The sequence below is a fragment of the Triticum urartu genome, chromosome 3A (genome assembly GCF_056163025.1).
Source record: "Triticum urartu cultivar PI428250 chromosome 3A, HENAU_Tu73, whole genome shotgun sequence".
In the NCBI taxonomy this organism is placed as follows: Eukaryota; Viridiplantae; Streptophyta; class Magnoliopsida; order Poales; family Poaceae; genus Triticum; species Triticum urartu.
In genome coordinates this window covers 186,576,031-186,646,530 of record NC_141875.1, presented here as the reverse complement: position 1 = coordinate 186,646,530, position 70,500 = coordinate 186,576,031, and the positions used below count along the sequence as shown (strand labels likewise).

The 70,500-nt window shown below is 46.1% G+C and overlaps 4 protein-coding genes, 1 long non-coding RNA gene and 1 pseudogene across 19 annotated transcripts; 2 read left to right on the top strand and 4 right to left on the bottom strand.

Annotated features, from left to right (window-relative positions):
- Positions 1-15,243: 15,243 nt before the first annotated feature.
- Positions 15,244-21,403, bottom strand: LOC125536947 (uncharacterized). 4 transcript variants are annotated; one of them, XR_015618554.1, is made up of 4 exons: positions 20,970-21,401; positions 18,602-20,741; positions 16,653-16,727; positions 15,244-16,488 (listed from the first exon to the last, which is right to left on the bottom strand). It is a non-coding gene; the product is annotated as an uncharacterized LOC125536947 (long non-coding RNA). The 4 variants fall into 4 exon arrangements; XR_015618553.1 differs by having other exon boundaries at positions 18,602-20,078; positions 20,213-21,398; XR_007295372.2 differs by having other exon boundaries at positions 15,244-16,498; positions 18,602-21,403.
- A 438-nt stretch (positions 21,404-21,841) lies between these two features.
- LOC125536945 (protein FAR1-RELATED SEQUENCE 1-like) lies at positions 21,842-24,981 on the bottom strand. Of its 10 annotated transcripts, none has more exons than XM_048700237.2 (5): positions 24,359-24,981; positions 24,012-24,087; positions 23,043-23,413; positions 22,652-22,939; positions 21,842-22,560 (listed from the first exon to the last, which is right to left on the bottom strand). In XM_048700237.2, the coding sequence occupies exons 3-5, from the start codon at positions 23,169-23,171 to the stop codon at positions 22,282-22,284; spliced, it is 696 nt and encodes a 231-aa protein (XP_048556194.2). In that variant the 5' UTR covers positions 23,172-23,413; positions 24,012-24,087; positions 24,359-24,981; the 3' UTR covers positions 21,842-22,281. The 10 variants fall into 10 exon arrangements, with proteins under 10 accessions (XP_048556194.2, XP_048556195.2, XP_087402878.1 ...); XM_048700238.2 differs by having other exon boundaries at positions 23,043-23,409; XM_087546752.1 differs by having other exon boundaries at positions 24,052-24,087.
- A 14,569-nt stretch (positions 24,982-39,550) lies between these two features.
- On the bottom strand, positions 39,551-42,485 carry LOC125541460 (uncharacterized). The gene is made up of 6 exons (XM_048704872.2): positions 42,176-42,485; positions 41,891-42,095; positions 40,996-41,479; positions 40,812-40,916; positions 40,338-40,725; positions 39,551-40,255 (listed from the first exon to the last, which is right to left on the bottom strand). Exons 1-6 carry the CDS (start codon positions 42,405-42,407, stop codon positions 39,750-39,752), a joined length of 1,920 nt encoding a protein of 639 aa, XP_048560829.1. The 5' UTR covers positions 42,408-42,485; the 3' UTR covers positions 39,551-39,749.
- A 2,062-nt stretch (positions 42,486-44,547) lies between these two features.
- LOC125541459 (replication protein A 14 kDa subunit-like) lies at positions 44,548-47,029 on the top strand. Of its 3 annotated transcripts, none has more exons than XM_048704869.2 (3): positions 44,548-44,706; positions 45,486-45,746; positions 46,642-47,029. In XM_048704869.2, the coding sequence occupies exons 2-3, from the start codon at positions 45,488-45,490 to the stop codon at positions 46,704-46,706; spliced, it is 324 nt and encodes a 107-aa protein (XP_048560826.1). In that variant the 5' UTR covers positions 44,548-44,706; positions 45,486-45,487; the 3' UTR covers positions 46,707-47,029. The 3 variants fall into 3 exon arrangements, with proteins under 3 accessions (XP_048560826.1, XP_048560828.1, XP_087402874.1); XM_048704871.2 differs by having other exon boundaries at positions 44,551-44,702; XM_087546748.1 differs by lacking the exon at positions 44,548-44,706 and having other exon boundaries at positions 45,455-45,746.
- A 1,334-nt stretch (positions 47,030-48,363) lies between these two features.
- On the bottom strand, positions 48,364-49,780 carry LOC125548269 (uncharacterized). Its single transcript, XM_048711919.2, has one exon. It carries the CDS (start codon positions 49,503-49,505, stop codon positions 48,606-48,608), a length of 900 nt encoding a protein of 299 aa, XP_048567876.1. The 5' UTR covers positions 49,506-49,780; the 3' UTR covers positions 48,364-48,605.
- A 5,959-nt stretch (positions 49,781-55,739) lies between these two features.
- LOC147979140 (uncharacterized) lies at positions 55,740-56,653 on the top strand (annotated as a pseudogene).
- The last annotated feature ends 13,847 nt before the right edge of the window (positions 56,654-70,500 follow it).

The window sequence follows — 70,500 nt, the reverse complement described above, 5'->3', positions numbered from 1 at the left end:
GTGGGAGTCAACCTTGAACTTTGTGTTCATGCCCATGGATACGATGTAGATCTTATCATTAAAGCTTCTCTTAAATTAATTACTCCCTTGGTATAAGTTCATATTATATCTAGGATCTGGCCTTTTGCAATCGTGGTTTCGACCATGTTCTCTTTTAGGTACCGTTTCTCGTGCAAGTTTAAGCACTTGTCTTCTGCAGAGCAATACCCCAGTCCAACCTCTACTTTGATCTGTCGTCGAGTATTACCCCCTAGTATCTCGAGGATACCACGGGACACATAACTTCTTATGAGTTCTTCGTCAACTAATATTCTTGCCGATTCCATTTTTCCAACGGGTTCTCAGTTGTTAGAACCCCTCAAGGACACCGACAACTGAATTGAGTCCGCACTACGATTCAACAACTCTTGGTAACCTTCATTACTTACGAGTCTGAACTCGATCACGTCATTCCAAGCCTACTCGGCTATATCATTATCGTGCCAAATTTTAACTGTGCTACCTGGTCCTTCCCAGAGCACAAATTTCGACAGTGAGCTAATCTTGCGTCGATCTTCCTCGTCATATCACTTCTCCTTGAACAGCAAACTTGATTTCGAGTTTGTGTCCTACCCATGGTTCCAATAACCTTTCGCTTTCATCATTCCTTTGACTTGATGTCGTCATCGATCAATTACATCTTCTTGAAAACCTCTCGACAAATTTGTCGTGATCATTGTCAACAATTTGACTTCTTCCAAGTTGTGTGTCGAAATTCAGGATGGGAAGTACCATCCTTGCCCCTCGATGAATTGTGTTATCATCGACAACAATTCTTGCCTTCCCCCCAACACAAACTTGTTCATATTTTGTGTTGTATCTTGATTTCCTTACTATCTAGCTTATGATATGTTCTACCTTGGAGTATCACCATCTGTTATGTCGTGGATGTTGTGAGAATTGCTCCACCTCTTAATAATTCTTGGTATAGTGATGCTTCTCGTCATCACCATTCTTTCTTGATCCTCGTGTTGATTCCAACCGGTGTACCAACAAGTGAACGGTGCTGTTTGGATTCTGACCTTCTAGCATCCCTATTGCTTTGAAGTTAATGGTCGGCCGTTCATTCTTAGACTATTGATTATTGAATCACCATTCTGACATTGGTCGTGCAGCCCAACCCATATTTCGGGCGCACCTTTCAACCAATGTTTAATTGTGTATGTTTTCCTCGAGCATGCTTCATTATATCATTTGATCTGACAAATGCTATCTCCTTATCCACATAATTGGGGAGATGCATCTCTTTGGATACCTCATTGAATTATCGCTGAGTCAATCAGTCACCTCCTCACCTCTCCTTGATTTAATGGTGAACCCTTGTTTGGAACTCGTTTCCATAGTTCATTTCCCTGAGAACCTTACAATGTCATCTCGACAATTTGTGTTGCACCTTTCTTCTCAGGCATCCTGAATCTGAGTTATCCTAACACCAATCAGATCTGAATCCTGGTCAGATATGATGGTTGGAACATATATCCAAGAGTTATAGCGTTGGTCTTATATGACCTGGTAAGGTGAGGTCATGCCTAGCACACCTGGTTGGAGGACCTATTGCAAGACTTATTCTATGAGTTGTTCCTGATGGATCCTTTGTGTATCCAAAGTTTGACCTTTGCTTAAAAACCTTGTCAATGTTATCTCGAAGCATGTATGTGGTACTCCGATCTTCAAAAGGAACATTTGAAGCACAATGCTGCATTTTCTTCATCAATTATCCTAACACCGTTGTTTGGGTAATGTCATGAAATTTCTCTCCTGTTACCAAAATGGTTTTTTACAATTATATCCTATCATGGATATCATGCTCTGCTTGTTCTTGGGAAGGATATACCCCTGAAATATGTGTTTAAACACATTTTCCTTCCCATTGATCTGTTTAACCTAATAATCACATTTTCCTTTCCATTGTTCTGTTTAGCCTTCTTGAGGTTTATATGATCTAAGCAGTAATATGTCACCGCTTTTATACGCACCTCAGTGTACAACTCTGTCAGTAAGACCCTGTTACTATTGTTGTTGACATTCTGGTAACCACTGATGGATGAGAACCTTGCCTATTGGTCCGCCTCGTTCAACGAGCAGGAAGATAGTTCTCTTCGCCCCTCGCCCTTGGTACCAACATTGTTGCCGACATAATTGACAGGCTACCCTTTTGACATGCCTTGCTGTCATGACCAAGCAAGATGTCACCGCTCCTTCTACTTTTAACCCACATGGTGGACCCATAACCCACGGTTCCACAGGATCGGAACCTGACTCTCATGTACACCCCTGTTTCGAAGTTATCCCTTGCGCTTCGTTTCGTATGTAATTTGCGAGCCACATTCCTAGTGATCAATTCTGGTATCGGACGCAATACTTACTCTCGTTACTCTGAACCCTTTCTCACTCTGGTTCAGACTTCGAGCAACTATCTATCCGCTTGGAACCTCTTATTGTACCTTCGTACCTTACTCTCGATGTATTTCATACGTTCAGCTTGAGAGATAATCTTATACTCATTCATGGGTTAACCCCAGATTGTTTCCCTCAAAAGCATTCTGACATAGCTGAGCTGCCCCTTATCCTTTCGTAAGTACGATGGAGTTCCCGAAGAAATGATGACAAGTTTATCATGATGCATTGGAATAAAGAATTGAAGACATCAACGAAAGGGATTAACTTCTTCAAGAAGATCCATTAGAATATCGTAACAAGAACTTTCCCCCTTACTCCCCTATTAAATCTCGGGACGAGATTTCTTGTAGAGGAGGAGAATTGTGACGCCCGGATAATTAAGCTACAGTAAACCTCTATTAACGATGCCATGTCACCACGATTACTATTGTTAACCTCACGATGCATCAGCTCCCGAAGTGATCATGTTCAAAATCGGGCAAACAATAAAAGTTGTTCAAATCAGAAACTAATTTGTTCATTAAATAACAAATATTCCAGAGACAATTCTAAAATTGAAACCAACATTATTGGAATTGGGTAAGTGACTCAAACATCCTCAAACAGTGACTAAAGACAATATTTATCGACCTTTTATTTAATCTAAGTCAAATATGAAATTATGTTTTGCCCAAACTAGTTTTTGGTGCTAGGGTATACTACACTGCTAATTATGAGCTAGGTCCCTTTTTGTAAAAGTCCTTTTGTGGCCTAACTATTTGCAAAACAGAACATGAGAGAAAATAAAATAAATAAAAAGAAAAAGGAAACAAGTATAAACAAAAAAAACGGGCAAAGGGACCCGGGGCCTGCTAGGCCTTGGCCCAACTGGCCGGCCCAACCGCACCTCTCCTGGCCTATATGGCCTCTCCCCTGTGACCTAACACCCGATCCACCCCACTCGCAGCCACTCATCCCCACGTCGTTCTCCCCCTCCCCCGATTCAGAATTGGATCGAGGCGCTCGACGCCGCCGCCGCTCGGAGGCGCCCCACCCCGCGCCCCGCCGCGCCTCCGTCCTCCCCCGCATCCGTCGCGCCAGAGCCTTTCTCCCTCCCCCCCCCCCCCCCCCGCCGGCGCCTCACCATCCCGGCCGCGTCCGGCGCTTCTTCCCGCAGCCCCGGCGAGCGCGCCTGTGCGCGAGGACTTCCGCGTCTGCCCCGCAGCTTCTTCGTCTTCCTCGTGCAGCGCCTGCAACACCACCGGCCGCCGCCGTCATCGCCACGCCCCGCCGAAGCTCACCACCGCCTCGCGAGCCATGGCTTCCTCCTCCTCGCCCCATGCTGAGGGCGTCGTCTCCGCGCCGCGTCCCCCGAGCCTTCTACTCGGCCTCGCACCTGCCAGCCCATACGGCCGCCGGACCTCGCCAGCAGGGTTCCTCTGGCCTCCCCGAGCCCTCCTCTGCAACGATGTGACCACCCGGCTCCCCCCTGGCCTCTCCCCTCTCTTCGTCGTGCCTCGTAGGCGCCCTGCCGACGAGGCCGTGCCTCTGCCGCCACTCGACGCCGACGTGGTGGTCGATTCCAACCGTCCCAGCTCCTGCTAGAAGCTCCAGTGGGTGTGCGGCGAGGCCCTCATCCAATCCATGACGACCGCCGCTAGAATGTTCGCCGGAGGCGAGCGCACGGTCGTCGCCGGTGCGCTCTTCCTCAATGTTGTTACCCTGCTGACGTGGCACTGCGATTATCACTTAATTACCATGCTAATCAACCCCCTATGTCATTGACCAGTGGGTCATCCCTGCTAATTCCCACTGTTTAATAAACCTGTTAACTAAGTAGACAGTAACATGTGGACCCCAGCACCCAAATAACCCTTCACTTAAAACATGCCCCTGGCAGTAGGCCCCAATACTTAATTAGATTAACTAAAACCGTTTAAAACTTTGTTTAACAAAAGGTTCCACTAACATATGGGTCCCACTGCTAAATAAATCTAGTTAGATAAATAGTTTAACCAGCTGTCTATGACATGTGGGCCCCCCACATGTCAGTTGGACCAGTCACTTGTTGACTGTTGACTATTGGCTAGGCAGTCAATAGGACCCACCTATCAGTCAAATAGTCATATCCCTGGGTACATTTCTGTGTACCCGTAGCATATAATATTTAATATAATTTCGAATTAAATTAACTATAGAATTTCAGAAAAACAATTTAGACATTGAAAAATCATAGAAAATAATCCGTATCTCGGATGAAAATACTTTGTACATGAAAGTTGCTCAGAACGACGAGACGAATCCGGATACGCAACCCGTTCGTCCGCCACACCCCCCTAACCTATCGAACTCGCAACTTTCCCCCTCCGGCTCCTCTGCCCGTAAACGCCAAACACCGGGAATACTTTTCCGGATGTTTCTCCCTTCACCGGTATCACCTCATACCGCGTTAGGGCACCTCTAGCACCGATACTTGTCATGTCATGCATCGCTATGCACCTGCTTGCTTAAATATTTATTGTTTCTTCCCCCTCTTCTCTCGCTAGACACCGAGACCGACGCTGCTGCTGCCCAGTTCGACTACGGAGTTGACGACCCCTCTCTCTTGCCAGAGCAACCAGGCAAGCCCCCCCCCCTTGATCACCAGATATCGCCTACTCTCCTCTATACTGCTTGCATTAGAGTAGTGTAGCATGTTACTGCTTTCCGTTATTCCTATCCTGATGCATAGCCTGTCCTTACTACTACTGTTGTTACCATTACCTGCTATCCTACTGCTTAGTATAGGATGCTAGTGTTCCATCGGTGGCCCTACACTCTTGTCCGTCTGCCATGCTATACTACTGGGCCGTGATCACTTCGGGAGGTGATTACGGGCATATACGATATGCTTTACACAGTTACATTACCTGTGATACTGTTCGGAGATGGGAGCTGAAGGGGCAGGTGGCTCCATCCCGGTAGAGGTGGGCCTGGGTTCCCGACGGCCCCCGACGGTTACTTTGAGGCGGAGCGACAGGGCAGGTTGAGACCACCTAGGAGAGAGGTGGGCCTGGCCCTGGTCGGCGTTCGCGAATACTTAAACACGCTTAACGAGATCTTGGTATTTGATCTGAGTCTGGCCACTGGCTTATACGCACTAACCATCTACGCGGGGACAGTTATGGGCACTCGACGTCGTGGTATCAGCCGAAGCCTTCGTGACATCAGCGACTGAGTGGCGCGCGCCGGATTGGACTGGAACGCCTACTAGGCTAGGTCTGCTTCCGGCCGCGTTCGCAACGTGCAGGTGTGCAAAGGGCGATGGGCCCAGACCCCTGCGCCATAGGATTTAGACCGGCGTGCTGACCTCTCTGTTGTGCCTAGGTAGGGCTGCGACGTGTTGATCTTCCGAGGCCGGGCATGACCCAGAAAAGTGTGTCCGGCCAAATGGGATCGAGCGTGTTGGGGTATGTGGTGCACCCCTGCAGGGAAGTTAATCTATTCGAATAGCCGTGATCTTCGGCAACAGGACGACATGGAGTTGTACCTTGACCTTATGACAACTAGAACCGGATACTTAATAAAACACACCCTTCCAAGTGCCAGATACAACCGATGATCGCTCTCTCACAGGGCGACGAGGGGAGGATCATCGGTTAGGATTATGCTACGTGATGATACTTGGAGGACTTCAGTCTACTCTCTTCTACATGCTGCAAGACAGAGGCTGCCAGAAGCGTAGTCTTCGAAAGGACTAGCTATCCCCCTCTTATTCTGGCATTCTGCAGTTCAGTCCACATATGATAGCCTTATTCCAGTTGATACCAATGCATACATATGTAGTGTAGCTCCTTGCTTGCGAGTACTTTGGATGAGTACTCACGGTTGCTTTCTCCCTCTTTTCCCCCTATCCCTTCTACCTGGTTGTCGCAACCAGATGTTGGAGCCCAGGAGCCAGACGCCACCTTCGACGACGACTCCTACTACACCGGAGGTGCCTACTACTACGTGCTGCCCGCTGACGACGACCAGGAGTAGTTTAGGAGGATCCCAGGCAGGAGGCCTGCGCCTCTTTCGATCCGTATCCCAGTTTGTGCTAGCCTTCTTAAGGCAAACTTGTTTAACTTATGTCTGTACTCAGATATTGTTGCTTCCGCTGACTCGTCTATGATCGAGCTCTTGTATTCGAGCCCTCGAGGCCCCTGGCTTGTAATATGATGCTTGTATGACTTATTTGATTTGTAGAGTTGTGTTGTGATATCTTCCCGTGGGTCCCTGATCTTGATCGTACACGTTTGCGTGTATGATTAGTGTACGGTCAAATCGGGGGCGTCACAATGTGTCTAGAGGGGGTGATTAGACACTTAGTGCTAAAGTTGCAAATTTTAGGCCTTTTTGGTTTGAGTGGAGTTATAGGCACAATTTCAACATACACAATACATATCAAGCAAGCATGCAAAGAGTATATGAGCAGCGGAATGTAAAGCATGCAACTTGCAAGAATGTAAGGGGAAGGGTTTGGAGAATTCAAACGCAATTGGAGACACGGATGTTTTTCCCGTGGTTCGGATGGGTGGTGCTATCCTACATCCACGTTGATGGAGACTTCAACCCACGAAGGGTAACGGTTGCGCGAGTCCACGGAGGGCTCCACCCACGAAGGGTAATGGTTGCGCGAGTCCATGGAGGGCTCCACCCACGAAGGGTCCACGAAGAAGCAACCTTGCCTATTCCACCATGGCCATCGCCCACGAAGGACTTGCCTCACGAGCGGTAGATCTTCACGAAGTAGGCGATCTCCTTTCCCTTACAAACTCCTTGGTTCAACTCCACAATCTTGTCGGAGGCTCCCAAGTAACACCTAGCCAATCTAGGAGACACCACTCTCCAAGAAGTAACAAATGGTGTGTTGATGATGAACTCCTTGCTCTTGTGCTTCAAATGATAGTCTCCCCAACACTCAACTCTCTCTCATAGGATTTGGATTTTGTGGAAAGAAGATTTGAGTGAAAAGCAACTTGGGGAAGGCTAGAGATCAAGATTCATATGGTAGGAATGGAATATCTTGGTCTCAACACATGAGTAGGTGGTTCTCTCTCAGAACATATGAGTTGGAATTGTGTATGTGTTCTGATGGCTCTCTCCACGAATGAGGAGGAGGTGGAGGGGTATATATAGCCTCCACACAAAATCCAACCGTTACACACAGTTTTCCAATCTCGGTGGGACCGAATCAACAAAATCGGTCGGACCGAAAAGGTAAACCTAGTGACCGTTAGAGATTTTCGGTGGGACTGACATGCAACTCGGTAGGACCGATATGGTTAGGGTTTGGGCATAACATAATCTCGGTGAGACCGATTACACAAACTCGGTGAGACCGATTTTGGTAATTAGCTAACCAGAGAGTTGGTCAGGCAAACTCGGTGGGACCGATTTGCTCTTTCGGTGAGACCAAAAAGTTACAAAAGGGAAACACAGAGTTTACATTGCAATCTCGGTGGGACCGATTCGCTCTTTCGGTGAGACCGAAAAGTTACGAAAGGGAAACAGAGAGTTTGCAATCCCATCTCGGTGAGACCGAGATCCCTATCGGTAGAACCGAATTGCTAGGGTTTGGCAGTGGCTTATGACAAGTGAAACTCGGTGGCGCCGGATAGGAATAATTGGTAGGTCCGAGTTTGGCTTTGGGTTTAGGTCATATGTGGAAGTGGGAAAGTAGCTGAGGATTTTGGAGCATATCATTAAGCACATGAAGCAAGAGGCTCATTAAGCAACACCTCATCCCTCCTTGATAGTATTGGCTTTTCCTATGGACTCAATGTGATCTTGGATCACTAAAATGTAAAATGAAGAGTCTTGAGCTTGAAGCTTTAGCCAATCCTTTGTCCTTAGCATCTTGAAGGAGTTCCCACAACCTTTAGTCCATGCCACTCCATTGTTGAACTTATCTGAAACATGCTAGATAGAAATGTTAGTCCAACAAGAGATATGTTGTCATCAATTATCAAAACCACCTAGGGAGCACTTGTGCTTTCAATCTCCCCCTTTTTGGTAATTGATGGCAACATACATCAAAGCTTTAGATAAAGATATAAAGAACAGCAAGTAAAGCTTTGGAAGGACATGTAACAAGCATAGGCTCCCCCTACATGTATGCACTCATGTAAATATGAAATATAGAGGCATGTGAGAGCATAACCATGACAGAGTAGGCAATGTGTTACAAGTATCTTGGCCATATGCATCAGAGCAAAAGATTATCAAGGAAAATACCTTCATGCTCATGAGTCCTTCTTGCAAACAGTATGTACATAAGCAAGAACTCCTCATACTCATGATTTTGATGCATATACTTACCTTATGGTCTTGAGTTGGCTTAGGATGGAATGAATCTGCACAAACAAAGTTAGATAACACAGGTACATCCACTAGCCAGAGCAAACAAAAGAAACCACAAGAATACCAAGATTGGGATGACATGTAGAGAGTGAGTACAAGGTACCACATTGGATTCAACATGTCTCCAAGAATAAAGATATGCAATGAATTTGACTGATTTCTTTCCCTTAGGTGTCTTGCTCCCCTTGAATCTTACATGGGATATTGGGAGAAGATAGGGAACAGCAAATCAGAGCTGAAAGATACAAATGAATAGAACTTAATGCAAATACATGTATTTCCCCTAAAAAGGCATGTGACATATCTCCTCTTGAACATCAAGCATCTGGGATCCTTGAGTATTCTCTCCCCCTGGAAATCTCTTTCTCCCCCTTAATACTTTCTCTCTTGTAGGTTTGGTCCTTGAGACTTTTTCTCTCCCTTGATGTGATCTCTCTCTCCTACAAGCTTTGATGTGATCTCTCTCTCCCCCTTTGACATCAATTTCCAAGAAGGGCTTTCTGGAATCCGTCGTATAGGTTTGGTCCTTGGGACTCAGCACAAAGCAATGGATAAAACTGTGATGCTTGTAGAGGACAGGATTCATTGAGTAGAGCTGGATCAGAAGAAATATAGAACAAGTGGCAAACTGTTTTTCCTGTTGCGAAGTCGGTGGCACCGAGTGGAATGTTTCGGTGGTACCGAAAGGATTCGGTTGGACCGAAAATTACAAGTCGGTGAAACCGAGTTTACACAGAGAAAAACATTTGTCACCTCAGCTCACTGGACATGTAGCATCTCACAAAGATTTGCAATGAATTACCTGAAGGATTTGCAAGGAATTGAATGCAGAAAATGCAGAACATAAACAGAAAGAAAAGAGAAGAAACTGAAAGATTTAGATGAAGTTTTTTTTTGAAAAAGAGAAAGAAAATAAACATGCATGAGACAAATGCAATAACACAGAAAAGAACACAAGAGAACTTCATCTAGAGTTGGGTGGTGACATAGTCACCTATGTTAGAGTATATTGACTTAGGAGTCAAGTGAGAACACTTGATCATAGGTCATACTCATCGTTTAAGCTCAAAATGGGGTTACCAATTTTCGTTTAAGCATCTTGATGTATTCACATCTTGATGTATTCACATCTTGTTGAGTTGCTTTGACTCATGTCTTGGAGTAAAACTTCTCTAAGATGGAATAACATACCTTGGGTGGTGGTGTGGTTCTTGCTCATGTAGTTGAACTTGTGTGGGTGCTCAAGGTTGATGTAGCTCATCAAGAGTTGGGAGCACCACTTGGAGTTTGAGTTCATCTACCTACATGGGTTAGTTCTTGCAAGGAAGAGCACTTGTGTATCCAAAAGTGACAATCATGAAGCTCAATATAGAATTTGTCAAAGGATATGTTTGAATGGTTTTGTGCTTCCTTGTCTTCAACCACCATTGTGTAGAGTCTTGGTGATGTAGAGATTGCTTAAGATGTGAGTGAGTCGCAATCTCATGGAATTAGATTCAACCAAGCACCTACATGGGTTAGACAACATGCAAGATGCAAATATATCCAAGACATAAGATAGTTATCATAAGAGATATATCATGGATTAGTCATAAGCTCATGTCTTGCATGTATCCAATGGAGTTTCTACTCCAAGTTCGAAGCATCAATGATGTTCAATTCTCCTCTCAACCTGCAAAACACTTTCTCATCAAGAGGTTTAGTAAATATATCCGCTAATTGCTTATCGGTGCGAACATGCTTAAGATCAATGTCACCCTTAGCAACATGATCTCGAATGAAATGATGACGAACTTCAATATGCTTAGTTCGAGAATGTTGTACAGGATTATGACCAATTTTGATAGCACTTTCATTGTCACAAAGCAGTGGAACATGTTTCACATAAATCCCATAATCTTTAAGAGTTTGGGTCATCCAAAGTAATTGAGCACAACATGAACCAGCGGCAATGTATTCTGCTTCGGCGGTGGATAAGGATATCGAGTTTTGTTTCTTGGAAGACCAAGACACAAGAGATCTACCAAGAAATTGACAAGTACCCGAAGTGGACTTTCTATCAACCTTATCTCCGGCATAATCTGAGTCGGAATAGCCAACAAGATCAAAAAAAGACCTCTTAGGATACCAAATGCCAAAATTTGGTGTATGGATTAAATATCTCACTATCCTTTTCACAGCCTTAAGATGACATTCTTTAGGAGCAGCTTGATATCGTGCACACATGCACACACTTAGCATAATATCGGGACGTGAAGCACATAGGTATAACAATGAACCAATCATAAAGCGATAAACCTTTTGATCAACCGGTTCACCATCTTTGGTCAAACCATTATGTCCACTAGTAGGCATGGGTGTAGACATACCTTTGCATTCTTGCATACTGAACTTCTTGAATAAGTCCTTGGTGTACTTCATTTGAGAGACAAATGTACCTTCCTTAGTTTGCTTGATTTGCAAACCGAGAAAGAATTTGAGTTCACTCATCATAGACTTCTCAAACTTCTCTGACATTAGCTTTCCAAACTTTTCACTAAAGAGAGGGTTAGTTGAACCAAATATGATATCATCGACATAAATTTGGCATACAAATAGTTCTCCATTAACCCTTTTAGTAAAAAGAGTAGAATCAATTTTACCAATTTCAAAACCACTTGTAATAAGGCACTTGGTCAAGCATTTATACCATGCTCTAGGAGCTTGTTTAAGACCATAAAGAGCTTTGTGAAGTTTGTAAACATGATTTAGTTTCTTAGGATTGATAAAGCCGGGAGGTTGTTTGACATAAACTTCCTCCTCTATTTCACCATTTAGAAAAGCACTTTTAATGTCCATTTGGTACAAGGTGATATTATGGTGATTAGCATAGGCAAGTAAGATGCGAATGGACTCAAGTCTAGCAACGGGAGCATATGTCTCACCATAGTCCATACCTTCGACTTGTGTGTACCCTTGGGCGACGAGACGTGCTTTGTTGCGAACCACTTGTCCATCTTCATCTTGCTTGTTGCGAAACACCCATTTGGTACCAATGATGTTGTGGTTGTTGTCGGGCTTCTCAACCAATGTCCAAACTTGGTTTCTCTCAAAATTGTTTAGCTCTTCATGCATAGCGTTTATCCAATCCGGATCTTCCAATGCTTCTTCAACCTTCATAGGTTCAATGCTAGAGATGAATGAATAGTTTTCACAAAAGTTAGCTAAACGAGTTTTTGAGCGAGTGATTCTCCCGGTTTGTATATCATTGAGGATTTGCTCAACGGGATGATCTTTGGCAATTCTTGCTCGAACTCGTGAGAGCTTTTGCTTGGGTCTTCGTTGAGCATCTTCTTCATCTTGTTCTTCTTCTTGGCCTTCTTCATTGTTGACGTCGTCGTTCTCTTGTCATGGTGGAGAAAGAGGTTGTTGATGTTCGTCTTGATGCATTTCCTTGTCTTCTTCATCTTGGTGTGTCCCACTTGTGGATGCTTCCGTGTCGATTCTTGGTTCACCTTGTCATGAAGTAGAAGCTTCCACTTGGACGGATGAAGTACTCTCCTTCACCTCCGTTGGACGAATTTTGCCAATGGACAAGTCTTGGATTGCTTCTGAAGGGTCTTTGTCTCCTACATCAATTGGCAATTGCTCTACTTGCGAGCCATTAGATTCATCAAACTTCACATCTACCGTCTCTTCAACCTTTCGGGTGAAATTGTTGTAGACACGGTAAGTGTGAGAGTTTGAGCCATAACCAAGTAGGAAACCTTCATGAGATTTGGGAGCAAACTTTGAACAACGATGCTTATCAAGAATGTAGCACTTTGAGCCGAATACTCGAAAGTATCCAACTTGGGGTTTGTTACCGGTGAGGAGCTCGTATGCCGTCTTGTCGAGTAGCTTGTGAAGATACAAGCGATTTGTTGCGTGACAAGCTGTCTCAACCGCTTCTGCCCAAAAGTGCTTCGGCGTCTTGTATTCATCAAGCATCGTTCTTGCCATTTCGATGAGCGTCCGGTTCTTCCTCTCAACAACTCCATTTTGTTGAGGTGTGTACGTAGCCGAGAACTCGTGTGAAATCCCTTCTTCGTCAAGAAAGGTGTCCACATTTGCGTTCTTGAACTCCGTTCCGTTGTCACTCCGAACCTTCTTGATCTTCACGTCAAACTGATTTTGGGCCTTCCTAGCGAAGTTTCTGAAGATCTTCTGGACCTGCGACTTGTCATTAAGAAAGAACACCCACGTAAATCTTGAAAAATCATCAACTATAACTAGACCAAAAGAATTTCCACCGAGACTCTTGTAGGCGTTGGGACCAAAAAGATCCATATGAAGTAGCTCGAGTGGCCTCCTTGTGGTCATGATGTTCTTCACGGGATGTCTTCCTCCAACCTGTTTACCTGCTTGACAAGCACTGCAAAGTCTATCCTTATCAAATATGACATTGTTAACTCCAAGGATATGATTTCCTTTAATAAGCTTGTCAAGGTTTCTCATGCCAACGTGACCTAGTCATCTATGCCACAACCAACCTTTTGAGGATTTAGCAATAAAGCAAGTTTTAGGTTGTGCCTTTTTAGAGAAATCGACAATGTAAAGATCACCTCTACGCATACCGGTAAAGACCATTTTATGATTGTCTCGACGAAATACTTGGCAATCTACCTCAGTAAATAGGACATTCAAACCGAAATCAGCAAGTCTAGATACTGAAAGTAAGTTGTAGCTGAGAGATTCAACGAGCATGACATTTTGAATGGAACTATCATGTGAGATGGCCACCTTACCAAGGCCAACCACTTTACCCTTTGAATTATCACCAAAGGTGACATATTTTCGAGGGCCGTCATTTTCAGCAAGCTCACGAAACATATCTTCATCTCCGGTCATATGATCAGTACATCCACTATCAAGAACCCATTCCTTTCCTCCTGATTCATATCCCCGAAGATTTGCCATAAGACCAAAATGTCTCATTGCATCATCAAGATCGAAGTCACTATCATCATCATCATCATAGTATCCATGTTCATCATGATCTTGTGACTCATCATTTCCTAGAGAGGGTAATTCATTAGATAAATGATCATCAAAGTGGTCACTTTTATGAATTCTTATAGCTTCGAATATGATATCACTAATGATTCCAACATCTCCTTTAGCATGCTTAAGATTGGTAAGTTCAAATAGACAATTACCAAAACTAGGATCACTAGAGTTCATCTTACTCAAGGCAATAGATTTATGGAGAATTTCATCCAAAGTTTTCAAGGAATGATCGGGAAATCGTTCCTCAAGAAATTTCCATATAGTATAGGCACAATTAAGAGTAGGAAAACTAGCAATCAAATTTTTGGGCAATCCTCTAATAATGAGCTCAATAGTTCTAAGATTGCGAATCATGTCAATATCTTCATCTAGGGTAGGATGCAAAGGATCAATATGAGGTGCACAAGGACTAGCAATATACTTGTTCAAATGATATTGATTGAAGATTACAAGCATCTCATTTTTCCACTCGTGAAAATACTCTCCATCAAGAATAGGCACTCTATGTCTAATACTCCCTAAGGTAGACACATCCATCTTCCTCCAATGGTGATTAAACCAAGGCAATGGAGACCAAAGCTCTGATACCACTTGTAGGATCTAGAAGTAGATGTGTGTGACGCCCGGATAATTAAGCTACAGTAAACCTCTATTAACGATGCCATGTCACCACGATTACTATTGTTAACCTCACGATGCATCAGCTCCCGAAGTGATCATGTTCAAAATCGGGCAAACAATAAAAGTTGTTCAAATCAGAAACTAATTTGTTCATTAAATAACAAATATTCCAGAGACAATTCTAAAATTGAAACCAACATTATTGGAATTGGGTAAGTGACTCAAACATCCTCAAACAGTGACTAAAGACAATATTTATCGACCTATTATTTAATCTAAGTCAAATATGAAATTATGTTTTGTCCAAACTAGTTTTTGGTGCTAGGGTATACTGCACTGCTAATTATGAGCTAGGTCCCTTTTTTGTAAAAGTCCTTTTGTGGCCTAACTATTTGCAAAACAGAACATGAGAGAAAATAAAATAAAGAAAAAGAAAAAGGAAACAAGTATAAACAAAAAAACGGGCAAAGGGACCCGGGGCCTGCTAGGCCTTGGCCCAACTGGCCGGCCCAACCGCACCTCTCCTGGCCTATATGGCCTCTCCCCTGTGACCTAACACCCGATCCACCCCACTCGCAGCCACTCATCCCCACGTCGTTCTCCCCCTCCCCCGATCCAGAATTGGATCGAGGCGCTCGACGCCGCCGCCGCTCGGAGGCGCCCCACCCCGCGCCCCGCCGCGCCTCCGTCCTCCCCCGCATCCGTCGCGCCAGAGCCTTTCTCCCTCCCCCCCCCCCCCCCCCCCCGCCGGGTCCACGAAGAAGTAACCTTGGCTATTCCACCCACGAAGGGTCCACGAAGAAGTAACCTTGGCTATTCCACCATGGCCATCGTCCACGAAGGACTTGCCTCACTAGCGGTAGATCTTCACGAAGTAGGCGATCTCCTTGCCCTTACAAACTCCTTGGTTCAATTCCATAATCTTGTCGGAGGCTCCCAAGTAACACCTAGCCAATCTAGGAGACACCACTCTCCAAGAAGTAACAAATGGTGTGTTGATGATGAACTCCTTGCTCTTGTGCTTCAAATGATAGTCTCCCCAACACTCAACTCTCTCTCATAGGATTTGGATTTTGTGGAAAGAAGATTTGAGTGAAAAGCAACTTGGGGAAGGCTAGAGATCAAGATTCATATGGTAGGAATGGAATATCTTGGTCTCAACACATGAGTAGGTGGTTCTCTCTCAGAACATATGAGTTGGAATTGTGTATGTGTTCTGATGGCTCTCTCCACGAATGAAGAGGAGGTGGAGGGGTATATATAGCCTCCACACAAAATCCAACCGTTACACACAGTTTTCCAATCTTGGTGGGACCGAATCAACAAACTCGGTCGGACCGAAAAGGTAAACCTAGTGACCGTTAGAGATTTTCGGTGGGACTGACATGCAACTCGGTAGGACCGATATGGTTAGGGTTTGGGCATAACGTAATCTCGGTGAGACCGATTACACAAACTCGGTGAGACCGATTTTGGTAATTAGCTAACCAGAGAGTTGGTTAGGCAAACTCGGTGGGACCGATTTGCTCTTTCGGTGAGACCAAAAAGTTACAAAAGGGAAACACAGAGTTTACATTGCAATCTCGGTGGGACCGATTCGCTCTTTCGGTGAGACCGAAAAGTTACGAAAGGGAAACAGAAAGTTTGCAATCCCATCTCGGTGAGACCGAGATCCCTATCGGTAGAACCGAATTGCTAGGGTTTGGCAGTGGCTTATGACAAGTGAAACTCGGTGGCGCCGGATAGGAATAATTGGTAGGTCCGAGTTTGGCTTTGGGTTTAGGTCATATGTGGAAGTGGGAAAGTAGCTGAGGATTTTGGAGCATATCATTAAGCACATGAAGCAAGAGGCTCATTAAGCAACACCTCATCCCTCCTTGATAGTATTGGCTTTTCCTATGGACTCAATGTGATCTTGGATCACTAAAATGTAAAATGAAGAGTCTTGAGCTTGAAGCTTTAGCCAATCCTTTGTCCTTAGCATCTTGAAGGAGTTCCCACAACCTTTAGTCCATGCTACTCCATTGTTGAACTTATCTGAAACATGCTAGATAGAAATGTTAGTCCAACAAGAGATATGTTGTCATCAATTATCAAAACCACCTAGGGAGCACTTGTGCTTTCAGCTACGCTACCAGTTCAGTCTAACTAAATCTGGTCAATTACACAAATATGTAAAATATGGCAAAAGGAGCACATACCTTCAGATATTTGCCAGCCAGCTTCAGCCACTAATCTCACCAAGACTGGTCATCATGTGCACGTGCAGCATTTTTCTATATAACAAAAAGTTTTAGAAGACCATGAGATTAGGCATTTCAACCAATTCACTTAGAAACACAGTGAGTTTGCAGCTAATATAGCTTGATGGATTTGTGCAGCCAGTATCGATGGCATGACTTGTACTATGCAAAATAACCAAAAAACATCTAATTATGCCTTTCTTTAGAAAAGGAGGATGACCCCCAGCCTGCATTGGGAGATGCATGCAACCACTTTATTAACTATTCACAAAGAACTTACAGAGTAATATATCAATATGTCTGAAGCCGCCATCTTGGCAACATTCATCGCTACTTCTATCCATTGATGAAGAGGTGCCGAAAGTATGGGCCGAATACCTAAACCTCTCACCTAAGCCTAACATCTAAAGCTGGAGGCCCCAACCAAGCCACATACCAGGTCGGGCAGAAAACGGTCCGACGCACTCATAGGTCGTCGCCGCCGTCTTCCATCGATCCATCTTCAGAGGTGATACTGACGCATCGACCTTGCCAGACCTGCTGTTGACGCCAACACGGCGCCAGACAAAACCTCCTCCCTACACGCGTCCATCATCACACATCCGTCGCCGAGGCCCTGCCGCGCCATGCCACCGAGACTCCACATCGTCGATGTGTCAAACGCCGCTCCACCGCAGATGCCGTCCACTGGTCCCTCGAGCCTATGCATACCTCCAAGATTGACGTGCCCAAGAGGGATACGGCACAAGAGCGTTGACATCATCCAATCGACCGATCTAGGGTTTTCTTCGGAGGTGGCGGATAGGGGTCTAGAGCTTCTCCACTACGATGCCTTCAAGAAAGGGACGGCGCAGAAAACGCCGCCATCGTCGGTTTTGGCAACGAGCGAAGATTAGGGTTTTCACCCGGATCCACTCGAGGAACCTCCATCCAGCCTTGTGTGCACGGGATCACCATCACCGCCGCCGCGCATGGAGCAGGCCGCACAGGCCAGATCAGATCTGACTGGAGGCCAAACCACACTATAGTCGTTCCATCCACCAGGCCCTCCATGCCGCCGCCAATTCGAGATCCGACTGGCAGTAGAGCCGCCCACCGCCTTTGTGAGGTAGGACCGGCCGTCGTGCCGCAAGACCCGACCAGTCGCGCCTCCACACGTTGGGGGCCCCACCCCACCCCAAGCCGCGGGAGAGAAGGAGACCCCCGCCACTGCCATCTGCCCCCAGGCTTAGCCGGCGGCGTCACGCGACGGCAATGGGAGGAGAGGAGGGAGTAGATCGGGGCTCGGTGGCGGCTAGGGTCGCTGCCTGCCCGAGTCGCCCGATGCGAGAGCGACGCGGGGGAGGGGGGAGATGTTTTGGTCATCTAATTATGCCTAGTCAAGATCCAACTCATATGTAAAGATTCAGCTTGAATTCTCAAATGAGAAGACGAGTGTGAATTATGGGCAGATGAACCATGCAAGATCACGGTACACTAAAGAAACTTAATCCGATCGAAATAATTAAAAGCAACTCAAACCCTGTATGGAGGAAACTAAAAAGGAAATATGAGGGAAATAAGTGAACATAGAGATTTGGAGAGCTTAGTTCTAAAATCTTGCGAGATAATTTATAAAGACACAATAATCTATGTCAGTGCAATCCTGCTCAAAAAATAAAAAAATTGCAACTATTCATGTGAAAATAGAAGTTTTGAAAACTGTAAAACCATAGGACAAACAAACTGTACCAAGACTAAGCCAATTAACTATTTTTCATCATCATCACTCCAAAAGCCTCGGTTCTTTCCACTTTCCTTAGTTCTTCTGAATTTATGATCAACGCATAGATGATCATAATTTGGTGCACATGATAATGACATTCTACCATGATATAATAAAAATAATACCCCAACATGAAACTAACCTTATCGTGGTCATGTCACTTGTCCACTAGTTGTAGCCTCATTCTTTTCCTGTAGCTAAAATCCTGGCCTCCAAGTCCACTACACGCTTGCACCATAGCACCATCCACAAGCTATCGTGCTCCTTCCATTGCGAGGAAACATGAGAAAATATAAGGAATGAACTAAGGGAAGTTTAGTTCAACATCCTCTTTCTAACCTTTTCAAAAGAAAACATCCTCTTCCTAATGCAATCAGTAGCCTCAAAAGAGGACCAGCCTATAACAGGAATAACTATGAATGCATAAAAACAAATCCCCTCTATCAATAAATAGTTTGTCTATTTATCATGGTAGTTCTGCAAACTGAAGTAAGCCCCTCTACAATAAAACTAAGCATTAATAGTTCAACTTGCAAAGTGAAGATGACTGAAGATGTTGACCCATCAACCTAATCCATCACCAGGCTAGAATATTAATTACCAATAATCATGAACTAAATAGATTTGGTAACATCATAATTTTCTTAACTCTATCTGAACACTAAAAATATTGTAGGAATAACTCATGTGCTCTTTGTATCGCTAGATATATTCGTTGTAAATAAAATCCAACCCAAAAGAAACGGAAGCTCTAGGCCCATCATTCTGACTTATAAAGCAAGGCTGGCGTAAACAACCATGACATTTAGGCTAAGCATTCATAAAAATGGTGTACAATACTGAAGGTCTTGACATTCAGCATAAATAACAGCGTCGATTGAAGGTGTAGTGATGACAAGTACGCAAGGAAGACATCATTTAGGTACAGTGATGACAAGCATGAGTAGTCACTATATGTGCTAATCTAGACTGCAAATTTACAACTATTACATGAGAAGATAATAACTGGTAAAAAATGTTAGGCCACAAAAGAAGGCTCCTGCCACGTTCACATGAACAATCTGGCAACACCAAATCCCAGCAATTTCATTAACTATTCAAAGGTTGCATTCAGATAAGCAACTCGACCAAATAGAATTCCATACCCATTAATTCAGCCTCGGGAAAAAATGTTAGATCACGGAAAGTTCCAGAACAATTTTAGCTGAGTAATCATCATCATTATTTTGTGAGCCTAGCCTTAGCCTAACCTAGCTTGAGCTTCTGGTTTTGCAATGCAGTATATAAAAAATAACCAAGATGATAGATCCTAGTATCCAGAGCCATTATTTACTGAAGTGAAGGTATGACTGAATGATTCAGTTTCAGAGGAATTATTTCTAGAGCCCCAAGATAGTTACCACAACGGGTTCTATTCTACGCTAGGGAACTATGAATGATCCAGTAATTTACTGTATTCTTGTTAGTCTCTTAGTATTGTTTGATCCTCGATAAAAACAAAGTTCCCTTCAAAATCCATCCAAAACAGAATTTACCAACACCCAGATTTCTATGGATGCAAGTGCGGAAACCTTACAGCCTTGTGCGTCACACATTCTTGAATAATTTGAAATCGTCAACTGTAGAAAACAAGAGGAATGTGGTAAGCAGGCCTACTTATTAGTGAAGATGTCCATCATCTAGCTTTGCTCTGCAATATATATGGTTTAGGGATTCTGAAATGGAACTGAAACAAAACGTAGTGAAAACTTACTTGATGGTAAACGGATAACGACATCGTGACTGTACATATTGTTCGTAGGATCCATGCAACAATCTGATTTGGAATATATCATCAGGAATTGTTTTTTCAGACCAAGGACAAACTATGAAGGGGAATGCTTGTGCAAATTATAAGTTGTCAAGCAGATCAAGATAGAAGGTGCAGTCAAGTGCAGTTGAGATTCAAAGTCGTATTCAGCAATGTGACGACAGAAGCAAAACAAAGCCGTTTCGTCGTACCTGAGGTTGCCTGCACAATGAAAGAACTGTAATGGATTATCAACTTCTGAACCTAGATAAAATATTGTTCACCAATCACTTGTTTAGAGTTTGGATCCTTTCCAATGTAGACATTAATAATAATGTTCTACGATCCTGTGCATATAGAATAATAATTTTCTTCCATCCTGTGCATATGGTTTAGTAGTCAGCATGTTGGTTTCTAGTCACACTGAACATATAGAAACGCATCACCATGCTGATTCCTTTGGAGTTGTTGCCTCTGCAGCTTTGTGTGCTCCCTTTCAATGGTTCAACATGGATAGGATTTAAACAAATGTCAGTGTTAAATCTAGCAAAAAACTGAAACAAAATAAGATCATATATGGATGACACGGAGAGCAGTGAGAGACTGAAATAGAGAGGGCTAGCTATATAGAGAGGTCCATTAGGGGAACTCATCGAACATTTGGTGGGCATCGGCATGCTGCCACGATGTTGGAGGGCAGAGGCTACGCAATGCGTCTCACCGTAGAGGAGTTCCGCATCCTCGGTTGTGCGAGGAACGACAGCAGCGGCATCTGCGTCGCTGACCACGAGAAGGAACGACCGCTGGGGCATATGTGCCTGACGCGAGGTCGAGGAACATAGGCCAGGAATCGAATGCCCCGTCGGAGAAATCCATCTTCGTGGCCGAGCCCGCTGTGTCTCAAGCTCGCCGCAGCTTGAGGGAGGAGATGGACCTTGCCGCCGCTGCCGCCGACGCAGGCGGCGTGCGGCGCGGCGCGGCGTGGGAGGAGCAGGAGGTGCGGCGAGGCGCGATGGGAGGAGGGGGTGTGCGGGTGGGCGTGCGTGCGTGGGTTGTGGCAGTTTTTTTTTGGAACGGCGGGCTTAGCGATGCATGGATTAGTGGTGGCTTAATGCGTGGCTTGTAGTGTTAAACATGGAAGGATTATGGATAATTAGATTTGATAGATGAATGAATTAGATTGTTTGGATCTGTCCTTCTTTTTCTTTTATAATGATAGCAGATTCGGTGATGGGTCCCGCGCTTTAAAGCGCAGCTCAACGACCACGCCGTAGCGGAACGGATAAACACGGATGGATCAGATATTTTTCTGAGCCTACCCGTCCCGTTGCTCTCACGGACGCATTAATACCAGCCACCCTTTTTCGAAAATGCCAGCGGGACAAGCACCATCAGTGTGATTTTTATGCACAACCAGGTGGGCAAACAACATTACTGAAGCACTATTGATCAGCTGTCAACTACAGTAGTTATGTGTAGTCGCTACAATAGCTGTGATGTTATTAGTGATTGGCAAATTCAGATTTATCAGGAGAGACACCACAGCTTTATCTGGAAACAACTATTTACAATCAGGAGGAACAAGCGAGGAAGTTCAGACACAAGTCACGCTCTAGAAAATCCTCGATTATTATAGTTTTACACATGGTCTGAAAAAAGTCCTAGGCGTTGGGCACAAGCGGCCTCTTACAGAGGTGCGACGTTGTCCCGTCGTACAACAGTTCTTGCACGTAACAGGCTTGCGAGGTTGTTTCGGCACAGGCAGATTGTCCTCTTATGCCCTGGGAGCTTGCATATACTGCACAACCTTGTGCGCTTACTCAAGCCTTCGTATGACACTTTCTCTCTGCTCGAGCACGGCCGGCCAACACCACGCTTCTTGCTTGGAGCAGACAAACCAGCGAGGGCATCCCAATTGCCAAACGCGGTCATGCTGTTCTCATTGTCACCCATATGTGCATCAATGTTTATGATTGCCCCTACTGAGCTATTGTTCTTTCGACTTGATTCAGCAGCTATCCTATCCTCAATTCCTAGACCATCGTCTTTTCCGCCAGCGGAGATACCTCTACGATTAAGTCTTTGATCCTCCCAAATACAAGCTCGTAGACAGAGATTGATGAGTCTCCAATCCTCAACAATTCCATGGCGTGCAGGTACAGAGTTGAGCTCCGACAGGTAAAAGATTGATTCGCAGCCTGATCCTTTTGAAAGTGAGCTATGTGTTGTGGCAAGATGTCTCTAGCATCTTTCGTCCACCTTTTTAGGATGTGCCGCTTGGGTATCTCCGGTACACCAACGTGGTTAATCACCTGCGCACACGAGCAAAAATCGCTAAGCACCACGGGTGATAGCAAACAATAGATAGAACAGCCCCTGCATAATGTCGTGTCAGAAAGTAACCTTCAAAGCATGGCAGCAAAGCATTCCCATGTGGGCAAACTGCCCGCATTCAGATTCAAACCAGCCAGCTTCATCTGATATGGTCACCTCGTATTCGACCTTACTCCACTTCTCTCGTTTTAAGGCATCGTTGTGCCTTGCGATATTTTTCTTTTTCTTTTCAATCTCCTCGACATGGTATGATCCACCTTCAAACAGATTCTCACCAAATTGTTCAAACATCTTTCTTGTGTAAACTTTACTCACGTGCCTTTCGATAGCAACGTTTGTCCTCATCACAGCACTACTCTGAGTAGCACCAAAAAAGAGATAATTTGTTAATTCTGTTGGCTGATATATACAAAAACCAGAGCAACAAATATGAAAGACAATGTACATAAATTCGGCTTACAATCCTTGTCCTGTTTTCTTGGTAGCTTTCATCTGATTCCCGGTCGAATTGTAGCCTCATGTACTGACGGGCGAACACATGCATTGGGCTTGATGCCCATTTGCGACGTATCTCGAACTGGTTTGTCATGTAATTGTGGGACTTCAAATTGTATTTTTGAACAAGTATACCCAGGCAGCCTCAAATCCTTCAACACTGGTCATGTGATTCACCGCTTTGTGAAATTTAGCCCTAAACTCGCTCTTGTTGGTGTATAGTGAGCCAAGATTCTCTTTTGCTTTCTTAAGAACATGGACATGCAAATTAATCCTTCAGCATTCCACTATAATTTATTTCCTTCAGTGCTAGCTATATCATTACCCTGTTCCTGTCTAGATAAACAAATATGCTTAAAGTTGGAAACTCTGAATCATCTGCATTTATTTGCTGCTTATTCATCAGTATATGGCAGATTAGTCATGGAAAAATTAATAAAAGAGGGAGATATTATACATCAGCATATGAGTTGATTTAATAACGAGACACCAGCTCAATCTTACTTGGAATCAAAGTTCACCACTAACAGAATAGCACTTAAGTTTATTTTAAATTTTACTGCATGAGATTAATGATAGAGATTAATCCTTTTGCCAACTCTAATGATAGAGATTAATCGTTTAAAATTAAGACGAGCATGTGCGGGTCATTCACTTGCATTAACTTTTGGATTAACAATGTAGAGTTCTGTACTTCTGTTGTGTTACCGGGCTCAGGATGGCCAACAAATAAAAATGACCAGCTGCCTGCTAAGGTATTGTTTCACTTACAAGTCATACTCTCAAATTCAAGTTTATTTCTCATACAAAATCGTTCCTTTCTTTTTTCAGGACTTGGATAGCCAATCAAGTCATGCAAAAGACTACAAGAGAAACACTTTTGAATACCTCTATATAAACTTTGCTTCTGAGGATTGCTCTACAAAACAATTACCTTCAGATGTAATAGTTCCCTTTGAGATGTAGTAATTCACCTTACTATTCCTTTTGATGTTAGATGTGGAACTGTTCTGCCGTCAAGAAAGATATTGATTAGTTGCTGGTAAGTTTTTCACGGTTTAGCTTTCCAGTTAAATGTGGACTTGGGCACTAAATTTGAAAGGATTTTTCGCCAATTTGTGATTTCACCTACACTTGTGTGATTAAAAAGCAGAGAAGATGTATAGATGAAGCTGGATAGCTCGTATACTTCCAATTTCAGTACGTGCATATGTCAATACATGGATAAGTGAGAGCTGGTTAGCTAGTACGGAGTAGATAGAAGCAAGCAACTAGAATCACCTTTGCCTGTTGAGATGCATCGAGCTCACGCCTTCTTCAAGTGTGACCCAACAACCCCCCGCTGCATCTCGCCACCAGCCACGGCCGCGCCCGCCGACTGGGTGTACGCGCTGTGGTTCCACCTTCTACGAGGGAGCGGGTCGGCCACAGCCTTGGACGCGCCCGAGGCGGGCGGAGCTAGCCGCGACGGCCCCCGTCTTACCCACCGGCCAAGGATACAGCCCCGCGTGGCGCAGCGCGGCTGAAGCGGGCGAAGCTAGCTTGCACGGACCCCATCTTGCCTCCAGTCAAGGGCTCAAGGCCACTGCCCCACGCGGCGCAGCACGCCGGACGCGGGGGGCGCTAGCTGCGATGGGTCACGGCCCCTGGCGGGCAGCGCTAGCCGCGACAGCTCCCGTCTGGCCGCCAGCTACGGTGCCGAGCGGCGGACCTCACCTCGTCCTCGTCGGAATCCTCACCGCGTGTGTCTACGACTCAGGCTGCCGACGGATTGTGCCGGCGCCCGGCGGCCGGGTGCCGTATTGTGACGGTGTCATGGGGAGGAGCGTCCGTAGTCATGCCCCGGGGATGTAGCCATATCGGTGAACCTCGTTAACAAATCTCGGTGTCGTGCCTCGTGTGATTGCTTGGTCCTCGATAGATCGACGGAGTGCCTCGGATTATTCAACAAGTGGTATCAGAGTAAGGTTTGATTTAAAGTTATGACTGGTGATCTAGAGGAGGCCGAACCGTGAGTTGATTTCGTTCGTCACGAAACGGTGTTCGTGGGCATCAACAGAATCGGAGGCGGCAGAATAGCAATCTGAGCTACAACGGTTCTTAGCAGGATCGAAGTCGCGGGTGGCGCGGCTGGTCAGATCGGAAGAGATGGCTACAGCGCATTAGTGGATGCAGCAGACGTGTGGCGACGGCAGTGCGGAATTGCAAGGCAGGAGATCCGATCGAGGGTATCAGATACGTGCAGCGGCAACGGCGGCTTCGGAACGTGTGTCAGCAGGAGATGTGTGGCCATCGAGCGAGCAATACGCGTATTGCAGGGCATGCGGCCTGGCTAGAGGCCCAAGCATGGAACGGAATCACGCCCCAAGGCGTAGGGCAGTGGCGGCCAATGTTCTTTGGCGCGTGGAACAAGCTGGCGCGTGAGGCCTAGACTTGTGGCTTGCAAGCGAGCTTGATGGGACGTCTAAGGTGCTGGAACGCACAGGAAGCCAAGGCATGGTCAAGAGGGCTACGTGAGATTTGTTTGGAGAAAGAAAAGGAAGCTACGTAACAGATTGATACTAACCATCGGAAGAAAGAGATAGGGAAGGCCAATGGTTCTACAGCCTACATGAGCACGTGGTGGACTTTGGAGTCTTCATGGCTAGGTGCAACGGGATGGTTTACATGGCAGAGTTTGGCTTTATTTCTTTGTACACGGGTTGTGTACGGGGATGGTGGCGTGAGGGACTGTTATGCGCGTGGCAAGATTGGCGACGTGTGTATATGGCTCGGAGGAGTCTGGAGCGTGTCGTGACAGGATCATGTAAACACAGGGCGTCAAGCAATGCACGCAGTGCGGATGGACACGGCGCAGGGTGGAGCATGGTTGCAGTTGGATAATTTTGGCTGGGTCGGACTGGACAGTCTGATGGATCGACATGGATGTTGGTCAAAGCAGAAGACAGCGGTGATTTCAGCGACGACGACATAGGAGCGTGATGCTGATGGTGGCTGGCTTCTGGGGCATGGAAACACGTTGTGTGGGCCTGAGGGCTTGTGCGGCTTCAACAGACTATGGCGCGGGGTTGATTCAAGATGGTGCACACATGAGGGAGCTTGAAGTCGACAGGGCGCGGGGTAGCATGGTGCAACTACATGGAGTCATGTTGAAGGTGGAGCTGAGGTTTGGTGGAAGACTTCACTCTGTGCTGATGGAGGGGCTACGGCGTAAGTCGACAGAGAGTCGAAGCCTATTTCAGTGAGATAGCGAGAGACACGTGGATTGGATGAAGGAAATATGCCCTAGAGGCAATAATAAAGTTATTATTTGTTTCCTTATATCATGATAAATGTTTATTATTCATGCTGGAATTGTATTAACCGGAAACATAATACATGTGTGAATACATAGACAAACAGAATGTCACTAGTATGCCTCTACTTGACTAGCTCGTTAATCAAAGATGGTTATGTTTCCTAACCATGAACAATGAGTTGTTATTTGATTAACGGGATCACATCATTAAGTGAATGATCTGATTGACATGACCCATTCCATTAGCTTAGCACCCGATCGTTTAGTATGTTGCTATTGCTTTCTTCATGACTTATACATGTTCCTATAACTATGAGATTATGCAACTCCCGTTTACCGGAGGAACACTTTGGGTGCTACCAAACGTCACAACGTAACTGGGTGATTATAAAGGAGTACTACAGGTGTCTCCAAAGGTACATGTTGGGTTGGCGTATTTCGAGATTAGGTTTTGTCACTCCGATTGTCGGAGAGGTATCTCTGGGCCCTCTCGGTAATGCACATCACTAAGCCATGCAAGCATTGCGACTAATGAGTTAGTTGCGGGATGATGTATTACAGAACGAGTAAAGAGACTTGCCAACAACGAGATTGAACTAGGTATTGGAATACCGACGATCGAATCTCGGGCAAGTAACATACCGATGACAAAGGGAACGACGTATGTTGTTATGCGGTCTGACCGATAAAGATCTTCGTAGAATATGTAGGAACCAATATGGGCATCCAGGTCCCGCTATTGGTTATTGACCAGAGACGGGTCTCGGTCATGTCTACATTGTTCTCGAACCCGTAGGGTCCGCACGCTTAAGGTTACGATGACAGTTATATTATGAGTTTATGCATTTTGATGTACCGAAGATAGTTCGGAGTCCCGGATGTGATCACGGACATGACGAGGAGTCTCGAAATGGTCAAGACATAAAGATTGATATATTGGAAGCCTATGTTTGGATATCGGAAGTGTTCCGGGTGAAATCGGGATTTTACCGGAGTACCGGGAGATTACCGGAACCCCTCGGGAGCTATATGGGCCTTAGTGGGCCTTAGTGTAAAAGAGAAGGGGCAGCCCAAGATGGGCCGCGCGCCTCCCCCCCCCCCCTCCCCTAGTCCTATTAGGACAAGGAGAGGTGGCCGGCCCCCCTCTCTCTTTTCCCCCTCCGCGAATCCTATTCCAACTAGGATTGGGGGGGAGGGAATCCTACTCTCAGAGGGAGTAGGACTCTCCTGGCGCTCCCTCCTTGGCCGGCCAGCCTCCCCCCCTTTAGTCCTTTATATACAGAGGCAGGGACACCCCAGAGACACACAAGTTGATCCACGTGATCTATTCCTTAGCCGTGTGCGGTGGCCCCTTCCATCATAGTCCTCGATAATATTGTAGCGGAGTTTAGGTGAAGCCCTGCTGCAGTAGTACATCAAGATCGTCACCACGCCGTCGTGCTGATGGAACTCTTCCCCGACACTTTGCTGGATCGGAGTCCGGGGATCGTCATCGAGCTGAACGTGTGCTAGAACTCGGAGGTGCCGTAGTTTTGGTGCTTGATCGGTCGGATCGTGAAGACGTACGACTACATTAACCAAACGCTTCCGTTGTCGATCTACTAGGTATGTAGATCATACTCCCCCTCTCGTTGCTATGCATCACCATGATCTTGCGTGTGCGTAGGAATTTTTTTGAAATTACTGCGTTCCCCAACAGTGGCATCAGAGCCTAGGTTTTATATGTTGATGTTATATGCACGAGTAGAACACAAGTGAGTTGTTGGCGATATAAGTCATACTACCTACCAGCATGTCATACTTTGGTTCGGCGGTATTGTTGGACGAGACGACCCGGACCGACATTACGCGTACGCTTACGCGAGACCGGTTCTCCCGACGTGCTTTGCACATAGGTGGCTTGCGGGTGACAGTCTCTCCAACTTTAGTTGAACCGAGTGTGGCTACGCCCGGTCCTTGCGAAGGTTAAAACGGAGTCAAATTGACAAACTATCATTGTGGTTTTGATGCGTAGGTGAGATTGGTTCTTACTTAAGCCCGTAGCAGCCACGTAAAACTTGCAACAACAAAGTAGAGGACGTCTAACTTATTTTTGTAGGGCATGTTGTGATGTGATATGGTCAAGACATGATGCCGAATTTTATTGTATGAGATGATCATGTTTTGTAACCAAGTTATCGGCAACTGGCAGGAGCCATATGGTTGTCGCTTTATTGTATGAAATGAAATTGCGATGTAATGCTTTACTTTATCACTAAACGGTAGCGATAGTCATGGAAGCACAAGCTTGGCGAGGCGACAATGATGCTACGATGGAGATCAAGGTGTCACACCGGTGACGATGGTGATCACGACGGTGCTTCGGAGATGGAGATCACAAGCACAAGATGATGATGGCCATATCATATCACTTATATTGATTGCATGTGATGTTTATCCTTTATGCATCTTATCTTGCTTTGATTGACGGTAGCATTATAAGATGATCTCTCACTAAATTATCAAGTAGTGTTCTCCCTGAGTATGCACCGTTGCGAAAGTTCTTCGTGCTGAGACACCACGTAATGATCAAGTGTGATAGGTTCTACGTTCAAATACAACGGGTGCAAAACAGTTGCACACGCGGAATACTCAGGTTATACTTGACGAGCCAAGCATATACAGATATGGCCTCGGAACACGGAGACCGAAAGGTCGAGCGTGAATCATATAGTAGATATGATCAACATAATGATGTTCACCAATGAAACTACTCCATCTCACGTGATGATCGGACATGGTTTAGTTGATTTGGATCACGTGATCACTTAGAGGATTAGAGGGATGTCTATCTAAGTGGGAGTTCTTAAGTAATATGATTAATTGAACTTAAATTTATCATGAACTTAGTCCTGGTAGTATTTTGCAAATTATGTTGTAGATCAATAGCTCGCGTTGTTGTTTCCCTGTGTTTATTTTGATATGTTCCTAGAGAAAAATTGTGTTGAAAGATGTTGGTAGCAATGATGCGGATTGAATCCGTGATCTGAGGTTTATCCTCATTGCTGCACAGAAGAATTATGTCCTTGATGCACCGCTAGGTGACGGACCTATTACAGGAGCAGACGCAGACGTTATGAATGTTTGGCTAGCTCAATATGATGACTACTTGATAGTTTAAGTGCACCATGCTTAATGGCTTAGAATCAGGACTTCAAAGACGTTTTGAACGTCATGAAGCATATGAGATGTTCCAGGAGTTGAAGTTAATATTTCAAGCAAATACCCGAGTTGAGAGATATGAAGTCTCCAACAAGTTCTATAGCTAAAAGATGGAGGAGAATCGCTCAACTAGTGAGCATGTGCTCAGATTGTCTGAGTACAACAATCGCTTGAATCAAGTGGGAGTTAATCTTCCAGATAAGATAGTGATTGACAGAATTCTCTAGTCACCATCACCAAGTTAGTAGAACTTCGTGATGAACTATGATATGCAAGGGATAACGGAAACGATTCCCAAGCTCTTCGTAATGCGGAAATTGATGAAGGTAGAAATCAAGAAAAACATCAAGTGTTGATGGTAGACAAGACTACTAGTTTCAAGAAAAAGGACCGAGGGAAGAAGGGGAACTTCAAAAAGAATAGCAAGCAAGTTGCTGCTCAAGTGAAGAAGCCCAAGTCTGATCCTAAGCCTGAGACTAAGTGCTTCTACTGCAAAGGTACTGGTCACTGGAAGCGGAACTACCCCAAGTGATTGGCAGATAAGAAGGATGGCAAAGTGAACATAAGTATATTTGATATACATGTTATTGATGTGTACTTTACTAGTGTTTATAGCAACCCCTCAGTATTTGATACTAGTTCAGTTGCTAAGATTAGTAACTCGAAACGGGAGTTGCAGAATAAACAGAGACTAGTTAAGGGTGAAGTGACGATGTGTGCTGGAAGTGGTTCCAAGATTGATATGATCATCATCGCACACTCCCTATAAATTCGGGATTAGTGTTGAACCTAAATAAGTGTTATTTGGTGTTTACGTTGAGCATGAATATGATTTGATCATGTTTATTGTAATACGGTTATTCATTTAAGTAAGAGAATAAATTGTTGTTCTGTTTACATGAATAAAACCTTATATGGTTACACACCCAATGAAAATAGTTCGTTGGATCTCGATCGTAGTGATACACATAATCATAATATTGAAACCAAAAGATGCAAAGTTAATAATGATAGTGCAACTTATTTGTAGCACTGTCGTTTAGGTCATATTGGTGTAAAGCGCATGAAGAAACTCCATGCTGATGGGCTTTTGGAATCACTTGATTATGAATCAGTTGATGCTTGCGAACCATGCCTCATGGGCAAGATGACTAAGACTCTGTTCTTCGGAACAATGGAGCGAGCAACAGATTTGTTGGAAGTCATACATACTGATGTATGTGGTCCGATGAATATTAAGGCTCGCGATAGGTATCATTATTTTCTGATCTTCACAGATGATTTGAGCAGATATGAGTATATCTACTTGATGAAACAAAGGTCTGAAACATTTGAAAAGTTCAAAGAATTTCAGAGTGAAGTGGAGAATCATCGTAACAAAAATGAAAGTTTCTATGATATGATCGCAGAAGTAAAATATTTGAGTTATGAGTTTGGTCTTCAATTAAAACAATGTGGAATAGTTTCACAAACTCATGCCACCTGGAACACCACAGCATAATGGTGTGTCCGAATGTCATAACCGTACTTTATTAGATATGGTGCGATCTATGATGTCTCTTACCGATCTACCACTATCGTTTTGGGGTTATGCATTAGAGACAGCTGCACTCACGTTAAATAGGGCACCATCTAAGTCCGTTGAGACGACACAATCTGAACTGTGGTTTGGTAAGAAACCAAAGTTGTCGTTTTTTAAAGTTTGGGGTTGTGATGCTTATATGAAAAGGTTTCATCCTAATAAGCTCAAACCCAAATTAGAGAAATATGTCTTCATAGGATACCCAAAGGAGACTGTTGGGTACACCTTCTATCACAAATCCAAAGGCAAGACTTTTGTTGCTAAATTCGGAGTTTTTCTAGAGAAGGAGTTTCTCTCGAAAGAAGTGAGTGGGAGGAAAGTAGAACTTGATAAGGTAATTGTACCTTCTCCCTTATTGGAAAGTAGTTCATCACAGAAATCTGTTTCTGTGACTACTACACCAATTAGTGAGGAAGCTAATGATGATGATCATGTAACTTCAGATCAAGTTACTACCGAATCTCGTAGATAAACCAGAGTGAGATCCGCACCAGAGTGGTACGGTAATCCTGTTCTGGAGGTCATGCAACTTGACCATGACGAACCTACGAACTATGAAGAAGCGATGGTGAGCCCAGATTCCGCAAAATGGCTTGAGCCCATGAAATCTGAGATGGGATCCATGTATGAGAACAAAGTATGGACTTTGGTTGACTTGCCCGATGATCGGCAAGCAATTGAGAATAAATGGATCTTCAAGAGGAAGACGGACGCTGATAGTAGTGTTACTATCTACAAAGCTAGAATTGTCGCAAAAAGGTTTTCGACAAGTTCAAGGTGTTGACTACGATGAGAATTTCTCACTCGTATCTATGCTTAAGTCTGTCCGAATCATGTTAGCAATTGCCGCATTTTATGAAATCTGGCAAATGGATAAACAAAACTGCATTCCTTAATAGATTTATTAAAGAAGAGTTGTATATGATACAACCAGAAGGTTTTGTCAATCCTAAAGGTGCTAACAAAATATGCATGCTCCAACGATCCATCTATGGACTGGTGCAAGCATCTCGGAGTTGGAATATACGCTTTGATAAGTTGATCAAAGCATATAAGTTTTATACAGACTTGCGGTGAAGCCTGTATTTACAAGAAAGTGAGTGGGAGCACTACAACATTTCTGATAAGTATATGTGAATGACATATTGTTGATCGAAAATAATGTAGAATTATTCTGCAAAGCATAAAGGAGTGTTTGAAAGGAGTTTTTCAAAGAAAGACCTCGGTAAAACTGCTTACATGTTGAGTATCAAGATCTATAGAGATAGATCAAGACGCTTGATAAGATTTTCAATGAGTACATACCTTGACAAGATTTTGAAGTAGTTCAAAATGGGACAGTCAAAGAAAAAGTTTCTTGCCTGTGTTACAAGGTGTGAAGTTGAGTAAGACTCAAAGCCCGACCACGGCAGAAGATAGAAAGAGAATGAAAGTCATTCCCTATGCCTCAGCCATAGGTTCTATAAAGTATGCCATACTGTGTACCAGATCTATTGTATACCCTACACTGTGTTAAGCAAGGGAGTACAATAGTGATCTAAGAGTAGATCACTGGACAGCGGTTAAAATTATCCTTAGTGGAATAAGGAAATATTTCTCAATTATGGAGGTGACAAAAAGGTTCGTCGTAAAAGGTTACGTCGATGCAAGTTTTGACACAGATCTGGATGACTCTAAGTCTCGATCTAGATACATATTGAAAGTGGGAGCAATAAGCTAGAGTAGCTCCGTGCAGAGCATTGTTGACATAGAAATTCGCAAAATACTTACGAATCTGAATGTGACAGTCCCGTTGACTAAAAGTATCTCACAAGCAAAACATGATCACACCTTAGTAAACCCTTTGGGTGTTTATCACATATCGATGTGAACTATGGGTGTTAATCACATGGTGATGTGAACTATTGCTGTTAAATCACATGGCGATGTGAACTAGATTATTGACTCTAGTGCAAGTGGGAGACTGAAGGAAATATGCCCTAGAGGCAATAATAAAGTTATTATTTATTTCCTTATATCATAATAAATGTTTATTATTCATGCTGGAATTGTATTAACCGGAAACATAATACATGTGTGAATACATAGACAAACAGAGTGTCACTAGTATGCCTCTACTTGACTAGCTCGTTAATCAAAGATGGTTATATTTCCTAACCATGAACAATGAGTTGTTATTTGATTAACGGGATCACATCATTAAGTGAATGATCTGATTGACATGACCCATTCCATTAACTTAGCACCCGATCGTTTAGTATGTTGCTATTGCTTTCTTCATGACTTATACATGTTCCTATAACTATGAGATTATGCAACTCCCGTTTATCGGAGGAACACTTTGGGTGCTACCAAACGTCACAACGTAACTGGGTGATTATAAAGGAGTACTACGGGTGTCTCCAAAGGTACATGTTGGGTTGGCGTATTTCGAGATTAGGTTTTGTCACTCCGATTGTCAGAGAGGTATCTCTGGGCCCTCTCGGTAATGCTGAAAGTGCAACTATCCCTACGTGGTTTTGGTAATTCATAACAACATATAACTCATTGAGCTAATACTATTCCAAGATGATTATTTCAGGAAAGCTCAATGATTGGCATGGCATGGATGTGAAAGTGGAACCCTCAAAATGCTAAGGAAAAAGGATTGACTCAAGGTCAAAAGCTCAAGACTCTTCATTTTATATTTTAGTGATCCAAGATCACATTGAGTCTTTAGGAAAAGCCAATACTATCAAGGAGGGATGAGGTGTTGCTTAATGAGCCTCTTGCTTCATGTGCTTAGTGATATGCTCCAAAAACCCTCAACTACTTTCCCATATCCACATTTGACCTAAACCCTAAGCCAAACTCGGTCCTACCGATTCTTCCTATCCGGCGCCACCGAGTTTCACTTGTCATTAGCCACTGTCAAACCCTAGCAATTCGGTTCTACCAATAGGGATCTCGGTCTCACCGAGATGGGATTGCAAACTCTCTGTTTCCCTTTCGTAACTTTTCGGTCTCACCGAAAGAGCGAATCGGTCCCACCGAGATTGCAATGTAAATTCAGTGTTTCCCCTTTGTAACATTTCGGTCTCACCGAAAGAGCAAATCGGTCCCACCGAGTTTGCCTGACCAACTCTCTGGTTAACGAATTACCAAATTCGGTCTCACCGAGTTTGTGTAATCGGTCTCACCGAGATTACGTTATGCCCAAACCCTAACCATATCGGTCCTACCGAGTTGCATGTCAGTCCCACCGAAAATCTCTAACGGTCACTAGGTTTACATTTTCGGTCCGACCGAGTTTGTTGATTCGGTCCCACCGAGATTGGAAAACTGTGTGTAACGGTTGGATTTTGTGTGGAGGCTATATATACCCCTACACCTCCTCTTCATTCGAAGAGAGAGAGCTATCAGAACGCATACACCATTCCAACTCATATGTTCTGAGAGAGAACCACCTACTCATGTGTTGAGACCAAGACATTCCATTCCTACCATATGAATCTTGATCTCTAGCCTTCCCAAGTTGCTTTCCACTCAAATCTTCTTTCCACCAAATCCACATCCTATGAGAGAGAGTTGAGTGTTGGGGAGACTATCATTTGAAGCACAAGAGCAAGGAGTTCATTACCTACACACCATTTGTTACTTCTTGGAGAGTGGTGTCTCCTAGATTGGCTAGGTGTCACTTGGGAGCCTTCGACAAGATTGTGGAGTTGAACCAAGGAGTTTGTAAGGGCAAGGAGATCGCCTACTTCGTGAAGATCTACCGCTAATGAGGCAAGTCCTGTGTGGGCGATGGCCATGGTGGGATAGACAAGGTTGCTTCTTCATGGACCCTTTGTGGGTGGTTGCTTCTTCGTGGACCCTTCGTGGGTGGAGCCCTGTGTGGACTTGCGCAACCATTACCCTTTGTGGGTGGAGCCCTGTGTGGACTCGCGCAACCGTTACCCTTTGTGGGTTAAAGTCTCCATCAACGTGGATGTAGGATAGCACCACCTATCCGAACCACGGGAAAAACATCCGTGTCTCATATTGCGTTTGATTTCTCCAAACCCTTCCCTTTACATTCTTGCAAGTTGCATGCTTTACTTTCCGCTGCCAATATACTCTTTGCATGCTTGCTTGAATTATGTGGTGATTGCTTGACTTGTCCTAAAATAGCTAAAATCTGCCAAGAACTAAAATTGGGAAAAGGTTAAGCTTTTATTTGGTCAAGTAGTCTAATCACCCCCCTCTAGACATACTTTCGATCCTACAAATGCACATCACTAAGCCTTGCAAGCATTGCGAATAATGAGTTAGTTGCGGGATGATGTATTACAGAACGAGTAAAGAGACTTGCCAACAACGAGATTGAACTAGGTATTGGAATACCGACGATCGAATCTCGGGCAAGTAACATACCGATGACAAAGGGAACGACGTATGTTGTTATGCGGTCTGACCGATAAAGATCTTCGTAGAATATGTAGGAACCAATATGGGCATCCAGGTCCCGCTATTGGTTATTGACCGGAGACGGGTCTCGGTCATGTCTACATTGTTCTCGAACCCGTAGGGTCCGCACGCTTAAGGTTACGATGACAGTTATATTATGAGTTTATGCATTTTGATGTACCGAAGATAGTTCGGAGTCCCGGATGTGATCACGGACATGACGAGGAGTCTCGAAATGGTCGAGACATAAAGATTGATATATTGGAAGCCTATGTTTGGATATCAGAAGTGTTCCGGGTGAAATCGGGATTTTACCGGAGTACCGGGAGATTACCGGAACCCCCCGGGAGCTATATGGGCCTTAGTGGAAAAGAGAAGGGGCAACCCAAGATGGGCCGCGCGCCTCCCCCCCTCCCCTAGTCCTATTAGGACAAGGAGAGGTGGCCGGCCCCCCTCTCTCTTTTCCCCCTCCGCGAATCCTATTCCAACTAGGATTGGGGGGGGGGAATCCTACTCCCAGAGGGAGTAGGACTCTCCTGGCGCGCCCTCCTTGGCCGGCCAGCCTCCCCCCTTTAGTCCTTTATATACAGAGGCAGGGACACCCCAGAGACACACAAGTTGATCCACGTGATCTATTCCCTAGCCGTGTGCGGTGGCCCCTTCCACCATAGTCCTCGATAATATTGTAGCGGAGTTTAGGTGAAGCCCTGCTGCAGTAGTACATCAAGATCGTCACCACGCCGTCGTGCTGACGGAACTCTTCCCCGACACTTTGCTGGATCGGAGTCCGGGGATCGTCATCGAGCTGAACGTGTGCTAGAACTCGGAGGTGTCGTAGTTTCGGTGCTTGATCGGTCGGATCGTGAAGACGTACGACTACATCAACCAAACGCTTCCGTTGTCGATCTACTAGGTATGTAGATCATACTCCCCATCTCGTTGCTATGCATCAGCATGATCTTGCGTGTGCGTAGGATTTTTTTTGAAATTACTGCGTTCCCCAACATTGGACTGGGTACCAGTGGTATGATGGAGACGTGATACTCAACATCGGTTGGTGATGATCGGTGGTTCTCTGCAGTGGGGGTTGAGGCAGTGGGGGCTAGCTACCCGGGAGACTCGGCCAGGACAGCAGAGGCTCGACGCGGTAATAGCGGCGAGGCATGCGGTAAGCACGGGACACAGCGACAGGCCAAGGCACTGGTGGTTAGACATATGGTCAGACAAATTGTGCGGGGTGGTGCTCAAGCAGTGTTGACGAGTACCAGATTCGAGTTGATGACTGGGTCTATCGGTGTCGGTTGATGGACAAGAGTTGACCATGGAGAATCTGAGAAAGTGGCGGAGGGTATGAAATTGTCAAAAGTTGAGAGTACATGGCTGCATATTCTGTGGTGTTCAGTGCACATGACAAAGTGCGGATGACAAATACAGAAGGAGGCGGAGTGCTATAGCGGTGGGACATGTCAGAGGCTATCCGGAAGAAGGGTGAGACAACTGCGAATTTGACTCAGAGTGACACAGGGCGACGGTGCAATTCCTTCAAGTTTCAGACAAGCGGTCAAGAAAGAGCGATGATGTTGAGTTCAGGTAACTCTTATGTGTGGCGTCCAATATATGAGTTGTTCACTTTCACGCAGGTTAATGATCGATGTGTGATAGCGTTGAACGAATTCTCCGGAAGTTGGGAGTACAACGTAAAGTAATGAGGAACTTAATTTTGCTCAAATATTGATTGTGAAGAAGATGAGAAGGGACTACAGTTGCAGGTGGAGTCACATGGAGTCTGGGAGTAGCAGCGGTGCTCATGGTGTATCTCAAGTTCAATGTACATGGAGGTTTGACACACAGATGAATTTAAGGTGGTGGAGAATATTCGTCAAGGTGGAGTTTGTTAAAGTTGTGTCGAATATTATTGTACAAGTTAGGTTACAGTTGGAATTGAAGTCGTATGGTGTGTAGACAGAGTAGGAGTCGTGTCCAAGTAGGACACTTGTATCTTAGGCCTTACATATATAGCGGGCGTAGACACACGATGTAACCTATGCCAACATAATAGCACGGGCACGCGGGGGAGCCGGCGGCGTGTGCCGGCGCCCTGGCGGTCGGGGTGCGGTATTGTGACGGTGTCATAGGAAGGAGCACCCGTAGTCAATGCCCCAAGGATGTAGCCATATCGGTGAACCTCGTTAACAAATCTCGGTGTCATGCCTCGTGTGATTGCTTGGTCTTCAATACATCGATGAAATGTCTCGGATTATTCAACAGAGTTGTACAAGGAGTGGCTATGGAGTGTGGAACAGCAGCAGCCCGCTGGATAAGGCAAGGAAAAAAATATTCTGTAAATTCGGCTCGGCTACGCAGCAGCAGACGGCGCGATTACGTTTCTGATCCTTGGGTCAGGTTCTCATAACGGACCCGATTCATGGCTCGGCTCATCAAGCGTAACGTGCATTTCAAAAAAATGAGCCCGGGCGCTGGCGTACATCATTGTTCATCCTCGTATATCGCCGGTCGACATCAATTTCTTCCACACGTATTTCCTGCCACAGACCCACTAGCGCTAATCTCTATAGCTGGACGTACCATCAAGATAACATGTTCAGATGCCGCCCATACCAGTAACACTGCTCTCCAGAAAAGTATAATTTTTTGCCCACAAATATGGTCAAGGTTTTAGAATTTTGGGGGGTATTTGATCCAATCCAACTGACCGACCGTTCCCTGCGCTGTTACCGGTGCGTTGGCGGTGGGCCGGCCAGTACAACGTGGCTAGTCATGCTAACGACACTCGAATTATTTTCCCTATTTTATTTATTTATGTTAAGTTAAATGCATATATGTACTAAAATTTTAAATGTATTTCATAAATTTTAAAATACGAATTTAAAAGGTTAACATAGTATAAAATTTGTTAGTGCAGTTCTTAAAATGTTCCTGAAAATTTCAAAAATGTTCTTGTGTTTCAACAAATGTACGTGATTTTTCTAAAATGTGTATACAATGTAAATAATTGTTTGCATAATGTGAAAAATGATCTGCAACACTAAAAAATATACATGCCATTTTATGAAAATATTCCCACATTTCAAAAAAAAGGTTCATCTCATTTAATAAAATATTACAGACAATGTAAAAAAATGTTCGCATAGGTCAATAAATGTTCATTTCCACTAAAAATTGTATGCGACATTTTAAATAAATATTCAGGTGTTTCTAAAAAAATTCAATTTAAAAATGTGTACACAATGTAAAAAATGTATGTGTTATTTAAAATTTTCTATTTCCATTATAAAGTATATAATATGTATTTGGAAAATGTTACCATTTAATCGAAAAAGTGTTAAAAGCATATATTTAAAAAATGTGCGTCATAAATTTCTAGCAGTGTATAAAAAAAATTCTTGTGTGCTCTACAAATGTACATTGGTTACCATGATAAAAGTAAATATGTGTTAAAAAAAGCGATAATAACTAACAAAGAAACAAAGGAAAAGAAAAAAACATAAGAACAGAGAAAACCGAAAAAAGAAGAAAACTAATGTAGAACGATGAAAAAAACAGTGCAAAATTTAAAAAGATACAAAATAAATGTAAATAAATAAGCAAAATGAAATGAAATAGAAAGAAAATGGGTGCATGTTTTTAGGGATGCGTAAAATCGGAGCAGAACGAACCTACACCGCGCAACCAGCAAACTGCACTAACCGGACCTGCACGAGATAAAGGACCGCATGGAGGAACTAGAGTTTGTTAATATATTTTTTTTTGAATTTCATGAGTTGAACTATGAAGCTCATGCTTTGGTTAAGGCTGCTACTTCTCTTGCAGTCGGGCGCCACTTGTGGCTAGGGATATTGCCCATATCATTTGTATTCCGCACATTGTTAATAAAATCCCTTTTGCCCCTCAAAAAAAAAAGTAGTCGTTGCCCCGTAGGCGATTGCTAATTGGGAATCCGTACGGGAGACGTCTAGAGCAGTTTTTTTTAGGGGAACGTCTAGTTCTGATGGTCGCGCCCGACACTGACACACAGCAAACAGTTTACACGAAAATTTTAGTTCTGATCATCTGATGAATAATAAATTAGTTGCGACAGGAGTAGCTAATTCTCTTAAACCACTGCGAGCGGAGTTTCCCTCAGTTAGCGGCAGGCGCATCTATCAGTTCAGAGCTTCCATGTCAGCAGCCGCGCGTGTCTGGAGCCCGAACCCGAAGGGGAACAGGGGATCGTGCCGCGCGTCGCCGACGTTCATCGGCAGCTGCTCCACCGAGCGGAACCACGTCCGCGCCAGCTTCCCACTGAACCCGTAGTCGCCGAACAGCACGTCGCTCACGCCCTGCCCCTCCGTCCCCGGCAGCCACGCCGCAACCAGCGCGTCGATCGCGTCCATGTACGGCTCTACGACAAGCGGCCTGCCGGAGACCAGCACCACGGCGCACCTGACGCTGCCGCACACGTCCCGGATCACGCTGGGGCCGGGCGCCGGCACGGTCAGGTTGAGGTTGTCGCCGAAGGACTCGGCGTAGGGCGGCTCGCCGACGACGACGACGGCGTAGTCGAAGCGGGCCTTGTTCTGCCGCATGAAGCCGGCGTCGGGGTTCTCGGAGTAGACCACGTCCGTGCCGTGCCCCACGGCGTGCTTGATGCCATCCAGGATCGTAGTCCCTGCGCGCGTTCACGTTGTTAGTTTCATTCAGTTGATCGGTTGCCGCTTGGCATGGCACGGCGCGCTATCATTGTGCATTACCGGTGGTGAGGTTGTTGCCGGCGACGCCCTGCCAGGTGATGGTCCAGCCACCGCACTGGTTGCCGAGGTCGTGGGCGTGGCTGCCGGCGACCAGGATGCTCCCCGCGTTCTTGGGCAGCGGCAGCAGCGGCTTCTCGCCGGCCTTGCCGTTCTTGAGCAGGACGAGGGACTTCCTCACGGCCTCCCGCGCCAGGTCGCGGTGCTCCTGTTTGCCGAGCTCGCCGGCGAGGCTGAAGTCGGCGTAGGGGTTCTCGAACAGACCCATGGTGAACTTGACACGGAGGATCCGCCGGACGGCGTCGTCGATCCTGCTCATCGGAATGGTTCCATTCTGCACCAAGGTGCTGAGGTCGTCGATGAACTCCGTGTATGTGTACGGGATCATGATCTGAAAAGAAAAGGCGCGACCGGATGAATGATGTTGATTTGTTGTGTACACTGACAGTAACAGTAGCAGTGCACTCCTTCACTCACCATGTCGATGCCGGCCATGATTGCCAGCTTGACGGACAGCATGTAGTCGGCACCTTTAGGTGTCGTTATCCTTTCAATCCCTCCCCAATCCGAAATCACAAAACCCTGAAGAAACACACATAGATGAGTGAGAGGAACCATGTTTACAAGAGAGAAATGCACGGCGAAGAAGTCGATCGGAGACCCTGAATCTGAGCGTGGTTTTGAGGAAGTCGGTGATGAGGAAACGGTTGGCGTGCATCTTGGCGCCGTTCCAGCTGGAGAAGGAGACCATCACGGTGGAGACGCCCTGGGCGACGGCGCTGTAGTAGGGCGGCATGTGGACGCTGAGCAGGTCGTGGAAAGTGGCCGCCGTGTCGCCCTCGTTGGCGCCGCCGGCCGTTCCGCCGTCGCCGACGTAGTGCTTGGAGCACGCCGCGACGTTGCGCTGCCCGGCGGCGACGTAGGGCGCGCCGCGGCGGCCGCCGGCCGGGATCTCGCCCTGGAAGCCAGAGATGACGGAGGCCATCTGCTGCACCAGCTTAGGGTCCTCGCTGAAGCTCTCGTAGCAGCGGCCCCACCTGGGGTCCCTGCACACCGCCATGCACGGAGCGAACACGTACGGTATCCCCGTGGCTCTCACCTCCAGCGCCACCGCCGCCCCGATCTTCTTCGCTAGCTCCGGGTCCCTGGACCAAACGTTGCATTAAGACCGAGTTCACCTCAGAGTAGACCGCCGTGGTGAACAGAAGTACTCGTGTCAAACCAACTGTTGTTTGGACTCACCATCGGTACAACACTGCACTTATGATTTTGAATCTATGTGTACGTAGGTGCAAGTGGGTTCCGTGCAAGTGCAACGTAGTAGTGCTAGATGTGAGCGAGCTCCTCGTTTGAATTTTCTTTTACTTTTATAATGCAACATCGAACACAAAAAACAACTTGGGGTAGCTAGGTCTTGCAGCTAGTATATGAGCGACAGACTTGAACATTATATAAGCTAGCCGTTCAATTTAAGATGATTAACTAGTGCATCGATCTGATCATGTACTATTAGAGAACCCATCGATCTGATCGATTAACGTTATTGACCTAGGTACCTGGTGCAGCCGAGGCCGACGTTGTGCGGGAAGATGGTGGCCCTGTAGACGTTGCCGTGGCCGTGGACGGCGTCGATGCCGTAGAGCATGGGGATGCCGAGGCGCGTGGAGAGCGCGCCCCTCTGCATCTCGTTCACCATCCTCACCCACGCCTCCGGCGTCGCGTTCGTCGCCGGGACGCTGCCCCCGCCGCTCAGCACGCTGCCTGCAGCCAGGGCGGGCCGTTGATAAATTGAACGCACCCTAAGAAAAATGCACGTGAAATTCATATACGACACGGAGTACCTATGAAGAACTCCTTGACGACGTCGGCGGTGGCGTTCTCCCGCTCGATCTGAGACATCTGGCCGATCTTCTCGGCGACGGTCATCCGCGCCAGCAGGTCGCTGATCCGCCTGTTGAGCAGCTGCTTCGGGTCCTTGTACTTGGCATAGTCGGCTGCCGCCGGCATCAAAATGCAACTAGCGCATGTCAGGAGCAGCAAAACGCTCGCCCTGTAGCTACCGAGGAACGCCATGGCCCAGCTCGGGTGCTTCTCGACCTGCCAGTGCAGGCGTAAAGTTGTACGAGTACTATGTTGTACGTAGCTAGCAGTGTGAAGGAGCACTCTGCCTTTCATTCGCCATCCGTGCATACTTATGGGCCAGTTTAGCGACCAAGCACCGGCTATGGCAGTTATAAAATTTCACGCACGCCCCAACGACCACGTTGATTTGCTTTGTTCAAGAGCTTTTGTGGATTAAGCAGAGTACAAATTGGAGTGTACCTAAGGGCATCTTCAGTGTGAAAGAAGAGGGGAAAAGTCAAAGCTAACCTCACGGTCTCCTAGACGCATTTGAACCATCTGAATATCACTATATATAAAAATTCAAAAAAAATCACTATATATAAAAAGCTTGCACCATGATAAGTGGGTTATCCGATTTTCAGTAAGAGCATCTCCAGCCCTTTCTTCAAATCTTCTTTCCACCCCCTGAAAATTTTATGTTTGAGAGTTAAACATTTTGTAGATCTTCCCTCAAAACCGTTAACTTCTCACAAGAAATAGGGGTTGCTCCTCAAAACACCTCCTTCCTTCCCAAAATTAAGCAGTTTGAGGAGGTTTCTCAATCCTTTTATCTCCTTCCGCGACACCGCTTACCTTTGACAAAACCCCACTGCCAGACTCGCCACGCCTTCTCCTTATCCGCCAACACCGCGACTGAAACCAACTCTGCTACCCTCCACCGCCGTCCCAAGTCCCACCCACCACCGCGACGCCTCGGGTTTTGTGCCCAAGCATTCATCGCAGGAGCAGGGAGGCCACCGGCGCTCTGGGCGCAAGCTCCCATCGTCCAACTCGTCTCCCCTTCTCGACCGCCCCTAACATCGCGAGTACCACCCCTCTAACGTCTTTTTCAATGCCCCGATTTCTCGCACAAACATCCGCTAGAGGAAAAGAAGGCAACCGAGAGCCCACCCGCGAGCTCTCAATGTCCAATTTGTATGCCCCTCATAGATCGACCCTGACACAAGAGCGAAAGCACCGTGGGCTTCGTCACCATTGCCTTCCACTGCCATCTCGAGCTCCACCCCTTCGTCGGCCACTACGATGCCTCGATTTCACGTCCACACATCCATCGGAGCAGCAGAGCCCACATGCGACCTACGCGCGAATTCTTGGTGTCCAACCCGCATCCCCTTGTCGATCGACCCCGCCGTCAAAGTTGAGCCGTCACAGACTTCGTCAGCAAATGCGTAGGTTGATTGCAAGGCCGGAATTGGTTCCCCTTGTGCCCATGCCTCTCCCCATCCCATCTTATCTCCAGCAACCTCGCCGATGCACCAACTCCGGTAGCGCGATAGTCACCTCTCTCCACTCGTGAGGTGTTTGACGATTTGCCCCAATGCATTTTTTCATTTTCTCGGGTTTTCTTCATATATGGGCTCAATTTGAGTACTAGCCCGTTGCATAGTGTAGATGAAGATGTTGTGGGAAACATTTTTCAAAGACTCTTTTCCCGAGGAGGTACACAAAGAAAATGATGACGACGATTTAAAGATGGTGCTGGTCATGATCATCCGAGGGGGGAGCAAACTATTCGTATAGTTTTCTGTATTGTGGCTATGCATGACCTTGAGCTCGAGCATGATCTCGTCCTGATTTATCATACGCGATGAGTTTGGTCAATAGATACATGTCTAATCCTGGTAAAGAATGCTGGAAGATTGTTTACTGAATTTTCAGGTACGTTCGTGACACTTCCTATGCTTATTAGAAGTTCAACAAGGCTAGCGAGGGACTTGTTGGCTACGTGGATTTAGATTTTGCTTCTAGTGATCTAGATAAGAGGAGGTCCTTACAGGTTATGTTTTCATTATTGATGATTGTGCTGTGAGCTGGAAGTCAACATTATAGCCAGTAGTTTCTCCCATATGTAGCACCGAAGCAGAATACATGACTATTGTAGAAGCATGTAAAGAATCAGTTTTGGGTTGAATGGTTTGTATGTTGGCTGTTGGGCTTTGTGGATGAGCAAGATAAAACAATACATACACGAAAATAAAAGTGTTCACACGTCGTCCAGAGCCTGCCGAGCCCGCGGCGGCGAAATCGCGCGCCAAAAATTGGCGCGCTCAGCTTTGGCAGGGCCGGCGTTGGCGCCATCCAACCAGCCCATTTCACGCCCGCGGCTCCCGCTGGCAAGTACTCATCTCGAGCCCGCCCAGCCCCCTCGCTCTCTCTCCCAAACCTCCCAGTTTCCATAGCCGCCGCCAAGCCGAAGCGCCGGACCCTTCAGCGCCGCCGAACCCGCCGACTGCTCTCACCAAGGCGGGTACGACATCTCGAACCCCCCTCTCCTTCTCCTGCCTCACGTTCCCTACGGGTCTACGGGATCGGTGTGTCCCCATCGATTTCTTCTGCCGTGGCATGGAAGCCCCTAGCGCAGCTTGCTTGGATAGATCCGACCGAGTCGCATCCAGTTTAAATCGGTCCTCGCTTGCCGTGACCAATCGAATCCGGAAACACAATTTTGTGGGTGGTCTCATTCGGTGGCGGTGATTCCTTTCTTCCATCGGAGCTCTCGCTCCTTACCGGATTTGTTTCTGGCATGACCTTGTTAATACATCTATCAATTGATCGATATGATTGAGTTACTTCTACAGAGAGTGCGAGATCGATCCACGGTAGCGTAGGGATCTGATGTGCATATGGCCCTCGTCGGAAACCAATGAAATGCAGGGCTATGAACAAGCATGTGATTTAGAGAGGTCATTCTGTCAGCTATATATGAGCAGATTTTGATAACACAAGTTGTGGATGCTGTCACTGGCCGTAGTGGTTCTGCTATGATTTATGATAGCCGCCAAACTGTTTGGTTAATCAGCATGTAGCTCATCCCTAAAAGTTTTATGTGGCTGATACTCTGTAGCATGGTTACATCTTATCAGTACCACAGCTTTAGCTACACTGCCAGGGCACTATGTGTAATCTTCTTCCATGTGGTTGCTTGGCATGATGGAATGACTATGAGATGTGTCAATTTACTTATTCTCCATGCTATCTGATGACAATGCTGAATTGAGTTGATAAGTTTGATGCCACACCATGCAGAGATGGATACTTCAGCTCCTTCGCCATTTGTCAATGGAGAGACTCTGAAGACGTTTCTTGGGCGACGAGTGCGCACAGTGGTTCAAGTCCAACACAATGAAGGTGGAGTTCTTCTCGGGCTGTCCACTGATGGGCATCAGTTGACTATCAGAGGTGCTTCTGGTGCCCCTGAACCACCACACTACATCGAGGTTATTGGGATCGCTGACAGCAGCCTGTCCATCCGTGCTGAATCTTGCACTGATTTTGGTGAAAACTTTGGTGAGATTTGATGTGTCTTTGGATTATAGTGTCTTTCTTTGCACTTCACTACAATTAATGTGATTGTTGGTTAATTCTTCTTGCTGCAATGAGGTTTGACTTTCAATTTTTCAAAATTCAACTTTGTTTCCTTTTACATAATTCCATAGACATAAGAGGAGCTGTACCTATATTGATGTTCCATTACCACCTTAGATCAGTGAGGAGAAGGTGAATGAATATGAAGCATACATTTTCAGTACTCTATGAATGAGCTTTGTTCCTGAACCGGTTGCTACTTACCGCATGGCTTTGTTATTCTTTGTTTACGTCAACATATATTAATGCATGTCTCGTTCAAATCTAATTTTGTTTGAGAGCATCGGAGGAACCCAGGTGACTACTTGTGTTTACCTAAATTCTAAGTTTAGAAGCTGTTTCCCTTTATTCTCTGGAACAACCAAAACCGTAAAGCCAAAACTGACTTAATCTATTGGGCAGGACGAGTATCCGCCTAGTTATTTTTCTTGAGATGCTCTAATTAACTTAGCTTCATCCTTGAAATGGTGCCTCATTTATTACTTGACCATCATATTTGGATTGATGTCAAGGTGACAGCAAACATTATTTATCATGGGAAGAGAATTTATTGTAGCTTATGAGCAATCATTCTGAATAAGTAGGATTATTTACTTATTTAGCTCACCAGTGCAGCATTTCTTATGACAGCTTTCCAAGACATCTTCATTAACAAGGGCATTTCTGCCTTTTGTATTATTTTATTCTGCACTTCTGACACACAGAAATAATTCTACTTAGACCTTCTTTTTCTTGAGTCAACATCTTTGTTTGTGATCCAACATTATCTATCTCTTTTCAGAACCTCATTGATCTCCCAACCATGTTAATCTTGCAGATGGTGTGGCATTCAACGGGCTATGCAAGCTTGCGAACGACAAGTACAATTACCTGTTCCTGTAGAATTCAGCATCACACAGAAGATGTTTGGAAAATCAAGCATGCTCGTCATCGATGATGTGTTTGCCGCTTTAAGATCTGTTCAAATGTTACTTCACTCGCATCAGTAATCTGTTACTTAGGGTCAACTTTGCGCACTTATCAGGACATGTTAACCTAATCTATGTAGTAGCTGTATGAGGGCAAGTGTGTGTGCGCCCCTTGCAGTTGGAGAGCCTATAGCTTTTGCTGCTTCTAAGCAAAGTAAAACAAAGCTTTATGTTGCTATCACATGGATTTGGACCCTGGAAGGTTTATGTTACTATCTTGCAGATGGTGTGTGATGATCCCGAATGCACCTTGATGATTTCTGATGAATCCTTCATAGAATCATAGTCCAGACTACTTCCAAGCTGAATGCTTTGCTGGAAAATATATCTGTTGATCAAACAGGTCCTGTTGAACATGATTTGTGAACTCTATACTGAATGTCTGAAGCCACACAAAACTGATGGTGGTGAATTCAAGCGAGCTTTTTTGGTTGGTGTTGGATTATCAGTTGAAATTTCCTCCAGGTTCAGTGTAGCACAAGACCAATTTTATGATCTAATCAAGTGGTGATCTAAAAAATCTTATATTTGTTTGCAGAGGGAGTATCAATCCTTTCCCTGCAATTCGTAGCATTCTTGAGTACTTTTCACCGTTCCACCAAACAGCCTGTCGCCTTCAGCAGACAGGCTCACTCCTGAAGCCAAGAAAATGAACTTGCGACTCACTAACTAGACTAGATGTGAATCATTCCTTTGAACTGAGAGAAAAATTGATCAAGAAGCCCCTGCCGACACCAACTTGACAGCAAGGTAACCACTCGTGATGTAAAACTGAAAAATGATGCCACTCTCCTACCCCAATAAAAGGTGTACTGAAACCATGGATTCAATGGATCATGATTGCACTAGGAAACATAATAACAAAATCAAAGAGACAGAACAGAAGAAAAAACCAGCTCTTTGTGGAACTACTTATGGAAAGGGACAATAGGGATTTAGAAGAAAACCTCTTAAATCGTCCACAAGCCAAAGAGGCCAAAGGCTTCAATGCCACTAAAACTTTGAGAACAAGTACAGTCCCCATCATGATGCACAGAGAAAAAATAGCATCGCCATTTGGTTTTCGAAAGAAGATGCCTACGATTTTGAATTACGCCATTTGTCACTTCTCTTGATGGTGTGTGACACCGGGACTCGCAAAAAATAGAGGTATACAAATGTAAGGCGCGCTTTAGATATGTAGTAACTCCCTTCTTCTATCTTTTTGTTGCTGACCTCAGTAACTTCCTTCTATTTAAAATGTAAGGTGCATTTTAGTTCGTTAAAACAAGGTTTTAATTGTGATTTACTTTGTTAATATATGATTTATGTGAATAATATTAATGGCATTAAACTTGTAGTAGTATTAAAAGCCGCATACATGAGATTGCAGTATTGATCCAGTAATTGTTTTTGTTTGCAGGATTGTTTGTCAGAGCCTTTATAACAAATAGGGAAAATGCACATTACATTTGGACGGATGGAGTAAGAAAAAAATGTACTCAATCTGATTTGTATCATAGATAAATCTAAGACAAGTAATATGGGTCGGAGAGAGTAACACGAAACACAACGAATAGTGGAGAATGAAATTCAGGACAAAGATGTTTATTCCTTACAATATGAAGTAAGGAATTGATATGGGTAACAATTATCCTTCAATCAAATAAAAGGACTCTCACATAGCAAAGATTGAGCCGGCTGAACAAAATCATACTGTATTTGCGATGTATACATAACATTGTTTCCATTTTGCACTGGGGATAAAAGCGCATCAAATATTTTTCAGATAAGCCCTGAAACTATGCCTCGCCACTTGCCAGACGTGCCGAGATCACCGCGTGGAGAGGGGGTGCATGGACTTTGCGAGCCCGTAGCTCCGGGCTCCTAGGCCGAGGCATCCAAGAACCAGGCCTTGCCGGTACGGCAGAGACGTTGTGCGCCGCCGCGGCGCCTCATCGCGCCCCGCGCCGCCCGGTGCTGCCCTGACCGACGAAACTGACCGGCGAGCAGGCTGCGGCGCCGGGGAGGGCAGAGCTTTCTTGGCCCGCGCCGGCCAGATAGATGGCAGCCAGGATCCTGACCTCTCGGCGGCGGTGGTAATAGGGGCCGGCGGCCTCATCGAGGGATCGCTGCAGGTGCGGCCGAGGAGGTCCCGCAGCGATATCCTCCGCCGCATGGTCTTGGCAGAGGAAGAGGAGGAGGAGGAGGATGACGACGACGCTGATGCCAAGGAGTCGGCAGGCTCTGCAGTCTTGGCGAGCCGCGGGCTCCGGGGCGGCGAAGCCGACCTGGTCCGGCGAGGCCGCGGCGAGCGGCCTTCGACGCCGCCCTCGTCTTCACCGTCCTCCCCCTGCTGCTCCCTGCAATCCGTTTCTTGGCGGATGGGGGAGAGGCCACCTACGCGGATGCGGCCGGATAGGAACAGCTCCTCGGCGGAGCTCATGGTGGTGGTGGCGCCGGCGCCGTCGATACCGCGGTGGCGCGCGGCGAACTCGAAGTCGCCGGGGGCCGTGCAGAAGTCTCCATCCGTGGAGGGAGCGTAGTGGACCGACGCGGAGGACGCTGGCGGCGAACGGAGGATGTAGTGCACGGGGCTGGCCGGGGCGCTGAAGAAGTAATGGATGCCTCCGCCGTCTTCGTCACACTCACCGTCTCGCCCGGAGCAGAGGTAGCGTGTGGGGCTGGAAGGCGCGGTGGCGAGGCCGCTCTCGCTGTCAGCGTGGCCCTGCATTTCGATCGACGCCGGCAGTGCGCCGTCTGAGGTTTTCCGGCGAAGGCGAGGGGCCGAGCCGGCGAGACGAGACTGACGGGGGAGGACCGATCGTGGAGGGGCAGCGGGCGGTATATGTAACGGCGGGGTTGCGTGTCTTGGTACGTGGCTTCGTGGGGCTTTGGTCAAGTAGAACCACCTGTTTTTTCATCCTACCGGTCGGTCGACTGATGTTTTCAAATGATCGACTGGGCCGCCAGCCGTTGGATCCATCGTGAGATCCTGACGAGGCTTGTAACCATGTTACGCTTGAAGGTTTGGAACACATGTTATGTTTGCGCTCGGTCTGATCCACCTAACGAGGTATGCAACATGGGTCATGATGTGCTCGAAGGTTTACAACATGGGTCATGTTGTGCTTAGGAGATTTGCATCATGAGCCATGTTGCGCTCAAAGATTTGCATGATGAGTGCTTTACAACATGAGTCATGTTGCGTTTGGGAGGTTTGCAAAGAATTAATATGTGAGTGAAGCCATATAGGCAAAGCATGAAAAATATGCACCAGTGCTCTCCCATGACCACAAGAACTCTCGGCGGTAGAATTCAACAAATTCCTTGCCCTCCGCGATCATCCGGTCAGTGCTGGTCCCCAGTGAATCTTCATGGGTCCGATTGACATCCATCTCTAGTGGGCCTGCCTGGATTCGGCTAACCCTTGTTTTCATTGGTGTGTTTGCAAGTATGGCTATTTCAATCCATGCTTCTCATCGTCAGGGGCGGTTAATGTTCTTATGTGTTGGTTCTTTAAGATTTTAATACAATAACATTTCGATTGTTTATTACAACAAAGATTGCACGGCTTTGATAAAGAAGGGATGATGACGATGACGCCTTCAGATCATCCCACTGCATGAAGTCGTCGCTAGATGGTCTAAGAACCTAGTTATAATTTTTGTTACCAATGAGAATCTGTGTACAACCATTGTTACACTTATATGGAAAGTTTGGAGAATTTTTTTCGCAAAATGGTAATATCTTAATCCAAAATGAAAACTCATATATTCAAATGCAAAACGAGGGCCGGGCTAGTGTCAACTAAACTCATCATCTTCTTTTTTTTTCGGGTAAACTAAACTCATCTTTAATTAGCCTCTAGCCCTTCACTATATGGATCATCCCAATGCCTCAACTTTTTTCAACGGTTTGAACTCGAAAGAATAACCTAGCCAGCGCCTTCAATCTATACGGGATGGGGTCAAACCGTTGTTTAGGGCATCTTCAACAGGTTGTATGTTAGTCTTATTGATAAAATGTCCAGTCATCAACCAATAAGCTATCATACAACTACTCCAATGGGTTGTATCTAAGGTATCCAATAGATGATGAGAAAATAAATGTGATTGCTCTCTATTTCATCTTGGAGTTTGTGCAAAGGTTGTTGATTATTCTATATACAATTTTGCTCTCTCTCCACATTTATTACATGCCACATCATCACTTTGTCCTAGGTAGCAAATTTACCAACACGACTCGTTGATCCAACCCCATGATCGTGAGGAGCACGAGGCCGCATAACGGGCGCTGCCTGCCAGTCTGCCACGCAGAAACGCTAAACAAAAGTATTTTTTTCCGAGACGATCAGGGAGAGGGAGACGACGCGCAGGTGTGTGCGAGAGAGAGTGAGGCGAGCAATCTACGGCGAGGCGTACCGGAGGAGCGGACGGTGGCTGGTCAGTAGTAGTATTAAAATGGCTCGTAGTGGACGCCCGGATTTTGGCGACTCGCCCGAGCAGAGACGGAGCCTGTCGTTGGTGCTTAAACCAAAGTTCAATCCAGGTACCAGGGCGAGACCAAGACATAAACACATTGCGGGTGCATCTCTTTGACAGCCCCATCTAAATTAGTCAGACATAAACCCACGGCTCTCGTAAGTTTCTATTGGACTGCAACATCATAATTTGACCAGTGGTAAGCCTAGCGTATCATGATCTTTTTAAGAAATCATAATATTTATAGTATCATATGTGGACTAAGGGCATCTTCAATGCCAACCCGCAAACCTCCCGCATGTGTCCGGACCGTGCTGTCCGGACAGCAAAAGTCATTCAAAATGGTCCGGACGCGATTTCTCTCGCAAACTGGAGACAAACACGAGGTGCTTTACCGGAGTTTGGACCAATTCCACGTCAACTTTTGACACCCTTGGCCCACCAAAACCCCTCCTCCCTCGCCCACGCACGTGCCCGTCCGGTGACAGCTCCCCGCAATCATGCCGCTGTAGTGCGTGCCGCTCAACGTTTGAAGACGGCTCAGGGCGAACGCGACCTCTCACTGCCTCTGCCATTGAAGCGGCGCGCCGGTCGAGGACCCGTCCGCGACGCGTCTCCGATGTCTGCGCCTGTTCAATGCCGGAGACGTGTGATTGGACGAGATGGGACAAATATCTACCATACCCTTTCAATGTCGATGTCCGTCCGTATGCCACCATTTGTAGCACCATATGTCAATACGTGGGAATACTTTTGTGTTAGAAATATGAAACCAAGGTAGTTGAGTTTATTGTTTTTCAAAAGGTTGATTTTCAATCATCCGACTAGTTGATTGAAAAAGACAGATGGCAACTCATATCCCTAGCTTTGATGGTTAGGTTCGGAACCAGCCAACCAAAGTTCTACATTTTGTTTCGAATTTGAACATATGAATTTCTTGTGCCAACTTTGATCCTTCCCAAAAATATTTTGCAGTTCCAAAATGGTGCCCAGGCGTGTTGTGTGCTCTACGCAGTACGCTCTGACCATACAACATAAAGTTCTATCCTATATCCTTTGTCTTTTTTCCGGGGGCATTTTGAAACCCTAACTAACTGCAGCAGGCCGAAGTAATCCATCCTTGGATTGCAAGTCCAAAAAAGTGCCATTTGGATGGAGAGAGACCGATCCATCTTCGATCTGCCGACGATTGCTTCTCGGGCCCTGCCGGGTTAGTTGCAGTGAGGCCGGCATGTTTAGCGCAGCGGTCGGCTGTTGAAGACGACAACGGATTAATCAGAGCATAAATTTCGTCTAATCTGTAATCAACGGGGAACTAAAGAAATCGAAACCACTGGTTCGAATTAGTTTAAGGGCACTATCACATCTTTTTCTCCTCTTCTTTTGTTCTTTCTGGCCATCGTTGTCGCTGTATTCTTGCCACCAGATATAGCAGGTGTCGACGAATTAGAGCGGATTATTTGTGGAGCCTAATTGAATTGCATTGGTACGTTGGAGGAATGGAGTCGTGGTTGTTGGAGGTCAGGGTTAGAATTTGGTCGGCAACCTACTACCGCAGTCTGAAGCGTATAGGCAGAAACGTGTTCAGGTGGCGAGATCGTCGGAGGGATGGCGACTCGGGGGGCGACTTCGGGGCTGACTCCGGGGATCGCCGCTGCTAACTCCGCCGGGCCGGTTTTGGGCGCTGGCCGAGGCTGGCACCGGCGACTCTGACGACGACGATGGCGATTCGGATGGCGGGCCTGAGGGCACGTCGTCCCCCACCCCATCTGATGCGATTTGCAAGCCCTGCGGGTGGGATATCCTGAGGAAGAGGTGGCTCTGCTGGTGGACATGGCGATTCCGTCCGACGATCCGGCGAGGAGTGGCTTGCGGGCAGAGGACAAGATCGAAATCGTTAGACGCGTGGTTCATCGACGGACGCCGGCTATATCGCCGTGGATGGGGCCCTAAGGTGAGTCTTCCAAAACCGATTTTATCAGATTTCATTACGGAAGGGTCGTGGAAGATAGTGAAGAGGAAGAAGCAACGGCGGCCGTCGGCGGCGCAGACGCCGGCGCCGGCGATCGATCGATCGTGCGTGATCCGAGCGAAGCGGACCACACGTTTGAATATGTTGCTGGGCTCTGATGGGCTGGAAGCGGCGGGCCGCGACGTGGCCGTGCCTGCGCTTGGGCCGTTGGGCCTGGGAGAGATGTTGGCGGGTGGGCTTGGATTAGTGGGGTCTGTGGCCCAGGCAAAACCGGCTCCCTGCGATCTGCCTGAGGAGGCCGACGTGCATGAGGAGGCATCAGATCGAGTCCAGTCGCATGCACGAGCGTCTCCTCTATTCTGCAGCGGCGCTTTTTCTAGGGTTCGCCGCCACGAGAGACAAGGCTTCCTTGCTATTGCCGTTGGGCGTGCGAGGAAGATTCCTGGCCCGTCCGGCGATTTCGCGGTGTTGCCGGTCGGCGGGTTCGTGATGCGGCTAAGGCTCCGCTACCGGCAAAGACTGCGCCTGTGATGAAGACGGCCTCGGGGGCTGCTGGAGCTGCTCCGATGCATGGTCCGGCCGCGCTGGTGCCCGCGCGGGCCGCGGTGCCTGCTGCCAGGGCTTCCGCAGCTGTTCCGGTGCATGCTTCGGCTCCGGCCGCGCCGGCGCACGCGCGGGCCGCGGTGCCTACTGCCAGGGCTGCGGCGCCGCCGCCGCCCAGGGCTGCGCCCCCCCCGCCGCAACACACTTGGCCTAGGCAGATGGCCGGTGGGCGGGGTGGTTCTGATCATGGGGCGGGTGGCCGCGGTACGGGAGCTTTCGCGGGAGACAGCCGTAATACTCCTCGTGGACAGTGGGGAGACGATGGTTTTAATGCCTACGGAAAAGGCCTCCATTGAGGTTCGTCGTCTACCGGTGGTGGGCGCGGCTATGCTTGGACAGTTCGCGGGGCTGGCGGTAGAGGTTTTCAAGAACCGCCGGGAAACTTTGTGGAGGGAGCGGTTGGCCCCAATAACCGTTTCCGGGGCCACTTCCGCGGAGGTCGTGGCGGCTACTGGCGCCCTCCTCCTCCGCGTCCTCCGCCCGCTGCTACAGGTTCAGAGACGAGCCTAGAGGAGACGCCTACTCATGGTTCGGTATTACCTACGGTTGCGGTGGAGACTATTCGGGCCTTGGCCGATGTGACGGTGCCGGAGCCCATTCAGCATGGTGATACTGCGTCTGACAAAGGTATGAAAAAGTCCGATGGTGACAAACCGTCCAAGTGGGCGGTTAAGAAGAAAAAGTTGACCTGTTTTCGTTGCGGTGAACCGGGACACATTATGGCTGAATGCTCTGCTGAGTTATGTGATTTATGCCGAAAACTGAAGCATACGGCGGCTGAGTGTCCGCTTCTTTTAGGGCCCAAGCCCTCGGTTAACATCTATGGGGTCTGTTGCTCAGAGTTGATGTTCTTCGAGTCACCAAATGTGGCTCCTGTGACACCCGTGATTGAAACCTCCTTCCCAGGTGTGGTGAAGGTGGTTCATGGCCCTCTGACTAAAGCTCAGATTATTCAGCAGTTACGGGAGTTGGCACTGGGTAATTTTTAGTGGTCTTTGCTGCAGTTATCAGATCAGACTTACAAAGTGGAGTTTCCTTCTAAAGAGGATCAGTTGAGAATCCTCAAATTTGGTATGTGTAGAGTCACTGGAACAAGTTTTGTGTTGCAATTTGATGAGTGGAAAAAGAAGGAGCCTCAGGGTATGCTGTTGAATTAGATTTGGGTCCGTTTCTCGAGGGCGCCATCTGAACCACTGGATAATTTCTTGGTCACATGGAGCCTGGGATCCCTGCTTGGCAAGACGGAACAGGTGGATATGCCCTTCACACGCGCTCATGGGGTGGCACGTTTGCTTGTTAGTGTGGCTAACATCGAGTTCTTGCCGGATGTGGTAAGATGGACTCATGAGGGCATGGTGTACTTGTTGGATGTTGAGTATGAGGATCCAAACTTGTTTCAGGACTTTGAGGAGGTACAACATATGGATACTTCTGAGGGTGGAGATGACTCCAGGAACCAGGAGGATAATGCACAGAACAATGTTGACAAGGCTAGAGGGCCTTCCACTTCATGTAAAGCAGGAGAGCCGGGTAATGACAAGTCTCCGGTTTCTACTTCGACCAACATGCTGCAGCTAGGATCCTTGGGGGCGTTCTCCGCGCCTCCTCGTCTTTGGAGTGATCGAGTTAATTTGGACGATCCGACTGAACATCTTCCACCGGTGGTTGTGCGGTGTGAGTCTTTGTTTGTGCTAGATGGACAGGCTTGAGTCGGTGGACAGGAGGACGCCATTGCCCCATCTTCACCGTTGTGTACGATGGAGGTGGCACCTGCTTTGGACGCCGTGGCGGGAGGAGGTGGGCAGATGGCCCAGCCCTCTTCCTCGACTTCTTCATCTCCGCTGAAGGGGCCCAAGGAAGGATCGGCGGCCATGGGTTCCCGCGGGGGACCGGAGGACCTCTCAGGGGCATGCGGGCAGGAGGCCTGCGCACCCCTTTCTACCCCTCAGGCGATGCACCCGCTGACGCCTCTGGTGGCACCGACACCGGTGACGACAACCCTGGTGGGATGGTTGCCTGGGGTTGGCAGCCAGGGGCCCTGCTTGCACTACATTTCAGGTGCTACGGTTCCGCCCGTGGCTGGTGGGGCTCCCGTGGCGTCCCCGGGATCCGGGCATCGGCTGATGCCGCGGGAGGCTTCGAGGCCTCTTGGTGACTCTTCGGTTGCTCCAATTCAGTTGAGCTCGGTTGGGGGCGGGCAGGAGGCCCTACCCCAAACAGGATCCTGTTTCTCAGGGGCGGCGAGTGAGTAGTCGTCTCCAGGAGCAGCCAGATGTGGATGACATGCAGCTAAGGTGCGCTATGCGGGCGGCCAAGCTTTGTGACATTGAGGTCACTATTGGTATGTCAGTCAATACATCAAATTCCATTCTTCATTTTTCCAATGATGAGATTATTCACAATGCAAATCAATTAGGGGTTTCACTAGGTAATAATGGTAGTGAAATCACTAAATCAGTTAATGATATTCTTGATCTCGAAGCGGAGCGCGCTTTGGAAATGATTCGCAACATAGCAGCTGTTAAACCCATGAATGATGCTGAGATAGATGCGTTGGGTGTCAGGGCTCTTGATAGTTTTTGTGCGGATCTTGCCCCTTCACTTCCTGAGACAGAGGAAGTAGAGGGAGTCGGGTCCCCTACGGCCTCGAGCCATGTTGATATTCCAGAGGTTACCTCCCCCTCCCCAGAGCCCGTTTCTGAGGACCGGCGGGAGGATCAGAATAAGCCTAAGCGGAAATGGAAACAGAAGGTTTATCCAGTTTCGGCTGTGCGTAGAAGTGATAGGATCCGTACCTCTAAAAAATTTCATGATGAAATATGAGAGGAATTTTTTCGAATAGCAGAGGTCTTAAAGACTTGGCTAAAACAAGGTTTCTAGCGGAAGCATCTATTGAATATCAGCCGGATTTTATTGGCCTGTCCGAGACTGGAAGGGATAATTTCACCCCCCAATTTCTTAGCATGTTATCGGGGGGTATCGACTTTGACTGGCACTGCCTACCTCCGAGAGGAAGGTCAGGAGGGGTTCTACTCGGGGTTAAGTGTGACTCGTTGGAAGTTCGGAGTGTGGTCATGGGAGAGTTTGTGGTTAAGTTTCGGGTCAAATCAAAGGCCGATGGGTTTAATTGGGCTTTGGTGGCGGTATATGGTGCCGCACAGCCAGAACTCAAGCCAGATTTTTTGACCGATCTTGTCCGCATCTGTGGTAGCGAACAGCTCCCTATCCTCGTTGGGGGCGATTTCAACATTATTCGAAGGAAGGAGGAAAAGAATAATGAGAATTTTGATGGCAGATGGCCGTTTATGTTCAATACTATAATCGAAAGCTTGGATCTTAGAGAGATCGAGCTGTCTGGTAGGAAATTCACTTGGGCCAATTCGCTACCTAATCCGACTTTTGAGAAGCTGGACCATGTCCTTGCTACAGTTGAATGGGAACAGAAGTTCCCCCTCGTAACAGTCCAGGCGTTATCACGCGCAATTTCGGACCACACCCCGTTGTTTGTTGACTCTGGAGATCCTACCCATGTGGGAAATAAGGACACCTTTTCTTTCGAATTATCGTGGTTTGATAGAGAAGGGTTCCTTGATTTGATTGCTAGAGAATGGGAAAAAAATTCAGGAGGAAGGTCTCCTGTTGAAAGGTGGCAGAATAAGATTAGGCATTTGCGAAGATTCCTTCATGGATGGGCTAAACACACGCATGGGATTTATAAGGCTGAGAAGGAAAGGCTCCTTTTTCTTTTTCGATCCCTAGATTTAAAAGCCGAGTCCACTATCTTAGATACCGGAGAGCTGGAAACTAAGGTGGAGGCGGAGTTGAGACTGAAAGAACCTCTTCGGGAGGAGGAATTGAAGTGGGTGTTGCAAGCTAAGGTTCGGAAAATCGTCCAAGGGGATGATAACACTTAGTTCTTCCATATGATTGCAAATGGAAAACACCACAAGAAGAGGATATTTCAGCTAGAGCGGGACGAGGGGACGATTTTAGGACAAGAGAATCTGAAAGTGCATATCACCAATTACTATAAGCAGCTGCCTGGGCCTCCGGAGGATAACTTTGTGTCCTTAGATGAGTCCAGGGTTGAGGATGTCCCTCAACTTGCATCAGACGAGAATGAGATTTTGGCTGCCCCATTTACGGAGAAAGAGGTGTTTGAGGCCATTTTACAAATGAAAAAAATAAGGCTCCAGGGCCGGATGGTTTTCCGGCGGAGTTTTATAAATAATGCTGGCATATTATCAAAGGGGATTTGCTTCCGATGTTCCATGATCTATTCTCTGGACAGCTTCAGTTGTTTCAACTTAATTTTGGAATGGTAACTCTACTCCCTAAGAAAACAGAAGCCGTTCGTATTGAGTAGTTCAGGCCTATCTGTCTTCTTAATGTCAGTTTCAAAATTTTCACCAAGGTTGGGACTAATAGGTTTACGCAAATTACGCACTCTGTGGTGCAGCCGTCCCAAACCGCTTTCATGCCGGACAGAAGCATCCTAGAAGGGGTTGTCGTCCTGCATGAAACACCCCATGAAATCCACACGAAAAAACTGGACGGAGTTTTTTTCAAAGTGGACTTTGAGAAAGCATACGATAAGGTCAAATGGGCCTTCCTTCAACAGGCTTTGTGTATGAAAGGTTTTGATCAGGCCTGAAGACACCAGGTAGACTCTTTTACGCAAAAAGGGAGTGTTGAGATTAAAGTGAATGATGATATAGGTCACTATTTCCAAACACACAAAGGGTTGAGGCAAGGAGATCTGATGTCACCTATCCTCTTCAACATAGTGGTCGATATGTTGACAATTCTCATAGGAAGGGCTAAGAATGCGGGTCAGGTAGGTGGCCTCGTCCCGCACTTAGTTGATGGAGGTGTATCCATTCTACAGTATGCCGATGATACTATCATCTTCATGGAGCACGATTTAGCAAAAGCGCAAAACATGAAGCTAGTGTTATGCTTATTCGAACAATTGACCGGGTTAAAGATTAATTTCCATAAGAGCGAACTGTTCTGTTTCGGGAGAGCTAATGATGACCAAGATGCGTACAAACAATTGTTCGGATGTGAATTGGGGGCTTTACCTTTCACGTATCTAGGTATACCAATTCACCATCGTAAGCTGACCAACAGAGAATGGAAGTGCATTGAGGACCATTTTGAGAAGAAATTGAGTTGCTGGAAAGGCAATCTGATGTCATACGGAGGACGACTAATTCTTATTAATTCGGTCCTCACGAGTATGCCCATGTTTTTTCTCTCCTTTTTCGAGGTACGGGTTGGAGTCCAGAAGAGGTTAGACTTTTATCGATCACGCTTCTTCTGGCAGAGTGATGAACTGAAGCGAAAATACAGACTTGCTAAATGTGATATCATTTGTAGGCCAAAAGACCAAGGGGGTCTAGGTATTGAGAACCTGGAAGTGAAGAACAGATGTCTCCTTAGCAAGTGGCTGTTTAAGCTTTCTGTCGAAACGGAGGCCACATGGGCTCAAATTTTGCGAAACAAATACCCCCACTCTAGAACCCTGGGCCAGGTGACAGTGAGGCCGACTGATTCGCCTTTTTGGAAAATACTAATGAGAGTTAAGTCACTCTTTTTCAATAGGACAAGGTTCATCGTTGGAAACAGTACTGCTACGAGATTCTGGGACGATACGTGGCTGGGGGAGACGCCCCTCGCACTCCAATATCCTTCTTTCTATAACATTGTTCAGCGTAAAGACACTTATGTTCCAACAGTACTTCAATCCACTCCACTCAATATTCAATTTCGAAGGGCGCTAGTGGGAAACCGTTGGGAAGCCTAGCTCAATCTTGTGAGAAGATTGATGGACATCCAGTTGTCTCAACAACCCGATAAATTATACTGGAAACTAACTAAGAATGGAGAGTTCTTGGTTAAATCCATGTATTTGGATGTGATTAACTCTAGCGTGATTCCTAGATCGAAACATGTTTGGAAAGTTAAAGTACCTTTGAAAATCAAAGTGTTTATGTGTTTGTGCATAAACAAGTTATTTTAATAAAGAATAATTTGGTAAAATGCAATTGGACAGGATCTACAAGATGTAGTTTTTGTGACCAACATGAATCAATCAAACACCTCTTTCTCGATTGTCCTCTGGCAAAAATTATGTGACGGTCGGTTCACATAACTTTCAACATTACTCCACCGACTTCTATCAACACGTTATTTGGGACGTGGCTTGATGGGATAGATACTGCTACAACGAGACACATTCATGTGGGAGTATGTGCTTTATTGTGGGCAGTCTGGAACTGCAGAAATGATTTGGTCTTTAACAGAACAACAAACATTCATTTTTTGCAGGTTATCTTCAGAACCACTGCATTGATCCGTATGTGGTCGCTACTCACTCGATGGAGGTCAGGGAGTGTTTGGTTACTGGGTCTACCCGATGAGAGATGGCAGCACGGAATATTTTCAATCGGTTTGGATGATGGTCATCTAATAGGATAGACATGTAGTGCTCCTACCTTTTGCCAGCCGGTTGTGGCCTTTCTTTTACTGCTTAGCTCTTCGTGAGCCTTTTTTGTATTTCTTTGTTCGAGACTTGGAGACTTTTGTTAAACCTTTTGTTTATTAATAATATTGGCCGTATGCATCGTTTCGATGCAGATGCTAGGACGATACTCTTTTTTGAAAAAAAAACTACTACCGCCGTCTCGGTCTCGGTATTTCGCCTGTACTAATCAACAAGGCAACCGAAGAAATGGATCTACGTCTTCTCAGAATCTACTTATAGCCAGCTGCTGGCTATAAGCTAGTGCCATGTCATCTACAACCCATCTTACATCCAACATGTACAATAGTAGATCAAAAGAGTGTACTACTTTTTTGTTATGTGGCCCACCTTTCATTCTCACAAAGTGTCTAAAAGCACGTGCTAGAGCTGACTCTTCACGAAAAGCCCGCTTGCCTTCTCTCTCCTTTTCTCTTTCCTCCAACTAAGCACAAATATACTAGTTTATTTTTTATAGCTCGCTGACTCAGCTCTATTGTACTTGCTCTCAAAAGCTAATCATCCAATTGATGGCCTGAAAAGCCTGAAACTGTGGCTAGCAAAAAGGACTGTTTTTCAGGACGTCCGGCACTAGTGCTAGCACACACAATTATCCGGAACAGCGTCGCAGAAAGCATGAAGCTGTTGCTAGCAAAAAGAAAAGAAAAAAAAATGTCCAACACTAATTGATGCAGATGCTAATAATCTATATGTACAACAATGACGCTAGGTGGCTGGAGGAACTACACGTGGCGTCCAGGAAGAGTAGAAGATATTAAGAGTATCTTTAATCATTGCTTAATTTTGAGAAGTACAGCATTATATTACATTCTAGAGGAGTATATTTGCTCCTCTTAAAACTTCTAACTGAACCCCTAAACTTAACTCGTTAAAAAAAGTAAACACAAATTCGATGCAACCACTAGCATAAATTATTTTACATAACATTAAAAGAAGCTAAGCCAAATATTACATAAAACCTAACAAACTAGTCATCAATATCAGTCTCGCATGTCCGCACGGGTTGATCCGGACAACCAGCTCCTCGTGGTTGTCCTCCGCTGCTCGCTCACCACATCGCAGACCAACTCATGGAGTCTCCACCGCAAGAACGCCAAGGGCGCTCCGGCTCGCTATCAAGCTGTCAGAGCTCGGGGCAGTGGAGGATGCGGTGGCTGAAATCATCTCCTCCTCCGATGTCTCTGATGGGTGTGACGACGGTGACTCCGTCCCTCCAGCTGTCGATGACTATACGGAGAGGTACAACCACACCGGTGACCGCAAGAGGAAGGTTCTGGCAAGGAAATGGTGATATCCTCCGCCCTTCTTTGTATCACTTTATCTTTAGCTTCTTTTATGAAACTAATCACGTCTTGTCCTATGCGATCACGACTAAGATATCTTTTGGTTGTATGAACTATGTCTGTTTGCTAATATAAACTATGTCCATTTAGTCACTAGTATGTTAATCTACGTAGTCACTAGTATGTTGCATGTGTAGCATAATTTTTGAGAAGACTAAGATATCTTTGTTGCTAAGTGTGTTAATCTACGTAGTCACTAGTATGTTGCATGTGTAGCATAATTTTGAAGGGCCGGATACGAGGGTGACGACCGTGGAGACAACTAAACGAGGGGTGACCGATCATTGTTCGCGAACACATCCGCAAATGTTTGGGGGCCTAGATTAGATAGGTCCGACTATAGAAGCTCTAATACACACACACGCGATGCTCCACGGTACGCTAGAAAACAGAAAAAAGAGAAAATACATTACACATTTTTATAACTCCTATAGAGCGCCAGCTAAGCTAACTGACGCTCATGCGTGAAAGCTTATGGGCTGTCCCAACTGCATTTTAGTTAAATGGCGACCATTGATCGTTGACCAGTCAACCATTAACAACAAAGAGTTGGTTGTTGACTTTTCTGAAAAGGAGGAAAATCACAAAAATGAAAAAAGTTCAATTTTTTGTGGAAGTGTTCAACAAATCTGGAAAAGGTTTATGCAACATGGGGAAAACTTTGTTAATGTGAGAAAATTTAATGAATTTGAAAAAAATTGAAGACTTGGAAAATTCGTAATTTGAAGAAAGTTCGCAAAAATGATTTTTTTTGATGAATTTGGAAAAAGTTCACAAAATATTTTTATAAAGCTTGTTATTTGGAAAAAGTTCACAGATTTGAAAAAAGTTCACGAATTTTATAAAATAAAAAAGGAGAAAAATCGTGCAAAAATTGTCATGGAAAAACATGAGGGACAACTACTCAAAAAAACCCGGTGGAACCTTTTAGAAAGTTTCTAAAACACGAAATCACTAATTAAGGAGCACTTCTTGTAAAGGTCACTCTCATCTCCTCGGGTTGCTCATCACTTGTCGTAACCTGGGAGTTTTTTTAGATCCATTTGTTCAAAATATTTTATCCCTTAAAGCATGCGTTCAAATCTTGAACCGTTTTCACCATTGGATTCCCCGTGTCAACATTTTCAAAAGTAGACCCCATGTTGATAAGTTTTAACAAACTGTTTTTTCACGAGAAAACCAAACCAGGAGCACGCTTTTTCCCTTTATGAAAGAGACATGATTGTCCCTATCGCGAAAACAAATCCATGCCCTCATGAGACGTAAACCCATGCCTCTCGCGGAAGCAAAAAAAATCATGTTTTTTTCCTGTTTCCGAGAGGCACGGCTGTGTCTCTCATGGAAGCTAATCCGGACCTCTCGCAGAAGCAATACCGTGCCTCTCGTGAAATAAAAAAAGAAATCATGTCTTTTCCGTTTTCGAGAGGCATGGCCGTGGCTCTCGCGAAGCAAAAAAACATTTTTTTTCTGTTTACGAGAGGCACAACCGTGCCTCTTGCAGAAGGAAAAAGGAGAAAACGCGTATTTTTTCCGTTTTCGAGCGTGCCTCTCGCGGAAGGAAAAAAAGAGAATGCATGGTGCCCCTTGTGGAAGAAAATTCATGCCTCTCGCAGAAGGAAAAAAGAAAACACTTTTTTTTTATTTTCGAGAGGCACGACCTTTGGTGGTAGCAAATTCGTGCCTCTCGTCGAAGAAAAACCGTGCCTTTCGCGGAAGAAAAAAAGAAAACGCATTTTTTTTCTTTTTTTCAAAAGCTAAGAAAGACCACTGAAAACCGAAAAACCGAAAAAGCCCATTTTAAAAGCCAAAAGCACATGAAAATAAATAAAAAAAATAAATTCAAAGGGAGCGCCCAGAGCGTGACACGTGATGGTGGCTGAGAGCAGCACACTCTTAGGCCATCCCAAGTTACCTTTGAGGAGGCTTCCGAACAGACGCTCCTCAATTAGTTGCTATCCCTGAAACAAGTGAGAAAAAAAACGGACTGCTCGATCTGGAAGCGCGATATGTTGCAATCGAGAAAGAAATAAAGCTAAATGGGCCAAGCCTAAGATGAAAAGGGGGTTTGCGCCAGTTTGCGGGAAGAGCTATAAATGGCGAAATCACTAGTTAAGGAGTACTCATTGCAAAGATTACTCCAACTCCCCAGGCTGCAACAAGTGGCGCACATGCAACGCGTCACTTGTCGCAACCTGGGACTTTTCCTTTTTCTCGTAGATCCGTTTATTCAAAACATTTTATCTCTCAAATCGTGCGTCCAAATCTCAAACCGCTTTCACTGTTGGATTCCTCGCATCGAGATCTTCAAAACTAGATCCCATGTTGATAGGTTTTGATGAAAATTTTCTTCACGCAAAAAATTGGACAAAAAAAGCGAACTGGGAGCACGGGTTTTTTCCCTTTTCGAAAGAGGCACACCCATGCCTCTCATGAAATCACAACCGTGCCTCTCACGGAAGCAAAACCGTGACTCTCGCGAAAGGAAAAAAAGAAGAGAAAACACATTTTTTTTCGTTTTCGAGGAGGCACGGCCGCGACTCTCGTGAAAGCACAACCGTGCCTCTCGTGGAAGCAAAACCGTGACTCTCGCGAAAGAAAAAAACATAAAATGCTTTTTTCCGTTTCCTAGAGGCACTGCTGTGACTCTCGCGGAAGCACAACCGTGCCTCTCCCGGAAGCAAAACCGTGACTCTCGCGAAAGAAAAATAATTAGAAAACACATTTTTTCCGTTTCCAAGAAGCACGACTGTGACTCTCGCTAAAGCATACCGTGCCTCTCGCAGAAGCAAAACCGTGACTCTCACGAAAGGAAAAAAAATAGAAAACACGTGTTTTTTCGTTTTCGATAAGCACACTTGTTGAGGATATAACTACTGGTTATGACCCGCCCAGGAGGGGCCGGGTCATGCCACTGGCGGCTTAAGATGAAGAGGCCCAAGAATATATGAAGATGGCAGTTCATAGAGCAAGCTTATTGAAGGCTCAAGACCCGGGGATGGCTTGAGGCCTACGGGAGTGAGTAGCCATACGTTTAACTTGTATTGTAAGGCAAGCTTAATTAGATACCGAGCCGGACAAGTTTTGTATGAGCCGGTCGGGACTTTGTAAGCCGCCGGGCATCAACCTATATATAAAGGGGTGACCCGGTGACGGGTTAACTCAAGAAACAACTCATTGAGAATTAGGTCAAGCGTATTCGCTCCCTGGTAATCGAAACGCATGCAATACAACCTAAAGCAGGAGCAGGCTTTTACCTCGTTGAGAGGGGTTGAACCTGGGTAAACTCTCTGTGTCCTTTGTTCCATTTAACCCCTTCAAGCTAACCTAGCTGCTATGGCTCCACACCTAAATCCTTTCGCTAGGGCATCTACTGTGTTAAGTCCACGACAGTTGGCGCCCACCGTGGGGCCAGCGCACGGTGGTTTCGAGTTCTTGAAGGGCAACTTCACAGGGATCAAGGGATACGCCATCGACCGGATGACTAAAAGCCGCGGCGGCAAGCTCTACATCGACGATGCAGGCTGGGGCCCCGAGGCCGACTCAATCGAGTACAGGTACCGGGTCCCCTTCGGCGGAATCCATGTCTTCATCGGCAAGATCGGCGAGTCAGAGCCTGAGCCGGACACCTGCACCGACATCGTCGAGACGGCTCAGCGCACATGACCTGTCAAGGTTCAAGCCACCGCGAAGCATGCCTTTGTTGGTTTCATCCATGGGGCAGATCTTGAGGAATGATCTGTGTCTAGGGGAGAGACGGTAATATATTCTGATGGTGAGTCTTCAACTGGTGAGACCGATTCAATGTATCAACTGCAGGACGACAGGCTTGGGGACTGTTCCAATGGTGACAGTATTCCGGACCCCTATGAGACGCCAAACAGGGTTACGATCTTCATGGCCGGCACGCAACCGGTGCTCGGATCGACGACTGCTGCGGCTATGACCTCCAGTTCAACGGCTGCAGCGACGGCTGGTGCAAGCGGCTCTGCGCCCGCCGGCTCAAGTCTTATCTGAGCTCTTGGAGGCTTTGGCGACCTTATTGGCTGCGGAGGTGACACCAGAGAATGAAGCACAACATAGGTTGGATGTTTCAAAATTGCGAGATGAGGTAGTTCAAGCCAAGGAGGAATTCAATGCTGAGAATGCTAGGATGGCAACGGAACGAGCTGCTTTGGACGCTGAGACACGACAGATTCAGGCAGAGTCCTTCTGGCTTACCTTGAATCAAAACGCTTCAAATGCCTTTATGAGGAGGAGGCACCAGACCCGTATACCCACAAGTTTGAGGCTAGGAACCTTTTCAGCACACCTGGGGCAGGAACCAGTGACCCGCCCGTGGTAAACCGGGTTGTCGATGCACCCGGGACCGGAGCGACGGTTCAACCATGGGTTGCAGACCCGCCTCGTTTGAATTTGACTCCACCTCAGCATGTTCCAACACCACTAGGTCATTATTCTAACCCTCTGGACAATATGATTGCTGCAGCTACATGATTGGCGGCTCTCCGCGTTGAAGGCGAGTCTCCAGCTGCAATGGAGATGCGGAGGGCCGACGAGCTTCTTCAGACCGCAGTGGCTCAACAGGCAGCTAATTCGTACAACCGTGAACAGATTCATTCAACCCCTCTGTAAGTGCATCTAGTCCCACCCCTAGTTGGTTTTGGAGTATTGATGACAAACCTAGTTGAGGGACTAATGTGTTTGTGAGAATTGCAGGATAACACATGTAGAAGTCCCTCATTGATTCGATTTTCCTACCAGAGATGACCCCTAAAAATGTATGAAGACATTGATGTCAAAGGTGGTATGTGAAGATATTCACATTGAAGACTATGACAAGAGAAGACATCGCATGAAGCCTATGGAGCTAGAAGACTTAGATTTTTCGTAGTTCTTTTTCTTCTTTGTTGAGTCATAGGAACCACCGTACTGTTAAGTGGGGTCCAAGAGAACCAGTCAGAATGACTGAAGTGATGCTTAACCAAAACCTATGTCTTCGAGTGAAGACTATGAGAGCGAATCTTGTCCAGAGTCGGACAAGTCAGCTTTGCTTGTAGCCCAAGTAAAGTTGTCGTGTGTGTTTGAAATATAACCGTTGGAACACGTGTTAGTTCCTTAGTGACCCAGGGTCATTTCGGACAAATCAGGTCGGGTTGCCTAGTGGCTATAAATAGCCCACCACCTACAACCATAAACGGTTGGCTGCTCAGAGTTAGAGTACGGCTTTTGTCGTTTGAGAGCAACCCACCTCGAAGCCTTTGAGAGAGAATTCCTTGCGAGGATAAATCCCTAACCACCCAGATCCAAAGAGTGTTAGGCATCACTTAAGTCTTCCTATCTGTGTGATCTGAAGACTTATTACACTTGAGGACTGTGAATCCTCCAGCCGGTTAGGCGTCGCGTTCTGAGCATCCAAGAGTCATTGTGGATCGCCGGTGAACGAAGTCTGTGAAGGTTTGGGAGTCTACCTTGAAGACTTACCAGAGTGGTTGGGCGAGGTCTGTGTGACCTTAGCTCAAGGGGAATACGGTGAGGACTGGGTGTCCTAAGCTGCGTGTTCAGGACTGGGTGTCCTCAGGTTTAAATACCTAGCCGCCCAAACCAGACGTACAGTTGTCACAGGAACTGGAACTGGTCTAACAAATCATTGTCTTCAACGAGTCACTGGTTTCATCCTTCCTTTCCCTTTACTTACTGTTGGTCCTTGTGAAGTCATTGTATGATTGCACTATCTTTTGTCTTCACTGAGTGACTGCGTGTTCTGTTTGGCTTCATAATATCTTCCTACCCGATCCTAACTACCTAGCTGCTATAGGTCATTCTGCTTTCACTTCATTGAATACTTGACTATGGTTTGCCTAGTGTAGTCTACCTTCCGCTGCATGGTAATAGGTCTATTTCTATCGTTTGTCTTCGAAACCTCCATGTTTTGAAGACTTTCATAAAAATCGCCTATTCACCCCCCTCTAGTCGATATAACGCACTTTTAATTGGTATCAGAGCAAGGTACTCCCTTGTTTTATGTGATTCGGTTTAACCACCTGGAGTTTTAGCTATGTCAACTGCAGGGATAATTAAAGTCTCCGCTGCATGTCCCGTCTTCGATGGAACTGAATATCCCTACTGGAAGAATAAGATGCGCATGCATCTTGAAGCCATTGATGTCGACCTATGGTATGTCGTCAAGAATGGCGTTCCTAAGGCTGGTGAAGGTGTCACCGCTGCTGATGTCAAGAAGTTCGTTCAACTGGACTCCACTGCCAAGAACATCATCTGTGGTCATCTGACCAAAGGACAGTATGGCCGTGTAAGTGCTTTGGAAACATCTAAGCTAGTATGAGACTGGCTCTCCAAGGTCAATGAAGGCGTCTCAACCCAGAGAGATCAGAGAATCAGCGTCCTTCGCAACCTCTTCAACTGCTTCAAGAGAAATGACAATGAGAATGTCCAGCTCACATTTGATCGACTCACTGATATCACAAATGAGCTTCAAGCTCTCGGCGCCACTGAGATCATCAAGACACTCCTGAGATCACTTGACAGCTCGTTTGACACCCTAGCCCTGATGATTCAAGAACGTCCTGACTTCAAGACACTCGATCTGTCTGACATACTTGAGAGGCTCAACACACACGAGTTTCAGCTTTCTGAGAAAAGAGACATCTATGGTCCCAACTATGGGCGAACTCGTGCCTTGAAGGCAAAAGTTGTCTCCACATCTGAAGAAGAATCCGACAGAAGTTCTGATGATCCTGAAGACATTGGAAAGGAGCTTGCTATGCTTGTGAAGAAGTTCCAAAAATTCACCAAGAAGAAAGGCTTCAGAAAGTCTTCACGATCAAGCTCAAGGAATGATGAAGCTTCTACTTATGACTACAAGAAAAGATCATGCCACAAGTGGAAGAAACCTGGCCACTACATCTCTGAGTGTCCGCAGTGGGACAATGAGAACAAGAAGAAGAAGAAGAAGAGCAAGGAGTATCACTCCGACGACAAGAAGAAGAAGAAATACTCAAAGTCTTCCTCCAAGTCTTCATCACACAAGAAGAGCTCATTTGGCAAGGCACGTGCGTTTGTTGGCAAGAAAATGGATTCAGAGGAGGAGTCTGCTTCTGAGGAGGCGGAGGTGGAGTCTGAGGAGGAGTCCGATTCTGGCGTTGCGAGTCTGGCTACAGCATACGTTGCCAAGTCCATCTTCAACACTGAAGACAACGACTTCATCACCGACACCGATGCAAATGACAAGGACTACTCCGCTCCTACCTACTGCTTCATGGCACGCGGTGCCAAGGTAAACACACGCACTACTCACTATCAAACATCTAGTGAAGATGACTCTGATTGTGATTCCAAACCCAGCTACAAAAGACTTGCTAAAATTGCAACTAAACAACAGAAAGCTATGGAACATATTCAAAAACTGTTAGACAAAAGCGATGATCTGCTAGACGCTGAAATGACTCGATCTCAGTCCTTAATTGAAGACATAAAAAATCTTCATGTTAAGTTTGAGGAACTTGAAAGTCGTCATGAAACGCTCTCAACAACTCATGAAAGGCTTTCCTATGATTATCTTCAAAGGAAGCAAGATCTTGAGAAATTGAGAGCGGCTCATGAAGATCTTCAAAAGGAAAACGAGTCACTTCACGCCAAACAAATCAGTTCCGCTCAGGAAGGATTTGAACCACCATGTCTTAAATGCATTGAGCGTGATAACGCTACCTCTGTTGCTGAATGTTCTGCTGCTGCTACTATTGCAATATCTTCAACTATTGATGTGGTAACTAACCCCTCCGCTGAGGATACCACTGCTATTGCTGATGAGAATGCTAGGTTGAAGACACTGCTTGAAACAGGGATGTACAAAAGTCTCAAAGGGCATCAGACACTATGTGATGTCCTCAAAAGGCAGATCCTGAACCAAAACCCTAGGAAAGAGGGTGTTGGGTTCGAAAGGAAAATGAATGCTGATGGCTCTTACTGGAAACCTGAGCAGTACCCCAAAACCACATGGGTTGCTGCAAAGGAACCCTCAGCGGATCCATCCACCCTATCTGGCTTCACTTGTGCTAATCCCATCGTTATTGATGAATCCTTTGATGCAAACTATAAACTGTTTAAGAATCAGAATGGTGAAGTGTTTGCCAGGTATATTGGTACTAACTGCAGGAATGGACCGCCTATGAAGAAGATCTGGGTGCCGAAAAGGTGTTTGGAGAATCTTCCTGTGAATGTCATCATGACACCACAGGTGAAGAAGATAAACCCCAGACCACAGGCTTCATACGGTCCAAAGGCTTCATACAGACAGAGGACTCACCTGAGTCGCACTAACGCAAATGTTTTGCAGGGAAGCCATACTCAGGCCTATGAATATGAGAGCGGTTCCTCAAACCGCCATGTTCATAAGACCAAGAACTATTCTGCTTATTCTTATGAGTACTATTGTCCTCCTGCAAGACTTTTTGCTAGGGCTCCAAAGCCAAAGTTCTCAGATGCTGCACTTAGACTTATTGCTTCTAAGCCACCCTTGAAGATGTGGGTGGCTAAGAAAGCTTAACTCTCTTTTGCAGGGAAGGGTCTCCAGCAGAAAACCAAAATCGTCTGACGCTATTGCTGGGGAGCTTAAACATCTTGTAGGGCGCAAGATCAAATGCCCGAATGGTCTTATTATGTACTTTGTTCCTGAATCGTTTGCTACTCGCCCTATCAGTCCAAATCTCGATCTAAGCTTTCATAACCCATTGGTTCGTCAAATGTTTTTGCTTCACAATTCTCTT

What these genes read in the sequence shown, in the direction of transcription:
- LOC125536945 (XM_048700235.2), bottom strand. Translation starts at nt 23,171, where the DNA reads ATGACAAACCAGTTCGAGATACGTCGCAAATGGGCATCAAGCCCAATG. An exon ending in AAGAAAACAGGACAAGGATT is followed by an intron (nt 22,940 to 23,042) that starts GTAAGCCGAATT and finishes GGTGCTACTCAG; the next exon opens with AGTAGTGCTGTGATGAGGAC. An exon ending in TTTGCTGCCATGCTTTGAAG is followed by an intron (nt 22,561 to 22,651) that starts GTTACTTTCTGA and finishes TCGTGTGCGCAG; the next exon opens with GTGATTAACCACGTTGGTGT.
- LOC125541460 (XM_048704872.2), bottom strand. Translation starts at nt 42,407, where the DNA reads ATGGCGTTCCTCGGTAGCTACAGGGCGAGCGTTTTGCTGCTCCTGACA. An exon ending in TCATGGCCGGCATCGACATG is followed by an intron (nt 40,726 to 40,811) that starts GTGAGTGAAGGA and finishes TTTTCTTTTCAG; the next exon opens with ATCATGATCCCGTACACATA. An exon ending in CGGCAACAACCTCACCACCG is followed by an intron (nt 40,256 to 40,337) that starts GTAATGCACAAT and finishes GAACGCGCGCAG; the next exon opens with GGACTACGATCCTGGATGGC.
- LOC125541459 (XM_087546748.1), top strand. Translation starts at nt 45,470, where the DNA reads ATGCCACACCATGCAGAGATGGATACTTCAGCTCCTTCGCCATTTGTC. An exon ending in TGATTTTGGTGAAAACTTTG is followed by an intron (nt 45,747 to 46,641) that starts GTGAGATTTGAT and finishes TTAATCTTGCAG; the next exon opens with ATGGTGTGGCATTCAACGGG.
- LOC125548269 (XM_048711919.2), bottom strand. Translation starts at nt 49,505, where the DNA reads ATGCAGGGCCACGCTGACAGCGAGAGCGGCCTCGCCACCGCGCCTTCC.